The 70,726-nt window shown below is 47.0% G+C and overlaps 1 protein-coding gene across 2 annotated transcripts; it reads left to right on the top strand.

Moving 5' to 3' along the window:
• Positions 1-18,212: 18,212 nt before the first annotated feature.
• Positions 18,213-48,660, top strand: LOC149348303 (uncharacterized). 2 transcript variants are annotated; one of them, XM_089588054.1, is made up of 6 exons: positions 18,213-18,404; positions 28,205-28,298; positions 29,815-29,988; positions 43,339-43,415; positions 45,723-45,821; positions 48,239-48,660. In XM_089588054.1, exons 3-6 carry the CDS (start codon positions 29,984-29,986, stop codon positions 48,370-48,372), a joined length of 315 nt encoding a protein of 104 aa, XP_089444180.1. In that variant the 5' UTR covers positions 18,213-18,404; positions 28,205-28,298; positions 29,815-29,983; the 3' UTR covers positions 48,373-48,660. The 2 variants fall into 2 exon arrangements, with proteins under 2 accessions (XP_089444180.1, XP_089444179.1); XM_089588053.1 differs by lacking the exons at positions 43,339-43,415; positions 45,723-45,821; positions 48,239-48,660 and adding exons at positions 39,901-39,926; positions 41,253-41,399; positions 41,982-42,268 and having other exon boundaries at positions 18,214-18,404.
• The last annotated feature ends 22,066 nt before the right edge of the window (positions 48,661-70,726 follow it).

Raw genomic sequence — 70,726 nt, 5'->3', positions numbered from 1 at the left:
TGTCTGTTGTCTGTTGTCTGTTGTCTCCAGTCTCCAGTCTCCAGTCTCCAGTCTGTTGTCTCCAGTCTCCAGTCTCCAGTCTGTTGTCTGTTGTCTGTTGTCTGTTGTCTCCAGTCTCCAGTCTGTTGTCTCCAGTCTGTTGTCTCCAGTCTCCAGTCCCCAGTCTGTTGTCTGTTGTCTGTTGTCCACAGTCTCCAGTCTCCAGTCTCCAGTCTGTTGTCTGTTGTCTCCAGTCTCCAGTCTCCAGTCTGTTGTCTGTTGTCTCCAGTCTCCAGTCTCCAGTCTTCAGTCTCCAGTCTGTTGTCTGTTGTCTGCTGTCTGTTGTCTGTTGTCTCCAGTCTCCAGTCTGTTGTCTGTAGTCTGTTGTCTGTTGTCTCCTGTCTGTTGTCTGTTGTCTGTTGTCTCCAGTCTGTTGTCTGTTGTCTGTTGTCTGTTGTCGCCAGTCTGTTGTCTGTTGTCTCCAGTCTCCAGTCTGTTGTCTGTTGTCTCCAGTCTGTTGTCTGTTGTCTCCAGTTTGTTGTCTGTTGTCTCCAGTCTGTTGTCTGTTGTCTCCAGTCTGTTGTCTGTTGTCTGTTGTCTCCAGTCTGTTGTCTGTTGTCTCCAGTCTGTTGTCTGTTGTCTGTTGCCTGTTGTCTCCTGTATGTTGTCTGTTGTCTCCAGTCTGTTGTCTGTTGTCTCCAGCCTGTTGTGTGTTGTCTCCAGTTTGTTGTCTGTTGTCTCCAGTCTGTTGTCTGTTGTCTCCAGTCTGTTGTCTGTTGTCTGTTGTCTCCAGTCTGTTGTCTGTTGTCTCCAGTCTGTTGTCTGTTGTCTGTTGCCTGTTGTCTCCTGTATGTTGTCTGTTGTCTCCAGTCTGTTGTCTGTTGTCTCCAGCCTGTTGTGTGTTGTCTGTTGTCTCCAGTCTGTTGTCTGTTGTCTCCAGTCTCCAGTCTGTTGTCTGTTTTCTGTTCTCTGTTGTCTGTTGTCTGTTGCCTGTCTGTTTTCTGTTGTCTGTCTGTCTGTTGTTTGTTGTCTGTCTGTATGTTGTCTGTTGTCTGTTGTCTTTCGTCTGTCGTCTGTTGTCTGTTGTCTGTCGTCTGTCGTCTGTCGTCTGTTGTCTGCTGTCTGTTGTCTGTCGTCTGTCGTCTGTTGTCTTTTGTCTGTTGTCTGTTGTCTGTTGTCTGTCATCTGTCGTCTGTCGTCTGTTGTCTGTTGCCTGTCGTCTGTCGTCTGTCGTCTGTTGTCTGTTGTCTGTCGTCTGTCGTCTGTTGTCTGTTGTCTGTTGTCTGTCGTCTGTTGTCTGTTGTCTGTCGTCTGTTGTCTATTGTCTGTTGTCTGTCTGTTGTCTGTTGTCTGTCTGTCTGTTGTCTGTTGACTTGTCTGTCTGTCTGTTGTCTGTTGTCTGTTGTCTCCAGTCTCCAGTCTCCAGTCTGTTGTCTGTTGTCTGTTGTCTCCAGTCTCCAGTCTGTTGTCTGTTGTCTCCAGTCTGTTGTCTGTTTTCTCCAGTCTGTTGTCTGTTGTCTCCAGTCTGTTGTCTGTTGTCTGTTGTCTCCAGTCTGTTGTCTGTTGTCTCCAGTCTCCAGTCTGTTGTCTGTTGTCTCCAGTCTCCAGTCTGTTGTCTCCAGTCTCCAGTCTGTTGTCTGTTGTCTGTTGTCTCCAGTCTGTTGTCTGTTGTCTGTTGTCTCCAGTCTGTTGTCTGTTGTCTGTTGTCTGCTCTCTCCAGTCTCCAGTCTGTTGTCTGTTGTCTCCAGTCTCCAGTCTCCAGTCTGTTGTCTCCAGTTTGTTGTCTGTTGTCTGTTGTCTCCAGTCTCCAGTCTGTTGTCTGTTGTCTGTTGTCTCCAGTCTCCAGTCTGTTGTCTGTTGTCTGTTGTCTCCAGTCTCCAGTCTGTTGTCTGTTGTCTGTTGTCTACAGTCTGTTGTCTGTTGTCTGTTGTCTCCAGTCTCCAGTCTCCAGTCTGTTGTCTGTTGTCTCCAGTCTGTTGTCTGTTGTCTGTTGCCTGTTTTCTCCAGTCTGTTGTCTGTTGTCTGTTGTCTCCAGTCTGTTGTCTGTTGTCTGTTGTCTCCAGTCTCCAGTCTCCAGTCTGTTGTCTCCAGTCTCCAGTCTCCAGTCTGTTGTCTGTTGTCTGTTGTCTGTTGTCTGTTGTCTCCAGTCTCCAGTCTGTTGTCTCCAGTCTCCAGTCCCCAGTCTGTTGTCTGTTGTCTGTTGTCCACAGTCTCCAGTCTCCAGTCTCCAGTCTGTTGTCTGTTGTCTCCAGTCTCCAGTCTCCAGTCTTCAGTCTCCAGTCTGTTGTCTGTTGTCTGCTGTCTGTTGTCTGTTGTCTCCAGTCTCCAGTCTGTTGTCTGTAGTCTGTTGTCTGTTGTCTCCTGTCTGTTGTCTGTTGTCTGTTGTCTCCAGTCTGTTGTCTGTTGTCTGTTGTCGCCAGTCTGTTGTCTGTTGTCTGTTGTCTCCAGTCTCCAGTCTGTTGTCTGTTGTCTCCAGTCTGTTGTCTGTTGTCTCCAGTTTGTTGTCTGTTGTCTCCAGTCTGTTGTCTGTTGTCTCCAGTCTGTTGTCTGTTGTCTGTTGTCTCCAGTCTGTTGTCTGTTGTCTCCAGTCTGTTGTCTGTTGTCTGTTGCCTGTTGTCTCCTGTATGTTGTATGTTGTCTCCAGTCTGTTGTCTGTTGTCTCCAGCCTGTTGTGTGTTGTCTCCAGTTTGTTGTCTGTTGTCTCCAGTCTGTTGTCTGTTGTCTCCAGTCTGTTGTCTGTTGTCTGTTGTCTCCAGTCTGTTGTCTGTTGTCTGTTGTCTCCAGTCTGTTGTCTGTTGTCTGTTGCCTGTTGTCTCCTGTATGTTGTCTGTTGTCTCCAGCCTGTTGTCTGTTGTCTCCAGCCTGTTGTGTGTTGTCTGTTGTCTCCAGTCTGTTGTCTGTTGTCTCCAGTCTCCAGTCTGTTGTCTGTTTTCTGTTCTCTGTTGTCTGTTGTCTGTTGCCTGTCTGTTTTCTGTTGTCTGTCTGTCTGTTGTCTGTTGTCTGTCTGTATGTTGTCTGTTGTCTGTTGTCTTTCGTCTGTCGTCTGTTGTCTGTTGTCTGTCGTCTGTCGTCTGTCGTCTGTTGTCTGCTGTCTGTTGTCTGTCGTCTGTCGTCTGTTGTCTTTTGTCTGTTGTCTGTTGTCAGTTGTCTGTTGTCTGTCATCTGTCGTCTGTCGTCTGTTGTCTGTTGCCTGTCGTCTGTCGTCTGTCGTCTGTTGTCTGTTGTCTGTCGTCTGTCGTCTGTTGTCTGTTGTCTGTTGTCTGTCGTCTGTTGTCTGTTGTCTGTCGTCTGTTGTCTATTGTCTGTTGTCTGTGTTGTCTGTTGTCTGTCTGTTGTCTGTTGTCTGTCTGTTGTCTGTTGACTGTTGTCTGTCTGTCTGTTGTCTGTTGTCTGTTGTCTGTCGTCTTTCTGTCTGTTGTCTGTCTGTTGTCTGTCTGTCTGTTGTCTGTTGTCTCCAGTCTCCAGTCTCCAGTCTGTTGTCTGTTGTCTGTTGTCTCCAGTCTCCAGTCCGTTGTCTGTTGTCTCCAGTCTGTTGTCTGTTTTCTCCAGTCTGTTGTCTCCAGTCTGTTGTCTGTTGTCTGTTGTCTCCAGTCTGTTGTCTGTTGTCTCCAGTCTCCAGTCTGTTGTCTGTTGTCTCCAGTCTCCAGTCTGTTGTCTCCAGTCTCCAGTCTGTTGTCTGTTGTCTCCAGTCTCCAGTCTTTTGTCTGTTGTCTCCAGTCTCCAGTCTGTTGTCTCCAGTCTCCAGTCTGTTGTCTGTTGTCTCCAGTCTGTTGTCTGTTGTCTGTTGTCTCCAGTCTGTTGTCTGTTGTCTGTTGTCTGCTCTCTCCAGTCTCCAGTCTGTTGTCTGTTGTCTCCAGTCTCCAGTCTTTTGTCTGTTGTCTGTTGTCTCCAGTCTCCAGTCTCCAGTCTGTTGTCTCGAGTTTGTTGTCTGTTGTCTGTTGTCTCCAGTCTCCAGTCTGTTGTCTGTTGTCTGTTGTCTCCAGTCTCCAGTCTGTTGTCTGTTGTCTGTTGTCTCCAGTCTCCAGTCTGTTGTCTGTTGTCTGTTGTCTCCAGTCTGTTGTCTGTTGTCTGTTGTCTCCAGTCTCCAGTCTGTTGTCTGTTGTCTCCAGTCTCCAGTCTCCAGTCTGTTGTCTGTTGTCTCCAGTCTGTTGTCTGTTGCCTGTTGCCTGTTGTCTCCAGTCTGTTGTCTGTTGTCTGTTGCCTGTTGTCTCCAGTCTCCAGTCTGTTGTCTGTTGTCTCCAGTCTGTTGTGTGTTGTCTGTTGTCTCCAGTCTGTTGTCTCCAGTCTGTTGTCTGTTGTCTCCAGCCTGTTGTGTGTTGTCTCCAGTTTGTTGTCTGTTGTCTCCAGTCTGTTGTCTGTTGTCTCCAGTCTGTTGTCTGTTGTCTGTTGTCTCCAGTCTGTTGTCTGTTGTCTGTTGTCTCCAGTCTGTTGTCTGTTGTCTGTTGCCTGTTGTCTCCTGTATGTTGTCTGTTGTCTCCAGTCTGTTGTCTGTTGTCTGTCGTCTGTTGTCTATTGTCTGTTGTCTGTGTTGTCTGTTGTCTGTCTGTTGTCTGTTGTCTGTCTGTCTGTTGTCTGTTGTCTGTTGTCTGTTGTCTGTTGTCTGTCTGTCTGTTGTCTGTTGTCTGTCTGTTGTCTGTCTGTCTGTTGTCTGTTGTCTCCAGTCTCCAGTCTGTTGTCTGTTGTCTCCAGTCTCCAGTCTGTTGTCTGTTGTCTCCAGTCTGTTGTCTGTTTTCTCCAGTCTGTTGTCTGTTGTCTCCAGTCTGTTGTCTGTTGTCTGTTGTCTCCAGTCTCCAGTCTGTTGTCTGTTGTCTCCAGTCTCCAGTCTGTTGTCTCCAGTCTCCAGTCTGTTGTCTGTTGTCTCCAGTCTCCAGTCTTTTGTCTGTTGTCTCCAGTCTCCAGTCTGTTGTCTCCAGTCTCCAGTCTGTTGTCTGTTGTCTGTTGTCTCCAGTCTGTTGTCTTTTGTCTGTTGTCTCCAGTCTGTTGTCTGTTGTCTGCTCTCTCCAGTCTCCAGTCTGTTGTCTGTTGTCTCCAGTCTCCAGTCTTTTGTCTGTTGTCTGTTGTCTCCAGTCTCCAGTCTCCAGTCTGTTGTCTCCAGTTTGTTGTCTGTTGTCTGTTGTCTCCAGTCTCCAGTCTGTTGTCTGTTGTCTGTTGTCTCCAGTCTCCAGTCTGTTGTCTGTTGTCTGTTGTCTCCAGTCTCCAGTCTGTTGTCTGTTGTCTGTTGTCTCCAGTCTGTTGTCTGTTGTCTGTTGTCTCCAGTCTCCAGTCTCCAGTCTGTTGTCTGTTGTCTCCAGTCTCCAGTCTCCAGTCTGTTGTCTGTTGTCTCCAGTCTGTTGTCTGTTGTCTGTTGTCTCCAGTCTGCAGTCTGTTGTCTGTTGTCTGTTGTCTGTTGTCTCCAGTCTCCAGTCTCCAGTCTCCAGTCTGTTGTCTGTTGTGTGTTGTCTCCAGTCTCCAGTCTCCAGTCTGTTGTCTGTTGTCTCCAGTCTGTTGTCTGTTGTCTGTTGTCTCCAGTCTCCAGTCTTTTGTCTGTTGTCTGTTGTCTCCAGTCTCCAGTCTCCAGTCTGTTGTCTCCAGTTTGTTGTCTGTTGTCTGTTGTCTCCAGTCTCCAGTCTGTTGTCTGTTGTCTGTTGTCTCCAGTCTGTTGTCTGTTGTCTGTTGTCTGTTGTCTCCAGTCTCCAGTCTGTTGTCTGTTGTCTGTTGTCTCCAGTCTGTTGTCTGTTGTCTGTTGTCTCCAGTCTCCAGTCTGTTGTCTGTTGTCTGCAGTCTCCAGTCTCCAGTCTGTTGTCTGTTGTCTGTTGTCTCCAGTCTGTTGTCTGTTGTCTGTTGCCTGTTGTCTCCAGTCTGTTGTCTGTTGTCTGTTGCCTGTTGTCTCCAGTCTCCAGTCTGTTGTCTGTTGTCTCCAGTCTGTTGTGTGTTGTCTGTTGTGTGTTGTCTGTTGTCTCCAGTCTGTTGTCTGTTGCCTGTTGTCTCCTGTATGTTGTCTGTTGTCTCCAGTCTGTTGTCTGTTGTCTCCACCCTGTTGTGTGTTGTCTCCAGTTTGTTGTCTGTTGTCTCCAGTCTGTTGTCTGTTGTCTCCAGTCTGTTGTCTGTTGTCTGTTGTCTCCAGTCTGTTGTCTGTTGTCTCCAGTCTGTTGTCTGTTGTCTGTTGCCTGTTGTCTCCTGTATGTTGTCTGTTGTCTCCAGTCTGTTGTCTGTTGTCTCCAGCCTGTTGTGTGTTGTCTGTTGTCTCCAGTCTGTTGTCTGTTGTCTCCAGTCTCCAGTCTGTTGTCTGTTGTCTGTTTTCTGTTCTCTGTTGTCTGTTGTCTGTTGCCTGTCTGTTTTCTGTTGTCTGTCTGTCTGTTGTCTGTTGTCTGTCTGTATGTTGTCTGTTGTCTGTTGTCTTTCGTCTGTCGTCTGTTGTCTGTTGTCTGTCGTCTGTCGTCTGTCGTCTGTTGTCTGCTGTCTGTTGTCTGTCGTCTGTCGTCTGTTGTCTTTTGTCTGTTGTCTGTTGTCTGTTGTCTGTTGTCTGTCATCTGTCGTCTGTCGTCTGTTGTCTGTTGCCTGTCGTCTGTCGTCTGTCGTCTGTTGTCTGTTGTCTGTCGTCTGTTGTCTGTTGTCTGTTGTCTGTCGTCTGTTGTCTGTTGTCTGTCGTCTGTTGTCTATTGTCTGTTGTCTGTGTTGTCTGTTGTCTGTCTGTTGTCTGTTGTCTGTCTGTCTGTTGTCTGTTGTCTGTCTGTCTGTTGTCTGTTGTCTGTTGTCTGTCGTCTTTCTGTCTGTTGTCTGTCTGTTGTCTGTCTGTCTCTTGTCTGTTGTCTCCAGTCTCCAGTCTCCAGTCTGTTGTCTGTTGTCTGTTGTCTCCAGTCTCCAGTCTGTTGTCTGTTGTCTCCAGTCTGTTGTCTGTTTTCTCCAGTCTGTTGTCTGTTGTCTCCAGTCTGTTGTCTGTTGTCTGTTGTCTCCAGTCTGTTGTCTGTTGTCTCCAGTCTCCAGTCTGTTGTCTGTTGTCTCCAGTCTCCAGTCTGTTGTCTCCAGTCTCCAGTCTGTTGTCTGTTGTCTCCAGTCTCCAGTCTTTTGTCTGTTGTCTCCAGTCTCCAGTCTGTTGTCTCCAGTCTCCAGTCTGTTGTCTGTTGTCTGTTGTCTCCAGTCTGTTGTCTGTTGTCTGTTGTCTCCAGTCTGTTGTCTTTTGTCTGTTGTGTGCTCTCTCCAGTCTCCAGTCTGTTGTCTGTTGTCTCCAGTCTCCAGTCTTTTGTCTGTTGTCTGTTGTCTCCAGTCTCCAGTCTCCAGTCTGTTGTCTCCAGTTTGTTGTCTGTTGTCTGTTGTCTCCAGTCTCCAGTCTGTTGTCTGTTGTCTCCAGTCTCCAGTCTGTTGTCTGTTGTCTGTTGTCTCCAGTCTCCAGTCTGTTGTCTGTTGTCTGTTGTCTCCAGTCTGTTGTCTGTTGTCTGTTGTCTGTTGTCTCCAGTCTCCAGTCTGTTGTCTGTTGTCTCCAGTCTCCAGTCTCCAGTCTGTTGTCTGTTGTCTGTTGTCTCCAGTCTGTTGTCTGTTGTCTGTTGTCTCCAGTCTGCAGTCTGTTGTCTGTTGTCTGTTGTCTCCAGTCTCCAGTCTCCAGTCTGTTGTCTGTTGTGTGTTGTCTCCAGTCTCCAGTCTCCAGTCTGTTGTCTGTTGTCTCCAGTCTGTTGTCTGTTGTCTGTTGTCTCCAGTCTCCAGTCTCCAGTCTGTTGTCTGTTGTCTGTTGTCTCCAGTCTCCAGTGTCCAGTCTGTTTTCTGTTGTCTGTTGTCTCCAGTCTGTTGTCTGTTGTCTGTTGTCTCCAGTCTCCAGTCTGTTGTCTGTTGTCTGTTGTCTGTTGTCTCCAGTCTCCAGTCTGTTGTCTGTTGTCTCCAGTCTCCAGTCTCCAGTCTGTTGTCTGTTGTCTGTGGTCTCCAGTCTCCAGTCTCCAGTCCGTTGTCGGTTGTCTGTTGTCTCCAGTCTCCAGTCTGTTGTCTCCAGTCTCCTGTCTGTTGTCTGTTGTCTCCAGTCTGTTGTCTGTTGTCTCCAGTCTCCAGTCTCCAGTCTGTTGTCTGTTGTCTCCAGTCTCCAGTCTGTTGTCTGTTGTCTGTTGTCTCCAGTCTCCAGTCTCCAGTCTGTTGTCTGTTTGTTGTCTGTGGTCTCCAGTCTCCAGTCTCCAGTCTGTTGTCAGTTGTCTGTTGTCTCCAGTCTGTTGTCTGTTGTCTGTTGTCTCCAGTCTCCAGTCTGTTGTCTGTTGTCTGTTGTCTCCAGTCTCCAGTCTCCAGTCTGTTGTCTGTTGTCTGTTGTCTCCAGTCTCCAGTCTGTTGTCTCCAGTCTCCAGTCTGTTGTCTGTTGTCTCCAGTCTCCAGTCTGTTGTCTGTTGTCTGTTGTCTGTTGTCTCCAGTCTGTTGTCTGTTGTCTGTTCTCTCCCCCCAGACTGTTGTCTGTTGTCTGTTGTCCACAGTCTCCAGTCTCCAGTCTCCAGTCTGTTGTCTGTTGTCTCCAGTCTCCAGTCTGTTGTCTGTTGTCTGTTGTCTCCAGGCTCCAGTCTCCAGTCTTCAGTCTCCAGTCTGTTGTCTGTTGTCTGCTGTCTGTTGTCTGTTGTCTCCAGTCTCCAGTCTGTTGTCTGTAGTCTGTTGTCTGTTGTCTCCTGTCTGTTGTCTGTTGTCTGTTGTCTCCAGTCTGTTGTCTGTTGTCTGTTGTCTCCAGTCTCCAGTCTGTTGTCTGTTGTCTCCAGTCTGTTGTCTGTTGTCTCCAGTCTGTTGTCTGTTGTCTCCAGTCTGTTGTCTGTTGTCTGTTGTCTCCAGTCTGCTGTCTGTTGTCGGTTGTCTCCAGTCTGTTGTCTGTTGTCTGTTGCGTGTTGTCTCCTGTATGTTGTCTGTTGTCTCCAGTCTGTTGTCTGTTGTCTCCAGTCTGTTGTGTGTTGTCTGTTGTCTATTGTCTCCAGTCTGTTGTCTCCAGTCTGTTGTCTGTTGTCTCCAGTCTCCAGTCTGTTGTCTGTTTTCTGTTCTCTGTTGTCTGTTGTCTGTTGTCTGTCTGTTTTCTGTTGTCTGTCTGTCTGTTGTCTGTTGTCTGTCTGTATGTTGTCTGTTGTCTGTTGTCTTTCGTCTGTCGTCTGTTGTCTGTCGTCTGTCGTCTGTTGTCTGTCGTCTGTCGTCTGTCGTCTGTTGTCTGTTGTCTGTTGTCTGTCGTCTGTCGTCTATCGTCTGTTGTCTTTTGTCTTTTGTCTCTTGTCTGTTGTCTGTTGTCTGTCTGTTGTCTGTTGTCTGTCGTCTGTCGTCTGTCGTCTGTTGTCTGTTGCCTGTCGTCTGTTGTCTGTTGTCTGTCGTCTGTCGTCTGTTGTCTGTTGTCTGTTATCTGTCGTCTGTTGTCTGTTGTCTGTCGTCTGTTGTCTATTGTCTGTTGTCTGTGTTATCTGTTGTCTGTTGTCTGTCTGTTGTCTGTTGTCTGTCTGTCTGTTGTCTGTTGTCTGTTGTCTATCTGTCTGTTGTCTGTTGTCTGTCGTCTGTTTTCTATCTGTCTGTTGTCTGTCTGTTGTCTGTCTGTCTGTTGTCTGTTGTCTCCAGTCTCCAGTCTCCAGTCTGTTGTCTGTTGTCTCCAGTCTCCAGTCTGTTGTCTGTTGTCTCCAGTCTGTTGTCTGTTTTCTCTAGTATGTTGTCTCCAGTCTCCAGTCTGTTGTCTGTTGTCTGTTGTGTGTTGTCTGTCGTCTGTTGTCTGTCTGTTGTCTGTTGTCTGTTGTCTCCAGTCTCCAGTCTCCAGTCTGTTGTCTGTTGTCTCCAGTCTCCAGTGTCCAGTCTGTTGTCTGTTGTCTGTTGTCTGCAGTCTCCAGTCTCCAGTCTCCAGTCTGTTGTCTGTTGTCTCCAGTCTGTTGTCTGTTGTCTGTTGTCTCCAGTCTCCAGTCTGTTGTCTGTTGTCTGTTGTCTCCAGTCTCCAGTCTCCAGTCTGTTGTCTCCAGTCTGTTGTCTGTTTTCTCCAGTCTGTTGTCTCCAGTCTCCAGTCTGTTGTCTGTCTCCAGTCTGTTGTCTGTTGTCTCCAGTCTCCAGTCTGTTGTCTGTTGTCTCCAGTCTCCAGTCTCCAGTCTGTTGTCTGTTGTCTGTTGTCTCCAGTCTGTTGTCTGTTGTCTGTTGTCTCCAGTCTCCAGTCTTTTGTCTGTTGTCTCCAGTCTCCAGTCTCCAATCTCCAGTCTGTTTTCTGTTGTCTGTTTGTAGTCTGTTGTCTGTTGTCTCCAGTCTGTTGTCTGTTGTCTGTTGTCTGTTGTCTCCAGTCTCCAGTCTGTTGTCTGTTGTCTCCAGTCTCCAGTCTGTTGTCTGTTGTCTGTTGTCTCCAGTCTCCAGTCTCCAGTCTGTTGTCTGTTGTCTCCAGTCTGTTGTCTGTTGTCTCCAGTCTCCAGTCTGTTGTCTGTTGTCTCCAGTCTCCAGTCTGTTGTCTGTTGTCTGTTGTCTCCAGTCTGTTGTCTGTTGTCTCCAGTCTCCAGTCTGTTGTCTGTTGTCTCCAGTCTCCAGTCTGTTGTCTGTTGTCTCCAGTCTCCAGTCTGTTGTCTCCAGTCTCCAGTCTGTTGTCTGTTGTCTGTTGTCTCTAGTCTCCAGTCTGTTGTCTGTTGTCTCCAGTCTCGAGTCTGTTGTCTGTTGTCTCCAGTCTCCAGTCTGTTGCTGTTGTCTCCAGTCTCCAGTCTGTTGTCTTTTGTCTCCAGTCTCCAGTCTGTTGTCTGTTGTCTCCAGTCTCCAGTCTGTTGTCTGTTGTCTCCAGTCTCCAGTCTGTTGTCTGTTGTCTCCAGTCTGTTGTCTGTTGTCTCCAGTCTCCAGTCTGTTGTCTGTTGTCTCCAGTCTCCAGTCTGTTGTCTGTTGTCTCCAGTCTCCAGTCTGTTGTCTGTTGTCTCCAGTCTCCAGTCTGTTGTCTGTTGTCTATTGTCTCCAGTCTCCAGTCTGTTGTCTGTTGTCTCCAGTCTCCAGTCTGTTGTCTGTTGTCTTCAGTCTCCAGTCTGTTGTCTGTTGTCTCCAGTCTCCAGTCTGTTGTCTGTTGTCTCCAGTCTCCAGTATCCAGTCGGTTGTCTGTTGTCTCCAGTCTCCAGTCTGTTGTCTCCAGTCTCCTGTCTGTTGTCTGTTGTCTCCAGTCTGTTGTCTGTTGTCTCCAGTCTCCAGTCTGTTGTCTGTTGTCTCCAGTCTCCAGTCTCCAGTCTGTTGTCTGTTGTCTGTGGTCTCCAGTCTCCAGTCTCCAGTCTGTTGTCGGTTGTCTGTTGTCTCCAGTCTCCAGTCTGTTGTCTGTTGTCTCCAGTCTCCAGTCTGTTGTCTGTTGTCTGTTGTCTGTTGTCTCCAGTCTCCAGTCTGTTGTCTGTTGTCTGTTGTCTCCAGTCTCCAGTCTGTTGTCTGTTGTCTCCAGTCTCCAGTCTGTTGTCTGTTCTGTTGTCTGTTGTCTCCAGTCTCCAGTCTGTTGTCTGTTGTCTCCAGTCTCCAGTCTGTTGTCTCCAGTCTCCAGTCCCCAGTCTGTTGTCTGTTGTCTGTTGTCCACAGTCTCCAGTCTCCAGTCGTTTGTCTGTTGTCTCCAGTCTCCAGTCTCCAGTCTGTTGTCTGTTGTCTCCAGTCTCCAGTCTTCAGTCTCCAGTCTGTTGTCTGTTGTCTGCTGTCTGTTGTCTGTTGTCTCCAGTCTGTTGTCTGTAGTCTGTTGTCTGTTGTCTCCTGTCTGTTGTCTGTTGTCTGTTGTCTCCAGTCTGTTGTCTGTTGTCGCCAGTCTGTTGTCTGTTGTCTGTTGTCTCCAGTCTCCAGTCTGTTGTCTGTTGTCTCCAGTCTGTTGTCTGTTGTCTCCAGTCTGTTGTCTGTTGTCTGTTGTCTCCAGTCTGTTGTCTGTTGTCTGTTGTCTCCAGTCTGTTGTCTGTTGCCTGTTGTCTCCTGTATGTTGTCTGTTGTCTCCAGTCTGTTGTCTGTTGTCTCCAGTCTGTTGTGTGTTGTCTGTTGTCTATTGTCTCCAGTCTGTTGTCTGTTGTCTCCACTCTCCAGTCTGTTGTCTGTTTTCTGTTCTCTGTTGTCTGTTGTCTGTTGTCTGTCTGTTTTCTGTTGTCTGTCTGTTGTCTGTTGTCTGTCTGTATGTTGTCTGTTGTCTTTCGTCTGTCGTCTGTTGTCTGTTCCCTGTCGTCTGTCGTCTGTCGTCTGTTGTCTGTTGTCTGTCGTCTGTCGTCTGTCGTCTGTTGTCTTTTGTCTGTTGTCTGTTGTCTCCAGTCTCCAGTCTGTTGTCTGTTGTGTGTTGTCTCCAGTCTCCAGTCTCCAGTCTCCAGTCTGTTGTCTGTTGTCTCCAGTCTGTTGTCTGTTTTCTCCAGTCTGTTGTCTCCAGTCTCCAGTCTGTTGTCTGTTGTCTGTTGTCTCCAGTCTGTTGTCTGTTGTCTCCTGTCTGTTGTCTGTTGTCTGTTGTCTCCAGTCTGTTGTCTGTTGTCTGTTGTCGCCAGTCTGTTGTCTGTTGTCTGTTGTCTCCAGTCTCCAGTCTGTTGTCTGTTGTCTCTTTCTGTTGTCTCTGTCTGTTGTCCCTTTTTAGCAGGGCCGGCTTCTTTCTCGGGTGTAGCGTTCCGGAGTGACTGCATTCCAATCATGGATTACCTTTGGGAAAAATGCACTATGGTAAGTTGTAGGTCTGCGTTTAATTAGCCCGATTTTTTATTCATCATCAAGCCTGAGAAACTTAAAATGCAGTGAAAGCAAATAAATCTTTGTCTGTTTATTTTCCGGGGCAAGATTTGGTTCAGAAAAAGTTGAAAAGAATAGAATGGTACACATTAACGTTCAACTGATTACGGCTCGTTGGTTACTAATTGTGCTGGAAACAGCAGTAGGGATGCTTTATTATATTAGAACAAATTTGCAGCAATCTAAATGAAATCATGTCGCGTTTATGATGCGCAAGAAACACCGTAAAATAAGTGGATTTTTATTGCCGTTATGAAAAGCAGGGTCTTAGCAGAAAGTATACCGAAGAGATAAAAAAAGGCGACTTCAAGCAATTGCAGCCACTGCAATTCAAGGTGGTCGCCTTAGCAGACTTCTATTCGATTTTCTAGCCGTTTTGAGGGCAAACATGAAGTTCACTGGTATTTGCGCGTCGGTGAACTGCTCCTTGACATTCGTTTTATTTATATTTTTCGACTGCTGAAAATGCGTGGCATTTCAAATATGTCACGGTCTTCTGCAACACCAAGAAGCTAAAAGCGGATATCGCAACATCCTGTAAGAATATTACTTTGGCCCTATATTTACTTTTTTTTTTCAAAAATATTGCAGATGAGACAAAGGAACAGGCACAACGTCTTGCTATCTAGATGGCACAATTTTCGTCTTCAAAAACAACCTTCCAGTAGCAGAAAAAAATGACCAAGTGTTTGTCGCATTGGGCTGCCGGAGACTACGAGCAGGACAGCTGCCAAAAAATCTGCAAGCAATAAGATTGATGAGGCGACACGTTGTTGAAGAAAAGCTCTCTTCCTGGCTCGCAACAGTTTCAGCTGTTTTCATCTCGCAGCAGTTTTCAAGCGAGGTACCAAGTTGTATGGTTAGTTTAGAAAAAAAAAACGCCTTCGTGATTAAAAAAAAGGAAAATTTTTCGTTCCCATTTCTGAGAATTTGCCATGCCGTCTTGTAACGAACAGACCCCGATGAACTTTGCACCAGACCTTAGTCTTGCCCCGAGATTGCATCCATAGGCCTCTTTCTGTTCTGCTCTATCTATCACCTTCACGAAATTTGCCTTATGACAAGCGGCTTGAATTGATGGAGCGCTTCTCGAGAAATAGTTTTTTTCTGCTTTCTTGTTTCAATCGTAAGAGCCGTATTTGGCCGCCGTTCTTATCATGCCTAGGTACCTAGTCAGTGATTGAAAAGCTGTATCGCATGGAAAGTTCAGGTTCAGCTCTGTCAAGCTGTTGAAAGACAACTTTCACTTCGGTCCCCTGCATCATCATGTACAACGTGGTGATCAAATAAACATTATTATTATTATTATTATTACTTTGTCGTTGTTCAAGCTCGAAGGATTTTTTTTTCACTACCATCAACTATCTGAGATTTCCGGGCATTCGAGCAGCGCAAGATCTCCACCTGTCCTGTTCACTCGACAAATCATAGTGCCTCGGACAGAAGTGGTCGTATGAATACTTGTCGGTAACGTATGTCCGACACTTAAATCGCCTCCAACAGGGGAGGGGGGGGGTATGGTGTGTACAGATTTTCTCAAAGAATCCAAAGGGGTCTACTTCAAAGCCAAGCTGTTCGTTAAGCACTGCCAACATTCCGCACATCTTAAAACTGAGAGGCGGTCTCATCCTCATCCCTCGGAAAGCTGGGGTTTCCAAATTCTACAATAGCCTAACTAAACGACTTTAAGGCAAACTCACATGGCCTCTAAACTTTTGACAAAGGCTGTATGTCAAGGTAAGAAATCAAAGCTGCAAAGGCAGCCAAGAAGGCCATGAACGCTGTCCACCTTGACGAATGATGCGACCGAAGGTGAAGAAATGTTGCCCCATTGGCGATCGTCGTTGCTTCCTGCATAATATACCTTTACATGAATTAGTCAAGAAGACTCGGCGATGCAACCTAAAACGGCGCGACTACGGCACTGAATGAGCCGTCCTACAATGTTGCAAGCCTATACCGGCCTTTTCTGTAAAACTTTTCATTGTATCGTCTGCTCTCGACGAAGAGGTAGACTTGAGGTTTTTTCTTGTGTTGCAATAAAATGGGAGCTCTTTTGTGATTGTGCCACTTTTTGTGTGCTTTTCTGAAGCGTGTTCATATGTCGCAAGCCGCTGTGTTGTGCTATTGTTATTTTGACTGAGTGCCTTCCTAAAATAGCGGTAAGAACACAGCAGGGTTTTAACACAGCTAATAGGCCATTTATGCTTTCTTCCGCACCATGAACACTTCTAACAATCTCGTGGGAGTATGAAGCAGCAGCTGTCAAAAACGGAGCGTTTAGTTCTGCCTGGTTCTCCTATCTTTTCTTCCTGTGTGTCTGGTGGTGTCTGCCAAGGACTACGTCACCGACAAGCTGCGACCAATGAAAGATGCGAGAATGGAAGCTTGGGTGAGTTGGTGACGGTTCACTTGGCACAAGACGTGCGGGGCATTCATCTCAAAAGTGAAGCACATGCTGCCTTAGTTCCCAGCTCCTACGGATGCTGTTCAGTTATGGTCATTTTATGGCCTTACTAAATACTGCCGTAACTTCCGACTGGCGATTTTGCCATACCTTCCCACATGTTTTCATAGACGAATGCCTGTCGGTCCACCAGCAGAAGATGCGGTGCCGCATTTTAACCTGTCGAAGCAGTACAGGCCACAGATGAAGTAGTGGCGCTCTACGACCCAGCAGTCATGCAATGCCTGTGCGCACGCCATAAGCGTGTTACTACACGTTAGGAAAGAGGGTACGCTCAGACCAATTGCATGCACTTCCAGGAGATGGTTTTGACCCGTACTGGCAGTTGATGCTTGTTTTTCAATTGGACGTATCGCAATAAAAAAAAAAAAACTTGGAAGGGACACATCAGCTCCGTCTTAAGGGTAGGACGCCATACCCTAATGGGTTAATTGCCATATAAGCAGACAGCCATTCTCTACTTTGCAGTCATAGATACCTGGGGCTCCTCGTGGACTTCGTGGCGCAGTGGCGCAGTGGTGCAGCGGTTATGCAATGCGCCACTGCGCTGCGATGGGAGGTGCTGCCACCGGTGGGGCTTGGGTGTCCCAGATTGCTCTTCCTAAGCGTCCAATCATTAACTTAACTGCGAGCTGCACCGGTGCGCAGTTTGTGATGGCGCCACGAGGTGACGTGACCTTGTTTTCTCCCCTGCCTCCTAGGTTGCTCTCTTGGCACCACCTGTTGGAGTCAGGCTCGTGATTTTTCGCTCGCAACGCCAACAAAGCCGACAACGCCGACGCCGACGTTTTTGTGCAACGGGGCCTTTAACGCTTTCTACTTAGTATTCAGGCGACACTTAAGCTCCGCCTGAAGGGTTTCACGGAATGGCCTTCATGACTCTCTTCAGCGGCCTGGGATCCTTTTGTTATGGTCACTTCCCAGACACGGACATTGTTCTTTATTATATTTTCTATTCTGTTTGGGCTATGTTGCTTTCATGTTTAAATTATTATTATTCATTATTTATCCAAAGACACACAGCGCCTCCATATCATCAAGTGGAAAGAACGTTCATCGGTGGCCGATGAGTAGCCTGCTCGACTCACAATCTAAAATGAACAAGATCTCATTTTTTTCGTAATATTGCCAGAACATAAAATGCGGTGCACAAAATAGTATTCTTGGCCCTCCTTAGTTTTGCGATAAATTAATTAGCACATTGGAGCCCATAGTCAGTAGCATACGCTTCGACTATGGAAGCGGCCTGCTGAAGGCGGTCTTCCATGTCCCCAAGGCTTCCCTCGGTGGTCCAGATTGTAATGCCATCTGCATATAACGCGTGTTGAATGCCTTCCACCCGGGCCAGTTGGCTTGGGAGGCGCATCATAGCTATGTTGAATAGGATCGGTGATAACACCGCTCCCTTGGCGGCAGCCGTGGCACGGGCGCGCTCGACCAGGGCGTTCTGGCTTACCAGGTTGGAGCATCCGAGCAGGGCTGGTTCCCAGTTCTACCGGGCAGGGTTGACTCATATGCCCATACCATGTGGAAGATGTCCGAGCACTTCTCCGCACAGTACGGAAACTTTCCTGTACATGCAGGATCAAAGTGCTTTAAAACTGCCGGGCACAGCAGTGTTTTCGACTAAAAACGGAGGAAAGCCATCATTCCATCATCTTGGTCGTCATCAAAGCCATTTACAGGGCTTGGGATAAATTGCAAGTTCGGATTGGAATAATTGAGCAATTTATCAAAACGTGAGGGCCGCATTGGGTTCAGGATCCGTTTCGCAAGGGTCTGAAGGCGTTGCCCGTAGGTGAGCGCACGGGCGGCGTCACCTGTTGTTTCTTTTGCCCTTGAGGCCCATTTAAGCAGGAGCCCATACGATAGTTCGAGACGCGGGGGCCCCGAGGTAGTCGCTATTTTGAAGGATGCGATACGCAAAGAAAGGAATGTATCCCTGCTGAATATTCTGGAGGCCCCTCTCGAATCGGTAACGATGACTCACGAGTCCTGGTCTGCGGCGGCTAGTGCAATGGCGACCTTCTCCAAATGTGTTATGTCTTGAGCTCGGAACGTTAGGCCGTTCATCACGACTTTTTGGTGGACGAATGCGGCCGTGTAACACCCCCCATGGTGAGGGCCGGAGGCGTCGACGTAGAAGATTCCGCGTTTGTTTCCATAGTGGCGGGTCAGTGTCTCCGCCTGCTCAAGGCGCCTGCCCCTGTTTTCGTCACATGTCATGTTGGTCGGAAGAGGACGCACTTTCAGGGCGTCACGTGCGTATCTCCAGATTTCGGGAACGCGGAGGCGCTCTTCCGTCAGTGTTGGGTGGTGGATGTGTAGTCGGGCTAATAGGCGGCGTCCCGACGGCGTCTTTGAAACTATTGTGTATTGATAGGCCAAGTATGCCACCCGGAGCTCCGCGAAAGTGTTTACCATCCCAAGGCACATGAGGCGCTGGATGGACGTGTTCGCTAGGAGATCGTGGGCACACTTGTACACCTTTCTGACAATAACCTCGAGGGCGTTCTCGTCAAACTTGCGCAGGTGAAGGTAAGGAGTCGAGTAGAGTATTCGACTCGTCACGAAAGCATGCGCCAGCCGCAAAGCGTCTTTGCACCGTAACCCCCCGCGTTTGTTGGAAACCCGGCGGCCCATCCGGCCAGGCTGGTCCCCCACCTTGCGCAGTGTGGCTACTGTTGTATCAACCCGTCGATGTTTGTGGATAAAGAGACCAAATGCTCTGATCTCATCGTATTCGGGTATCGGCCCGCTGGCCAGGGATAGTGCAATTTTGGTGGTGCACTTAGGCGACGGGCGAATGTGCACATATTTGGACTTGGACGGGGAGCATTGAAAGCCACAGCGGCGGGCATAGGCGTCCACAATCTCCGCCGCTTTTACAGGTTGGCTTCAATGTCTCCAACCGATTCATGTATGACCGAGATGTATATGTCGTCAGCACACAGCGTGCCCTTTGCAGCTGCGCAGACGATCCTCAATGCGGGGGGCCTTGCGAAAGTCAGCGGTTCCATTGTGTACTGTGTTGGCTGATGTGTGCTTTAAGAATGGCAGCAAGAAACAAACAATGAACTTTTGGTTACAGAACAACTATTGAACTGTCAGAAAGCTGAGGCTGTCGGGATTTGCTCCAGCTGCTGCTAAAAGGACACTCCTGTAACTGCACGTTTGAGGATATTTTGTGTCAAGCTACATCAACTTCGTTTCGCGGCTGAGTACAGCCTATACACAAGGTCCGCCGGAGCACGATCTGTACTTAAAGCAGCCGCGCCAAAAATCTTTGTTCGTGGCAGTAGGCGTCGTTGTGGCCGGTTTTCTACCTCGAAAGGTAAACCAGTGCAGAGAATTTTTTTTCACTTCGATTGCTGTATAGCACTTGTGCATATAAAATAATTTATCTCTTTTGGCGATGCCTATAATTCTCTCTTGAGTGTTTTTGTGACGTTTCGAATACGCTGGACGGAATTTTTCCATTTTCTGTTTTAGCGATAGTAGCGAAGTGTGTTTGTTAGCAGAGCTCATTTATTTAGCCCTGTGATAGCTGTTTGTGTATTCCTGGACTAAGCAGCGCCGCTGGCCCCGCTTTAACGTGCTCACAAATGCAGCTTTCTTTCATCAATTTCCACTAGCCAAGAGCTTGTCAGATGGTATACATCGCAATTATTACCGTTGCATTCTGATTACACAGGCTGCTTGGTCCTAGAGAGAAAGGTATTCCTGTGAGCAAATAAATGTCCACACCACGTGACTATCACCACTGAAAAGCTTGGCGGACTTCTCAGCCTGCGAAAGCCGCACGTAGAAAAGGACGCTGTACACGAAGGTGGTGCTTGTGAACATCAAAATCTGGTTTACAGGCAACTTAATCCGGCTTAAAAGTAACTGACACTGTCAAGCCCACGGCGCAGTTTTCAGAGGAATGATTGCTCCGAGCAGGAGAGGGTGTGTCTAGATTCACCAGAGACAAAAGTGGGAGTCCTCCTTCCTGGTGTGCTAAGCCTGGCCTGCATTCTAGTGCTTCTGTAGCCTATGTGCGCTCTGTTTTGAAACGGACTGATACTTCTTCCTACAGACAGTTTTCATGGTTTTGTTGTTAAAATTTATGAATCTCTTTTCTCATCACGTGCCTTATTTTCAAGACAATTTTGTGCGGCTAAATTCCTTGACACTGCAAATTCTGCATCTACGTTTGAAATTATTCTACTGTTATAAACACTATGTTCATGAAAAAAAAATGCTCTGGAGATCACTTTGTAGAGAACCCTACCCGATATGCGGAGGTCTAGGAAATCCTAAGATCCGAGGAAATGCCAAGCACCTGCTTCTTGCAGGGGAGTGAAAAAAGCAGTGGCGGGTGAAGCACACCGCTCAACTCTTTTCTAAAAGGTGACAAGCTAAACTCACTAAGGAGTCGAACTTGGGTGCCCTCAAGGGAGGCCTTTTTTTGTCTGACAATGCAGACAGCGACTGCAACCAAGCTGGCATTTCAGCGGAGGCTCGGAATGTCATACAAAGGGCACTCAGTGCCTCAAGCATGATGGTGTGCCCTTTGGTTTTTCGAGGATGCGCAAATAAGAAAGTGTCAGAAGTTTTGAAAAGAAGAGAAGAAACCTGTACGTTTGTTTCACTTCTTGCTTGGAGCTGAAATGGATGTGACAGAAAATTGGCGTGTGATGAAAACAGTAGGCAGCCGTAGTCAGTTAGCGCCTTTAGCCGTGGCACCGGCATTTTTGTTAGCGTTGAAGTAAGTTCTTATTCGGCTTGTTGACATGCATGTGCCTGTATTGTAAACATAAGCCGTACTACAGTGCGGACATGGCAGCAAAAGCTGCATCGGAGCCTTCCTATGCAATGTGAGTCCTATTACAATACAGATTGCCGCGGCGCTCAGAGAAAGCCGACGGAGAATTCCTTGAGCTGTCGACGTCTGGCTTGCTCGCGCTCAAATTTCGCACAGAGGTGGTTTCTGGCCGAATTGTCTTTCAGTATACTCCAGTATATTTCAGTTATTCAGTAATACCCATAGTGTAGAGTGATGAAGAATCAAAAAAGAACTTTTTGCGGGCAGATAGACAGACCCTCTGCAGTAGAGGTTGCCCTACCCTTGGAGGACTCCTGGGGAGTGGACATGCCTCTTAATTGACCAGAGGATGAGAGCCGATTGGGCGAAGAAAAGTGCCTCGGAAATGGTGATCGGGATTAGCGTCGATGCGAAATAGGGGGCCCCCCGTGAGCTGTTAGGTACTGCTCAGTGTCCTGCGGTCTTTCAACATAGCGATGTCAAGGGGAGTCAGGTGGGAATCCTCGCAAACCAATCTTCCGGCACGGGAAATTCCGAAGAATATGGCCGCCTGGCCGCACAGGTAACACAGCGGCCGGTTGTTGTTCATGCGCCACACGTGCGCCTTGCTTATAGCAGGTCGCTGGTAATGGTGGGGTGGTCCGGCAACAGGGCAGAACGCTTGCGGAGCGGGGGCAGGTCGGCTTAGGCAGAAGACATGACGTAAGGCTCCGGTAGCGGTGCTGGCGGGGTTCGTCTCCTGCAGACGGAACCCGCCGCGGTGGCTCAGTGGCTATGGTGCTCGGCTGCTGTCCCGAAAGACGCGGGTTCGATCCCGGCCGCGGCGGTTGAATTTCTTTGGAGGAGAAATTCGAGGCCCGTGTACTGTGCGATGTCAGTGCACGTTAAAGAACCCCAGGTGGTCGAAATTTCCGGAGCCCTCCACTACGGCGTCTCTCATAGCCTTAGTCGCTTTGGGACGTTAACCCCATAAAACCAACCAACCAACCAACCCTTACCGACGGAGCATCCAAGCGGAGGGTTCGCAGATCTTCTTTGAGAATGCTCCGCACAAGCTCAGGCAGCGCTTTGTCTCCGGGTGCTGGCACGGACACGCCGTAGTCAGTTGCCGCTAGATTTTTCGGACGGCAGTACTCTGAACTCCGTTCCTGCAGTGAGCGTTCCATGCTTGGGGCTTCCATGGCAAAGGTGGTGACGGGTCTTTGAGGTTTGGGATTCAGGCCAGCAAAAAGCTGCTCTTTAACCCCATGCATGAACTGCCACACCTTCGTTGCCTCAGGCATGGTAGGGTCGGCCCGATTGAAGAGGCGTGCCATGTCCTCTATAAACACTGTCACGCTCTCATTGGATTGCTGCAGGGCGCCTCAGCAGGTGGGAAGAGCGGACGTGTCTCACGTCGGCTTCGCCGAATTTATGATTCTTTCCCGAAGCATTTGCGGAAGCGCAGCAACACCATCTTTCTACACTTCCAATACAAAGAGATGGCCACCAACCCTTGTTCAGGTGGGAGCGTTTTCCTAAATCCTACAAGATTTTGAAGTTTAAGCGGATCGAGCTCAGTTCCTAAGCCTAACAGTTTGGCCACGACTCAGCTGCCCGCCGCAGCTGCACGGGCAAACTCTGCCGCAAACCATGACGACCCTTATGGGATACGACCCGGAGGGGTTGCAGATCGTCACCATGCCACAGGCGAGAACGCCAGTTTTCGATAGGTTGCGGAGGTGATTATCCATCGCAAGATTGCAGAGTGGAAACGCGCATCAGCCCGTGACAACCACCCGACACGGCAGAAAGGCCAAACGCCAGATGGCCGCGTCACCGCGGCATTGGATACGCCGCTGCAGGAGACGCCCCGCACGCAAGTCAAGCGTTGAAAGCCTCCTCCACAGCCGCATCTGGACAGGCAAGATGCAGTGATAATAATCAAGCCTAAAGGAACGCTGGATCTCAGCGAATTCAGTGGAGGCAACGCGGTCTGAAACGCCTTGCACATGGCAGCTGGCGTGGACCATGGCTCAACCGATCATAGCGTTTGGCCCATATGGGAACAGACCATCGTCGTCTTCGGGGTGCGAGACGCCCAAATAATCAGAAAGATCCTGGCAATTCAAGAAATTCAGCTTGGGGACAAGGCGCACGCAGCGTACTCTTATCTCCGGCCCTCCGACGACACGTGCAAAGGAGTAATACAAGTGGACCCGAGGGTCTCCGATGAAGACATTACGAAAGCGCTTCGCTCCTCGGACGCACCAGTGGTGAGCGTTAGAAAATTAGGTTCCTCCAACGCAGCGACCGTCACGTTTGAAGGAAGACAGGCCCCGTTTCACGTCTTCTACTATGGTGAAGCGGTTCCCGTGCGCCTATACAAGAAAACGACGCCAGCCTGTGCACTGTGCGGGAAACTCGGACTCCGGGCGGATGTTTGCCCTTGCCCTTCGAAGTCAAGATGTCCGCAGTGCGGCCAGCAAGATGTTCCAGAATCCCACGACTGCCAACACAAATGCACGGTCTGCGAAGGTGCCCATCCCATGGGGTCGAATGAGTGCAAGTGGAAGTACCGAACATCACAACAAACCAAGCCCAAGACAGGACGAGTCAGCCACTAGTCCAGGTCGAGGTTCCGCAACCGGTCGAGCAACAGAGGCTCATCGAGCAGCGGGGACCGACTGACCTACCCGGCCCAGTCCTCCAGCAACCATTCAGCAGCAGCCGGCTCAAGCTCTTCAAGCAAAGGAACCGGGAATACCGATAAGGTGTCCCGTCGTACCACAACGGCAGCCGTCCAGCCGAGAAGACAACAGGACCCCATGACAAGAAGCAAGCAGTGCAGCGGCAGCAAGGTGAGCTGGGCAGAGGTAGCTGCCTCCTCCCTCGAAGCGTTGGGTTACAAACGACTAAAATCAGAAAATAGCGCATTGAAATAACAAGTAGGCATCGCAGTCAATCCAAACAATACATTACCTCCATCAACGCAACAGGTATGTCCGATGGAAGAAGATAACGCAGATCTACCCCCTCCGTTTCCCCACCAATTAGACACTAGTACCCCCGAGAGGCAAGCAACTCCACCAGACGCACCACACAAGGCACCAACTCCACAAGCACCACCAGCGCAGGCACCAAAGCCGCAATATGCAGAATGCCCCCAAACCCAGGAACACATCCCTCGCTAGCAAAACGCAATTCAAGACCTTATTACAAATTATGAATTAGACCTCATTACATTACATAAATTACAAATTATGATCGAGACGACAGTCAAAAACATATTCGAATCAGTTATTAAACCCATAATGGAAAACTTCGAACCAGTTGTAATCAGGATGTAAGCGCAGGAGATTAGAATTGACCGCAAACTTCAGGAATTAGCAGATAAATTTCCGAACAAGCGCACATAGCTACAGGATAAAATGGGAACTCGTCGCCTACTAAGCACTGAGCGATCGACAACCTGAGGGCGCACCACATGAAGAGACCCCCTTTATAATCCTCAGCATGGCGCCACAACCTATACATAAACTTACCATCATATGGTTGAACTGCAGGGGACTAAAACGGAAGAGGGAAACATTACAACAATACATAGACTATCATGGCCAAATGCCGCAAATAATAGCCCTGCAAAAAGTGAATATGGAGGCTAAGATCATAGGATACTCAAGACATCAAAAAAACCCCTTGACATACATCTTGGTCCATAAATCATGCACGGCAACCAATGTAGACCTTAATCTAGACAACGATATTGAATATAGCTTCATAAAGGTACTGCCACAGCACAGAAACAGCAAGGGCACCTATATAGTCATTATATATAGTCGCCCCAAACAGCACCGCGTAGCCTTCGATCTGATCTTTCTTAAAGCACTGAGAGAAGCCCAAAAAGGTCCGTTCGCTGCAGTTCGTGATTTTATTGCTTCTAGCCCCCTATGGGGATAACCGAGGGAAGACGCGAAAGGCATAAAACTAGCATCTGCCATCGTTGATATGGCCCTGACGCTACTCACGGGCCCGCAGCACCCGACGCGAGTCGGCACCAGCATAACGCGGGATACTTCCGCCGACCTCACGCTTGCGCGCAGTGCCCTTAACTATGAGTGGCTCAATACGGGAGAGACCCTAGGCAGCGACGTCCTGCAGACCATCTTCGAAAGCAACAAGCACAGCAAACCATAAGGGCAAGCCGGAATTACAGACTGGGAGACATTCATGAAATACACCAAACTAGCTACATCGGAACAAACAACCAGCTACGAAGATTGGGCGGCCTCCATTCTCAACCTTAATGAAAGCTCACAAAATCACTCGCCACCACAGAGGACCACCGAGCTGTTGACGACCATTTACTACACCTTCCGGAAGCCAGAAGTAGTCTAATAAAAGAGTGGAAAAAACGGACACAATCGGAAACTCATAAATCGAATAGTCAAGCTTACTATTCAAGCAGACCAATACGCGTGGGACCTTTCTGGCACCAACTGGCTAACAAAGTGCGAATCTCTCAAAGGCCGCCTAGAAACCAAGGCTACGTGGAACGTTCTGCGATGCCTAATTTACCCTCCGAAAGCGAAGAGTGAACAACACAGAAATTTGCATCTAGCCCTACACAGCTTTCAAGGCACGGATCACGAACTGGTGGATGAACTCACGCGTCGCGATATCTGCATCGCGAGAGACCCACCACCCTGCAATAAGAAGTACCGGAGGGGAACCGAACGAAGACCCAGATAAAGAAGATAGCCCCGGGACTAGACAAAATTACGGACGGACCACTCGCCAACCACGGCACGGAGGCTCTGCAGCAACTCGCGCATTACATAAACGAATGCTGGCGCACCGGCACCATTCCACAAGCATGGGAAGCAGCCAATGTACACTTTATCCCTAAAACACGGCAAGAAAATCAGCATAGAAAATCTGCGCCCCATATCTCACTCACGTCCTGCGTAGGGAAACTCATGTAAAAGGCAGTCCACGCGCCTCTCTCCGGTTAATTTGAACACCATGAGCTACTGACACACACGATGTTTGGATTCAGGGCCGACTTGTCCACCCATGATGTGCTTCTACAATTCAAAACGCGAAGTCACTGATCCCGCACGTACAAACAGTAACCGAGCGCTTTTAACCCTCGACCTTAAGGAAGCGTTTGACAACGTCAAGCACTCCGTGATCCTCAACAACCTACACAGCACGAACTGTGGCCAGCGAGTTTACTCATACAGCTCCGATTTCCTTACGGACAGAACCGTCAACATCAGCACCAGCAAAAAACAAACAACGCAAGTGAAGATGGGCACGAGAGACAGTCCGCAAGGGGCAGTACTATCCCTACTTCTCTTCAACATTGCACTCCTAAATCTCTCACCCCTTCTCAACGAGGCACAGGGCGTACGCCACGCCCTGTACGCTGATGTTGTAACTATCTGGATAACCACGGGAAGTAGGGGAATGATTGAAGAACAACTACTAACAGCGGCAACAAAAGTTCAAAATTATGCACGGGCGTGTGGACTCTCCTGCTCTCCCGAAAAACTGAATTCGGTCTTCTGTCAACGCAATAATGAGGACACCATCAACATCCGCGTTGACAACTCACTCTCCAAGAAAGTTCAGACCCTCAAGATACTGGGTCTGTACACGAAGAAAAACAGCAGCAACCTCTTCACCCTCCAGAAACTCCGGCTCGAGAGAGCAAGTCGATGGGATGATCGCCAGGAGAACGACGCGGAAAAACGGGATGCGAGAAGAAGATACTCTTCCACTGGTGCAGGCTTTCGTCGTAAGCCGAGTTGTCTACGCAGCACCCTACCTCCGCCTCAAGAAGCGTGACATCAAGAACCTAGACGTCATAACCATAACAGCCTACAAGAAGGCCCTGGGCCTCCCTCTTCCGACATTGACGGACCGGCTCTTACGACTGGGAGTGCATTACACGATAGACGAGCTGATAGAGGCACACCTCACGGCGCATGTGGTTTGGCTCTCCACTACTCGGACTGGCCGACAAGTACTCATGATTTAAGCATCAATTGTCCCCGACAGCTAGACGCCAAAAACGACATCCCAGCCTCATGGACAGGGAAATTCAAGGCAGCTCCACTACCCAGGAATAAGCACCCCGATTTTCACCAGTCAAGATGAGAAGTGCGAGCCGAAGCTATGAAAAGACACTACGGCGGGCGCGAAGGCGTGTTCTATGTCGATGCTGCGGGTCCCGAGCAGGGAATGACGGGCGTCCTGGTAGTGCACTAAAATAAAACAAGGAACGGACAAGGACTGGCTAGCCAGGACATAATGGATGCGAAAGAAGTGGCGATTGCTTTAGCTGCAACACACACTAGATCGGAATACATTCTTACAGATTCAGAGAGCGTATCGCAATTACCTCAGGCGCAGGATCGCACCGCTAGCAGCTAAAATCCTGCAAGATAGCAACACTCGTGGCTACTAACCCACACACAAACACTTATTATGGCTACCAAGTCACGAGGGCATCCCAGGGAATGAGAGCGCACATGTCTGAGCCCAAGCATTTCTCTCCAGGGAACCCAGTACGGATGCCGTGGAACCTCCTACCCCACTATTAACATACAACGACATATTTCAGCACTTGAGATTATCTCATCGGGTCTATCCTCCGCCGGCTAAGACACTAGGCAAAGTGTAGGAACTACACCTCCGAAAGCTACAGACCAACACTTGCAACAATCCGCGTTGACCACACGCAATAGACCCGGAGCCATGTGACTCACAATGCAAATTCTGTGGGGAGAAGGCGGACCTGTACCATATGATATGGGCCTGTCAACGAAATCAGGCAGTCTCTATCAATAACCAGCCAACGTAGGAGGGTTTGGAGGCAGCACTGATCAGCTCAGACGAAATGAGTCAAAAAGAACTCATCCAAAGAGCGCAGACAGCACACGACGCCATTGGGGTTTTGGACTGAGAGCTCTAACCGCCGCTACAACCTCCTAACAAATTCATTAAAATATTTTCACCACCACCACCATTGGACTGTGTGGGACCTGGAGCGAAGGGCAATTTCAGAGTTCTCCTTTCGCTCGCTCGAGCTGAATGTGGCGAGGAACTCACGGCGGAAAGCTGCCCAGTTGGAGAAGGACGCCTCATGGTTCTCAAACCACGTCTTCGCCGAATCTTGCAGCGGGAATAACACGCTCAACAGCATCCCCTCGACGTCCCATTGGTTGAACGCGGCAACATGGTCACAACTGGCCAACGGATGTGATACATCCTCGAACCTGTAGCCGTGGAAAGATGGCGGCGACCAAGGCGCGAGAAGGACGAACGGCGGGCAGTGCTCGAGTACTGACCTTTCTGGGTGCCCTTGGTGTACGTCGTGGCCCGCATCGGCGTTGCTAATGGCTCAAACTCGAACTGCGGGCTTCGCAGGCGTCGGCTGTGTTTGTGAACGGGCGTCAAGAATATCGTCCTGGTGACCGTACATAGGATGGAACCCGGCACCTCCACCAAATGGAAAATGTAGCAAGAATGAGCAGAACCCTGCCGTTTACTAGGACGAGGATCGCCGAACAACCGCGCTCATTCGAGACGAAGAAAACGCTTTGCGAAACGCCAAGCTATAAGTTTCAGTTACAAGGTGGCGCCGGAAGAGTTTAATCAGTAGAGTCCCTCTACTCGTCTGTGTGGCAATATTAACCGCGCTAACATCTCCGAGCTTCAGGTATTTCTCGGTGCGCAAGGAACAGGTCACGGAATATATCATCACTATCAAACACTACTATTTGTTTCTGCCTGATGTCATCTGTGGTACAGTATTGTTCATTTGCATATTGTACTTACCATTGCTTATCTGGAAAACGCCATTATGTGACCTACTTTACTTGGTTCTTTCGGCATAAGCTATATATTCTATTTTTTTCCGTAAAATGGAAGCGTACACATTGTTAGAGTAGAATTCTGTCTGAGGAGAAATTCTAGAGGCCCGTGTACTGTGCGATGCCAGTGAACGTTAAAGAACCCCAGGTGGTCGAAATTTCCGGGGCCCTCTATTACGGCGTCTCTCATAGCCTGAGTCGCTTTGGGACTTTAAACCCCATAAACCAACTAAACCAACCAGAATTCTGTCGTCATAGTATCACATGAAAAGGCGGGCTTGAATGCAGTCAAATGAACTTGCTCCACTTTTTGTTAGAGCCCCCTGCGTTGTTTTTGACAGAAATAATCTGAATTTGAATTTGAAATTAGTAATAAACTCAGTTAACTCGCAATTTCTACCTAAATGACAGCCCTCAGCACTTTTAGCGAACGCAACATCTTTGACTAATTTTTTTATACTGCAGGGCAGTCAGGAAACCAGAACAATGAACGTCCTCCCGGTCACTCTTGTCACAACCTTGGTGACCTTGGTTGGGGCACGTAAACTCTTCTGTGAAGGTCAGTCTCCCATCCCATCTTCCACAGGTGCCTATCTACAATTTTTTTTTTTGCTGGCCTAGTCAGCTCTACAGACGTCAAAGAGATCAGCTGCTCAAGAGAAAAGAGTGATTGGGAGACCTACATTAAATATAGTTAAGGAGGTACTTAAGCCATAACCAACTTTCAGCTTTATCTATATAGCTAATATTTGCGCGTTTGCGCACTTCCGCCCATGCGTGCATGCTGTCAGGGGAGGACTATAGTGCGGACGAAAATACGGCGGAAATTCAGGTAAGAATCGGTGCTTGAATATGTGCGGTCTTGTCAGGCGGCGCCGAAACACCCTGAATGGGCGAACGGCTTATGATAAAAAGATGGCACTACTATCTCTCGGACTGATGGCTTTGCCAAAAGCCTGATACCTTATATATCGCTTGGCATTTGTTTGAAATCCCTTCTCAATCTGTTGAACACTAACTCTTGCGGAAATGAGCAATTTCGTTTCCTTCCAATTTATTGTGAAATTGTCATGTAATTGGGCTCCGTTCGTAACAAATCAGAACCAAGATCATCTGCATCTGTAGTGGCTCTGACATATCGGGGAGCTTTTTTGCAGATTCAAAAATTGCAAGATGGAGGCCGACATGTAGTTTCTAGTTTAAAAGGCAAGTGTCGGAAAGATGCTGAATCGCACTTTATGAATGGGTAAAATCTTTCCTACAGCTGTCGTCACTGCGGTTTATCCAGTCGGTAATCGTCGATTGCAGAGCCTGCACGCTTTATCACTTAATTAACTCCATAGGAATGGGCTCATAAGATTTGACCTCGCGTAATGGGCTCGCGAGCGCAAACCAAAGAGAGCTGTCGCGGGCGAACTGTATCTGCATCCATGTGAGAACAAAAAGTTACAGGGTTGCACTTCAGTCTGCTCAGGAGCGGAAATGCGAAAAACCTTTCCCTGTCCTCTTTTTCACGCTCAATTTTTCATTCTTTCTTTATTGTATCTTTTTATTACTTTTTAGTTTGCACTAATTTGTGCTTTCTTGATTTTTGTTTTACTTTAACTTTTGTATTTGTAATGTAAAAACATCTTTATTTACTGTTTATTTTTGTTTCCTTTATGTTCATTTCCTTCAGTTTTGTTGTTCATTTCTTTATATATAACTTGCTTGTCAAATGCCGCTTATAAACCTTTATATTTTATTATATTTACCATTGAACTTATGATTAACTGTTCGTGCGGACAATATTCGTCCACAAACTTCTGTCTACAACTTCTGTCCACGCCACTGATGAGTCAAGAAAGGCTTACGCCTTAATACTGAGAATAGCAAGAACTTTGCGAAAGTTTCGAGGGAAAGCCCTTGAATACACTCGTCTTAAACTCGCCCATGACCCTTGCACTGGTTGGTCCGTTGCTGTGCTGGTGAATTGAATTTGTTTCATTAATTCCTTTGCAGTGTTTTACGTGTGTCCTTTCCTTCGCGTTCATAACGATGACGTCCGCTCGTGCTTGTTTTTCGACACGCTCCAGAGTGCTGGAACCCTAATCAAGAAAAGGCAAAGTGCGTTGACTGGTCGCTGTACGAAGACACTTGCGAAGGAGTGCCCTTTATAGCGTGTAAGCCCGGATATTGCAAGTGCCACTGCCTGCAAGGGTACTTCCGGCGTTGGGACTACCAGTGCGTGAAGTCTCAGAGAGAATGCTGTGAGTACGGAATCACCTGTGCCATAGTTGCTAGACATCTTAAGCGTTTTATTAATTTTGCACCTGTGTGAAAGCTACCATGTGCTTTGAGAAGTTCAAAACTTCGCTAGATAAAAATAGTGCCTATTAGAATGTCATGTACTCCACCCTCTCTCCACAGTCAGGTGATATAGGCAGAGGCCTTGAGACAGTCGTATGCATAAAACGACGTTCCATGTGGCAATTCACATGGCCGCTGGATCTCATGACTGATGCATGTATCATGTCTTGCAGTAATACTCATGATACCGATTATTTACCAAGGAGTCATCTGGTACAAAAAGAAACTTTTATATGTTACCATTGCCCCAGTCTACACGTGCATGGACTACTTGACCTCGGTACGCAGAAACCTCCTTGACAACTGACCCTGCGGCTTGCGTCAGTGCTTCTTTTTTTTTTTCAGCTGTGATGGGAACCAGTAGTCGGCTTATCTCGTAATAACCAAACGGACTAATTATCACGCCTGACGACGACGCTGTGCTGGCGGCCCTGGTAGCAATATTTCGTGCGCTATTTTCCTATAACTTTTGTATGGAAGCAAGTGCAGTACAGTATGGTTTGAGAGGTTTAGACTTCGAGCCGCCACATCTGCTCAGTGGTCATGTCTCTAGGATGCCCAGGGCCAGATCAAATTATGCCATTGGCAGTAGTTGCTTTCAATTGAATTCAAACGATCTAAGTCCCATTGGATGAGTCAAGTCCCCAAAGCCTTGCACCATGGCACCAGTTTCTCCTGACTCCTTTCAGTCCTTCCTCGACCGTTCCCCCCAGGTGTGAATATGTGTTCGCAGAAATCCAGACGGGCACTGCGCTGTTCTGTTCCCCCCAAAAACATTTTACTTTTTATTTTTAAGAGGATTAGCTCTTATTATTTTCAGATTTTCATGAGGTCTGCTACGACAGTGAGATCACAGCGCCATCTGTGGCAGCCACTAGAAAACAACACATCTCGCGTTGAGAATTGTAGCGCCATCTACCATTAGAACTGTAGAAACAACCACTTGCCGCGTGTCTATGATAACTTCACGATCCATTACGGTGGATAGAGTTTGAACTATGTGAGTATATACAAACAGCTAACGCTCGTTACTTAAAGTCTTCCAGACGGTGGCGGCCTTTTTTTAATGCTACAGCATTTAGGCAGTTGTAATGCGTTTTATTGCGTCTCCGTAACGAAATTCGATGATTTGTCATTTCCGTGATGATGCTGTCACGGCTACAGTGAGCCCGATTGACCAATCAGTGAGCACCCCGAAATTTGAAATTCCCTACGAAATTCCCCGATTGGTCACGCGAGGCTCCGTTACCTTCTGAAGTCATCACAACGTGTTCATCGAGGTAAGTGGCAACCTGCCTACCCCGCAGGGGCGTCTGATTCATAGAGACGTTGGTGAGTTGCGACAGCACGGGTACCTGAGCATCCGCAGGGACATCCCCGCAGGGGGATGATGGTGAGCAGTGCGCCACCACGGACCCGAGCACCCGCGCTTAGCCGTGCGTGGCGTCGCCGTGTCCGGGGAAAAGGGGATCCTGGTGGTTGAGCCGATGCCGAGCGTTAGGGCCTTTAAGGCCCCTTCGCGGAGGCAACACACCACTTTGGCCCCAGCTTCACGTAGACGGCACCTCCGGCCTGACCCGACCGGGGGAAATCATCAGTCGCCTTTTCCTGTCCTCCCCTCCATCTTTCACTTTCCTATCTCTTTCTTGCTACCCTCCTGTCTCCTGTTCACTTCTTAGACCTTCCCTTTTTCCTGGCGGCTAGGGTTAGCCTTCTGTGGCCAACTACCCTGAGTTGCTTCATATTTGGTTATAGTTGTGGTGTACAGCTGGCGTGGGCAGGGCTTGCTTGCAAGTTCCTGTCCCGTCTTCTCGTTGGGCTCCATGGTGGGTGGCTGGCACCACGGCCGAACAACACATATTTTTCATGGCTCCCCCCTTTTCCAAACCAGATCGCGCTTACAAAAGAGGGCGGAAAGAGGCAACTGCAGAGTTTTTCCATAAACCAAATTCATTTCCAAATTTCTATGCTCTTCATAGTGAAGAAACAGAAAAAACCGCGAGAACCATGTCCCCTATCTTAGTGTCAAGAAGTCTAACTGGTGCCTTGGGTCTCTGGTACACTCTCTCTAAAATGCCTAGTGGTGATCTGCTCCTTGAACTCAGAGACACTGCCCAATACTGAAAACTTTCCAGCCTAGTGTCCATCGGGGAAATCGCTGTATCAGTTACAGCACACCGATCTGTAAACACCGTTCGTGGTGTGAAATCTGAATCAGATTTCATTCACCTGACCGAGGAAGAGATGCTTGATGGCCTCAGAGAACAGAATGTCATAAATGTATATCGACTAAAAATAAGGAAAGACAACAAAGAGATACCTACAAAGCACCTAGTACTGACTTTCAACTCGAGCACACTCTCCGAATCCATAGAAGCAGGCTGCCTCAAAATAAATTTCAGACATTACATTCCGAATCCACGCCGGTGCTTCAAATGTCAAAGGTATGGTCATGGTTCTGAAAGCTGCCGTGGCCGAGAAACTTGCGCTAAATGTGCCTGGAAAGAACACACTTCCTAAAACTGTGAAGGAGCAGCACCTCGTTGCGCAAACTGCGAAGGCGATCACCCCGCCTATTCAAGGCCATGTCCCTCGTGGAAAAATGAGAAAGAAATCGTTACAATGAAAACAAAACAAAATATCACATTTAAGGAAGCGCGAAGACTTTTTACGCAAAGAACAGCTTCAACTTTTCCACAAAAACAAACTTTGCTGATGTAGTTCGCAGGGGCGGCGCACCACACAGCCCTCCGGCATCTGCCCAGGCCACTTCCACCGATTCTATGGCAGGGCCATCCGCGCCCCAGGCAGGGACAGCGAACGCTGCTCTGCCATCTTCAAAGCAGGGAGCGCCGGCTCACGGGTCGGCACCCCGCAGGACTTCCCCCCGCCGGGGGAGGCCTGACACCGACACATCCGCGGCTTCTCCGCGGTCGTCCAGCACCCCTAGTGAGGGGATGGAGGTAACTCCCGATCCGCCCGCTTTGCAGCGGCGGAACCGCTCTCTTGAGCGAAGAAAAGACAGGACCCCGATAACGGCCCCAGAAAACAAGTAAATCCCTCCAATCCTCACCAAAAACAAAAACATGACTTTCCTACTTCAATGGAACTGTAGAGGATTGCTTTTTTTTCACTTTGAAGGTTTGACGGTATATTAAAACGAAATACAAATGAGTTGTTTCAGAAAAAAGTTAGTACAGTAGGAGGTCTCAAAGTGAAAACTGTCTGGGGGACATCCCATCCGGAATTCACAAGAAAATTGGACAAGTTTGGCAGGGGAGCTGGAACATAAATATAGAATGAAGTTAAAACCTATTTGTGTAATTTGCGGCAATGAATAAGTTATACAATAGCTAGCGGGAATAATTTCACAAAAAAGGCATACAATAGCAAAGCATAAGAGCAAGAGAAAGAACACAAAAAGACACCAGATAACAATCGGCTTTGAATAAACGGAGATATAAAACAGAGGCGGAGAAAAAAAAAATAAAGGTTCCAGATGAGTAACAATATGACCGTTTGTGGTCAGTGGGGAACAGAAAATAAGATTAAGGCAACCTTAAGCATGGCATCAAGCTGAATGGGTTGATAAGAGATGTTTGTTTAGTAAAGTGTAGAAAGCGGGCTGGGAACGTGCGGATTTGATTGCTAGTGGTAATGAATTCCAGGTTTTGATGGCGGAGAAAAAAGCAGTTCGTTTTCCATAATTTGTGTTAACTTTTGGTAGAAGCTTATTGTTTTGTTCAGAGAATCTAGTGTTACTGCTATTAGCAAGGAAAGATGCGGAAAAACAGAGAAGTTGATTGTTATCATTGCGAGCGCGGTAGATTAGAAGACCTAACCTAAGATTAAGGAGGCATTTCAACGGCAGAATGTTTAGGTCAGAGTAAAGAGGTGAAGCAGAGGCTGTGTATGGGCTGAAAGATAAAATTCGAAGCGCTTGATTTTGAAGATGAGAAATTTCAATGATATAAAACATTTTCTTGGGTCAATATTTCCTGTAGCTTTCTGTTTTCAGGACACCAACCTCGGTCTACAACATACGAATATCCTGAGACATTATCAAAAATTCCGATGCGATCGCAAGCATGCTAACAGACTCACAGGAGGCGTCGCAATTGTCACTCAGAGCGGTGTTCGTGCTCAAAAAATCAATCTTAATACAAAACTGGAAGCGGTTGCGGTTAGCGTCGGCAGCTACAAAACCATAACTACATGTTCTGTATATCTTCCCCGCACATAACATTAACTATCCAAGATTTAGAAGGGGTGATAAATGCACTAGCACTACCAAAGCCATTCCTGGTAGTTGGCGATTTTAAAGCTCATTCACCGTTCTGGGGAAGCGAACGCTGTGACTCGAGGGGCCAAATAATCGTCCTCTAAAATAATATCTGTCTTTTAAATACAGGAAAAGCCACATATTGTTGCCCAAGCTCGGGAGGTATGAGCTCCCTCGATTTGGCTTTCTCATCGTCATCCGTTTTTAACGATTTTAGATGGGATGTCATTGACAACCCGTATGGCAGTGATCATCTTCCAGTACGAATTAGTTTAACATCTGCACCACAAATCATCCCAACAAAACCGCGACGTTGGAAGCTTCACCACGCTGACTGGTCACTTTTTAGAGCTAAAGCAACTTTAGAAGATATAGTTTTAGAAAACCTCACCATCGATGAGATAAATGAAAAATATTTCAGAAGGGTATATGCTTGGGCTTGTTGGTTCATAACTGCAAGGTGAAAAACGTAGCACAAAGAGACGAGGACACAGAAAGACGGACAACACACGGCGCTATGACGAGGACACAGAAAGACGGACAACACACGGCGCTATGTGTTGTCATGTTAGCTATGTGTTGTCATGTTATGTTAGCGCCGTGTGTTGTCCGTGTTTCTGTGTCCTCGTCTCTTTGTGCTACGTTTTTCACCTTGAAATAAATGAAAAGTTCACGGATTGTATAATAAGTGCCGCACTCACAGCTATTGCTCAGTCGTCAGGCCTGGTGCGACAGAACCACAAAATGTGGCGGACAATACACTGCAAAGAAGCAAAACAACAACAAAATTGAGCTTCGGGTAAATTTCGCTCGTACCCAACACAGGAGAACTTCGTGAATTTTAAAAAGGCAAGAGCCAAAGCCCGGTACGTCCGTCGGAGTGCCGAGAAAGCATCATGGCAGCGTTACATCTCTTCTATAAACAGTCAAATTACATCTAAAAAACTGTGGGAGCAGCTTCGGAAATTAAATGGCAACTTCTCACCGTTCACAGTTCTCTTTTGACAACATCTGGCACACAAACAAGCATAAGAGAACAAGCAAACATTTTGGGGGAACACTTCGCGGCAGTTTCCAGTTCATCACACTATACGCAGTCATTTCTAAAGCACAAAAATATAGCCGAAAAGCATAGACTTCCGTTAAGTGGGGTGGAAACCAACAATACAACAATATAATTACCCTCCAAGAAATAAATACAATACTGTCTGCCGGAAAAAGAACTGCACCAAGACATGACCAGATACACTACGAAATGCTTGCACAACTTTTCAAACCTGCCATAGAAGCACTCTTGAACTTCTTTAACAAAATATTCATAGAAGGAAGAACACCTAAAGAGTGGAAAAGAGCCGTCATAGCGCCATTCCTGAAACCAGAAAAATCACCAACTTCCCCCAGTAGCTATAGGCCAATAGCCCTTACAAGCTGTCTCGCTAAATCTTTTGAAAGTGTCCTCAATATCAAACTAACTTTTGTCCTTGAATCCCGTGAACTTCTTGACATCCATCAATGCGGCTTTAAAAAGATATGCTCAACAACTGACCATCTAGTTCGCCTTGAAACCACAATCTGAGAAGCTTTTATACACAAACAGCACTGTCCAGCAGTCTTCTTCGATATGAAGAAAGCGTATGATACAACGTGGAGGTTCGGGATCCTCCGCGACCTAGGGGACGTAAGCATCCGCGGCAGGATGTTAAACTGCCTTAATGACTTCCTCTCCAACCGTTCTTTCCATGTACGACTAGGCTCCACCCTGTAAAGAAACTTCATTCAGGAGAATGGGGTACCTCAAGGTTGTATATTAAGCACGAACTTATTTATTGTAAAAATGAATTCCATAACTAAAATAATCCTCAAGGCCATCATGTATTCAGTCTACGTTCATGATCTCCAATAGCCTGCACATCCTCAAACGTAATAACATGCGAAACACAAATACAACTGACAGTAAACAAACTAAGAACATGGGCAGATAAAAATGGTTTCATGTTTTCCACGAAAAAGTCAGTAGCTGTTCTCTTCTCGCTTAGAAGCGGACTACACACTGATCCCAGCCTTTTCCTGAACGAGGTCACATTGCCAGTAAAAGACGAGCACAAACTTTTAGGAATAACATTTGAGAAAAAACTCACATTCCTGCCGCACATAAACTCCCTTAAAAAGAAAACTTCCTGATCCCTGAATATACTAAATATACTCTCACGAAAACACTGGGGCTCCGATAGGCCATGTCTCTTACAAATTTAGAGCGCTGTAGTACGCTCTACCTTAGATTATGGATGTATAATTTATGGGTCAGCCAGACCATCGTACCTTAAACGTCTAGATTCTGTGCATAATTTAGGTTTGCGTCTCTCCACAGGTGCATACAGAACGTCGGATGCAATCTGTCTCTATGTAGAAGCTAACGAGCCATCACTTACAGACAGAAGAGCCATGCTCATCTAGAACAGTGTCCATCTAGAACAATGTTTAATAACAAACCGCAAGCTACCCGGCCACTACTTTTGCGATTTGAAGAGATGTGCCAAATTTTCGGTGCACTAAACAGACTGCCAAGCATTGCTAGAAGGCGAGATCCACTACCGCCATGGTACAACTTCCCTGCAGTCCGGGATCTGAGTCTTACACAGTTCCATAAAAAACATATTCCACAACAACATATAATACAAGAATTTCTTACACTCCAGCAAATGTACAGTACTTTCACTGCTTTTTATATAGATGGTTCAAAAACTGATGCTTACGTCGGAAGCGCACTAGTGCAGGGTAATTAGAATAAAATAGTAAGGCTTCCACAGTGTGCATCCGTCTTCACTGCCGAATGTTACGCAATCTGTGTTGCCATATAAAAAATAGTAAAGAACCTCGCGAACAGCATTATTTACACTGACTGACTAAGTGTCCTTACCGCCCTTAACTATAGTAATGCAACCACTCCGCTGCTTGGCGACATCATACACAACATAACAAGAGCCGTCGCTCAAGGACAAAACATAAGGCTATGCTGGGTACCAAGTCATGTCGGCATAAAAGGGAACGAAAGAGCAGATTTCTGCGCTTCCCAAGGTCGTGGCAAGCCAATTAAAAATGTAAATATGCCGTATAGAGGTTGCGTAAACTTAGTACGTCTTAAAGCGCGAAAAAAATGGCAGTCCGTTTGGAAGAACGAAATAAAAATAAACTACACTCGGTAAAGCCAGTCTTAGGAGAATGGAAGTCATATGTGCACCAGGACCGTTTTAAGCAAGCCGTTACATGTCTCCGTATAGGCCATACGCACCTCACACACAACTTTCTTCTGACTAAACAAGAGAAACCAGTTTGTACATGTGGAGATGAACTTACGGTAAATCATATTTTATTTCAATGCTCTAGACTCGAAAAGCTCTGCAAAAAGTGCTTTTCGCTGTTTTATAATCAATCCATTACTTTTCATCCCGCGTTACTCATAGGTGATAATGCAATCGTTGACATGTCCTGTGTTTTTAGATTTTTAACAGAAGCAGGATGTCTCAGCAAGCTTTAAATCATGACCCAGGGATTCACATGATGTCGCTCAGCCGCTTTCTCATTCTTGAGAAAAAAGGCTGAGGCTGTGATCTGATTGGTTGGGATCCTCGATATCCTTGCCCAGCCAAGGATGGACGCTGAGGCTACCTGACCTTTTTAAAGTTTTTACCTTTAGCCATTCCTAAGTCTCTTTTTTTCTGTTATTAGTAGCTAGGTAAACTTTTAGGCCCTTTACACCACTAATCATTTTTAGAAATTTTATTAAATCGCGCAGAAATTATTTCATATTCCTTGTGCTTGGCGCATGATGGTCTTAGTTGCCTATGTGCCATTAAACCGAACACAACACAACACAACGCAACGTGCCTACAGGACTGTGAGCAAACTGCCCACCGTTGCCAGATTCAACGCTGCATAAACATTGCTCTGTGAACCTTTGACGTGAAACAATTTTCGGGCATGCCACAAGCAAAAGCTTGGCATCAAATAGCCACGCCCCTATCTCACTAAGTGTTTGTGTTCTGGCTGAGCTTGCCGCCTTCATGCCGACGCCGTTCACCACACTGATGCAGCTCACTTAAGGCTTTCATTGAAAAAATCGTCGGCATGCCCCAAATACCCACCCCTCATGTAATAAACTAAGAGAGGTATTTTAGGTATCAGTAAATAACTTAACTAACGCAATCCGGGACATCGGTCAGACTGACAGAACTGCCTGCGCACGTTGTAAGGGGGTCGGGTCCACAAAACATTTGTGGGTATGGGGCAGCGGTACTATATGTGCGCTTAACGGGCCGAAGCTACCCTTGGGTCACAAGCCACGCTGTAATGCAGGGCTCCTGGTTGGTTTCATGAAGCTGGGCCTTTTACGTAAAAGCGCACTAATATCGCATTGTGACTCAAGGCACTTCGCAAAGCATCTCCACCAAAATACTTGTGCAGTAGCAGGGAATTGATTGTACGGCCCTGGTCTTGGGCAACCCAGGGCTATGGCCATTGAGCAACCGTGGCATGTTAGGATTGAAAACGGAGATGTCCTGATCGAGAGCATAGTTAACATGCGAGCTTAATTTTATCCTATGCTTTAAGTAACCGCTCAATATTCCGATCTTTCGAAATCAGTCGCTGCTGTATGCTCCGAAGGGAGAGGTGGCGGCGAAGGAATAAACGTGCGTTGAAATGGAACATTATGGTAATGTATGGTGCGGTATGGCGCTCATGGAATGGCATTCTATGGGATGGTATGGTAATGGTATGGAGGGGTATGGTACGGTATGGTACGTACGATATAGTATACGAGTCTAACATCGCGAAGCGACACTTTGGCTATGAAGCACGCAGTAATGAAGGGACACAGATTCAATTCGGCCATCTGAGATTCTCTACCGGACATTAAGATTGCACACCACAGGAGGAGTTCTACAGTTTAGTTTATTGGGGTTTAACGTCCCAAAGAAACTCAAGCTATGAGGGACGCCGTAGTGAAAGGCTCCGGAAATTTCGTCCACCACGGGTTCTTTAACGTGCACGGACATCGCACAGTACACGGGCCTCTAGAAATTCGCCTTCATCAATATTAGGCCGCCGCGGCCGGGATCGAACTCGCGTCCTTTGGGTCAGCAATCGAGCGCCGTAACCACTAAGTCACCGCACCGGGTCAGTAGTTTTTTCAATTTCGCCTCAATCGAAATGCGGACGCTGTGACCGGTTTTCAAACCAGCCACTTTGGGATCAGTAGCGCAACGCATAGCCCCCTAGGCGGGGCAATGCGCTAAAATACCCCAAGGAGTTTTCAGTGGAGCATGCAAATTTCTTAATGTTTTTGTCTTTAGCCTTTACGTGTGAAAAGAAGATGCCTTTAGTGGCCAGGGAATATCATGATATGACACTGCGTGCAAACAGAAATAATTTCTGATTAAATCAATGAAAACGATGTGCAGAGAGAGTTGATTCATTTTTTCGTTTTTTTTTTTGCAATCAAACTGATGGCGGTACCAAATATCAATCAAAGATCTAAACACGGGGAGCCCTGAACACGTGAGCATTTCATTCTGTGTATTTCTGCTAAAGTTGTTCTCTGACGAATATCTCACTTTTTTTTTAACTTTATGCCTTAAAATTTTGTGGAAATTGCTTCTGTATTTAAAATTTTTTGTTCAGATGTTCATATTTGTTGAAACTCTCGTGTCTATGATGCGCATGCATAAATGCACTAAATTCACTAAGGTTTGTGTGGGTTCGTGTAATCTTCGGATTATTGAGGCTTGCTTTCCTACTTTATAATCTTTCGCTAGCTCAGCGCGAAAATTTGTCCAAATCTTATCTGATTGGTTGCTAGTCTTAAAAATTCTTAATGTGCTTTGCGCAAAATGTCCGTTTTGTGGTCAAATGCTGGCGAATATTATTCGGCTTGTTCCGGGAACATGCTAATGGATTGTGCAAGAACAGCTGTATTTTTTTTATCAGGAATGTCTCATGCACTTCACCTTACTTCAATTTCATCAGTTATTATAGTAGTAAGCGGTTTGAAAAATTTCCTTGAATGCGTTACTTCTTCAGGATTGCTTGCTTCATTGAGGCCTGGTGGCAGTTCATTTTTGAAAGGAGCTGCAGGGCGTGATCTGTATCAGAGCGCCGGAGTTTGGTACTATGCAAATTATTATCTCGTTAACAATGCAAACCCAGTCAATACAATCGTGGGATATATGTTCTCAACTTCCAATCTTACGTCACTACTGCCACCTACAGTCCAGCTATGTAAAAAAAAGAAGACTTATTGCGCGTGGGAGCTGTTTACGTAAGTTATATAACTAGCCCAATTTTAGCTGAACCCTTGGCGTCATAAAAAGTAAACCATCACACATATGCTAAGGCCTAAACCATAATGAAGCGATAAAATTTGAAAAACTCTCCATAAGCTATCAATACAGCTGCCAGCCTTTGTGGAATATTATGTTTGCTTTTCCAGCATGGGTGGGGGATTCTGTTTTGCTGATTTAAAGACCTTACAGCAGGCAGTCTCCAATTTCCAGACCGTACACTTGGCACTGTTTTTAAATAAATATGTCAGGAAGCGAGTTTTGCTTAATACTGCAGTGATTGAATGTTCTTCGGCGGATATCAATGAAACGTACTGATATCTTTACAGTCAGTGTGCTATTTACACGTCATTTGTTACTGGATGAATCCAGGCTCTGATTAAAGAAAGAAGGGAATGAATGTCGGTAATAAGAGCTCGTAGTACCTTATATATTAACAAAGAAGTGCAATAGGGGCCGCGTTTGAAAATTAATTTTTGCTTTGTATTGCCAAAACAGTGTTTGGTTTGTGGCAAGAAAAAAATGAATGGCACTTTCCTTGCAGTGGTTGAAAAATACAGATGACCTTTACATAAAATATATGTCTGGATATCAGAACAAGTGGTACCCATACAAATGCTTCAAATCTAAATATAGAAGCGCAAGTGGCAATACCTTCTACCGAAATGTGGAGTTCTTAATGTCACATGAGGTGGGTACCATCTGAGGTTTTTATCGCAGTGTGTAGAGTACTATAAAAAAATGCGAAAAGCTTCACTACTGTAATTAAATTCGAGAACTTAGTACACATTTGAAAGGATTTGACTGAGAGCATTTTGCAGCGTTTAAGCTCTAATTTCACTGCCCGCGCAAGCAGCGTCGCACCTCAGAGACTGCTTCTGCTGCAGCATCGTTGCAGTCTTCTTTACATCATATGTAGAGAACATCCTCAATGCATGGCACCGGTATCCAAATATTTGGCGCGTTTTTGATATCACTGACCTATTTTCATGGTCACGTTTTCGTCCTTCATTGCCTGGGAATGCGTAGTAATTCAAGGAAAAGCTGAAGAATTACTCCTTTGGACCAGCCACCTTTCCTTCACGGTCCATGTAAGACCTTTTACACAAGCCAGAAATACATTTATGCCGGTTACATTTTATCGTTTTTAAGCCCGCGCTTGTTTGACACAGATGTGAACAGAGAAAGGATGTATATTCGTTACTTATTATTGCCTGAACGCCTGAAAGTTATATGCTTCTAAATAAAAAGACGTATTTTATTTCCCTTTCAGAACAAATGGAGAACCAGGTACGGAGCGACCTTATAAGGAGGACATAAAATCTTCCTTTGGACACAGTCAAGAAAAAGCCTTTGCCGCAATGACCTCGAAACTTACTATATCGCCAGTCTTGGCACAATTCAATGCTGCCGCTCCCATTGAAGTCCCGAAAGGCGCACTGAAGGGGAACCTGGACTCGTATTTTTACCGCTGGAACTCGATATACACGTTGCAAGCGTTCTTAGAATATTTGAATTATTGCCTTATGCGGCCGATTTCCTAAAACTAAATTCGATTAACAGTCCAGCTCCCGGCTTTTTTTCTTTTCAATTCCCCGCAGACGGTGGGAGGAGTGAACCAACCTTTAAGCCAGTCTCGTGGCGGCTTGCCGCTCTGCGATCGGTTTAGTGATACGTAGTGATCGGCGAAAGCAGAGAGTGCACGCGTGTATCTATCTCCGTGGGCCTGATTTGCAGCTATGTAGTCTCTGACTAGGTCTATTTATTCCCGGAAACTTAAAAAACAAGATAAAAGCGATAGCAAAGCCACCACGCGACTGCCTGAAAGGCACTTCATGCGTTAGTCGACTCTTTCCACCATCTGCGGGGAATTAAAAAAAAGCCGACCGACCGACCGACCGACCGACCGACCGACCGACCGAGCAGCGAGATGTCGGCCAGGGAGAGGGCGGCTCGCCAGACCGCAATGCGCAAGTTACAAAGAGCCACGGAAACAGGAGAACAACGAGAAGTACGGCTATGCTTCGCATCCTAGGCTTAACCATAAGCTAAGCCAGGCCATTTTCTTCATTCTGCATTGTTCGGCTTCTCACCAACTCCTTACTAACTACGACCACTCCTTTTGTTCGAAAGTAGTCGACGACGTATAGCGTTACTTTTCCACCAAACGTCAGCTGACCTCTGCCTATTGGGTGACAAACTACGGTTACTCCGGTTGCTATTTAGTGGTAATCAATAATTTAGATGGCTATTATTATCAATTTACGCTATTACTATTATTCGGAGTACTAGAGTCATTACTGTCTTTGAGTGTGGGACGTACTTCTGTTTAATTTTGGTGCTTCTTTAGCGTGCTAGTGTGATTTGGAGCTTCTAGTTTAAAACAGGTTCAGAAAGCGAGTACGAACTGGAAGCACCGCGCAATGTACGGTTAAATACAAGGATTAAGGCATGTTGTGTTTATTTACGACTCACTTCTTTTTCATTTGATTTGATCCTGTCGCATTGGTCGCTGCTGTTTTCAATGCAGCCTCTAAGGGATGACGTGAAAAAAAAAACAGTGAAGTAACGTGTTTTACTGGCGAGAATACGCCAGAGAGGCTAACAGCACGTGAAAAATTACCTTGCAGAGAATTCAATCTAGAATTGAAATTGGAGTATTCGGAGGGGCCGAGAAAAGATGCATACATTACCGTGAGGGGCGAATGTAAGTACTTTGCTGTTTTATTTCTGGTAAGCAACGAAGAACATCTCCAGCAGCTGAGAGACTTGCCGGCGCCTTAAGAAAGTGCAGACAGTAACTGAACGGTGCGCGACACTGGGTGAAATTTCGTGCGCATAAGAATGCACATTTCTGGGGCTACTGCAAATGTAGTGAAGATGAGACGCTGTGCAACACACATAGGTGAGGAAGGTTCCTCTGGCCACTGCTACGAGACTTTCGGAATTCGTACCTGAAGTAGTCTCATCTGTACATATAACGGATTGTGCATATTTGTCCATATGGCCCGGCCTAGTTTCGGGTTAGCTGAAAAAAGTTTAAAAATCGCTTTGATGTAGTCTTATATGCTGAATACGTGTTTGCGCTTTATTTATGTACTGATCTGTATTACTAACCTTAAATATATGTTGTAATTTCTTGGTAAGTGCTTTCGCCGTATTCAAATTGTGTCTTCATGTATTGTTCTATGGCCACCGCATATACCTGGGCCTACATTGAGCTTGATTTCATGTCCCGATAAAGGGCGAAAATGTGTTAGGAACATATAAAGAAAGTAAGAAAGAGAGAAAGAAAGAAAGAAATAGAGAAAGAAAGAAAGAAAGAAAGAAATAGAGAAAGAAAGAAGGAAAGAAAGTAAGAAAGGAAGAACAAAAGCAGCAGGAAAGAAAGAAAGAAAAAGAGAGAAAGAAATAATGGATCCACCAAGTATACCAATGGAAAAAAACTCGATCAGATCTACGCCGATATGCATTATTTCTGATAATACTATGAATGCGACAAATTATTTGAGAGTGAAACCGCTTTTTGCGAGCAGTGACGGGCAGGATACGGACCCTGAAGTTTATTTTCCAGTATAGAATGCACAGTTGGAATATTGCTAATATGAGTGCTGGCTGTCAGAGATAGTCACAGCAATGAACCCCCCCCCCCTCCAAAAAAAAAAGAAGCTATGCACACGCGCCCTAACGTTGGCGACATTAAAAAAAAGTAAGCTTTAAACACAAAACCCAAAATCAATGAGTGGTGTGCCACCTCTCCTTACTTCCTCAAATTGAGGGTTTAATTATCGCTTTAATTATAGATTATGGAGTGTGTAAATATGGATAACTGAAGCGGGGGTGGCGGGCATAGAAATACCGCGTTGGCAACCTGTCAGGAACATACGAGTCCGTATCTGTTTCAGCGCTGTCTTCAGTTCCCCTCGTTGGCTACAGCAGATCTGGAATGCGCTGAGAACGGAAAACAAAGCGGCAGTCTGGAGCTGTCGCGAAGATTGGGGCAGAGGCTATTCTCGCATCATCAGATAAAGATTATCACCACAAAAAATGAATAAGTGACATCTACGAGGAATAGTTAGGATTGGAACCTGGTTGTGTCTTCATAGCTAGTACTCAGAATCCGCATTACTTCGCGTGTAATTTCCTGTAATTTTTTTGTCGGTCTATAAATTAGAATTTCCTGCACGGTTTGCTAGTTTTGCAATACGACAGCTATTGTGGTTGTTTTTCTTCCTTCGTTGCACTTTCGAAGTTTTAACGCTCTTATGACATCGCAGTAGAAGCAAACGCCTCTACTTAAATTACGCAGTCTTTAATTTCGCGTATTACGTTTTGCTGTTCAGTATGCCTGGATACCGCTTTCGTCACTGCCTCTATCACCAACTGCAAACGAATGGCATTTGTCAAAGCTTCATTTCAAAGCATTTTTTTTTATTTTCGCGATTGGTTATGATTATCTGAGGACAATCCAAATGATGAAAAAGTAGGCTGGCGTCAAAAGATAATTTTAGTTGGGTGAACTGTGCCTACAATTAAGAGGCGCGCCATACTTCGTGCGGTAATGAAGAAGTGCGACTCTTTTCAGCAGCAAGCTCCGGCCGCTTCCTATTATAGAGCCACAACAGCAGACATCAATCTTTTCGAGAATAAATTGACAATCTTCTTATTTAATTTTTACATTTTAATTTATCCATGCGGTGTGCGAATGGCATGGGCCAACAGAAATGCAGAAAGGAGTGTGGTAGGGGACGCGCCACTCAGACAATTTCGGGGGGGGGGGGGGGGGTAGGGGTGTTCTAACATTGAAACACCCTCCCTCCCTGGCTACGCCCCTGATGCTTTATGCCCTTTGAACAGACCTATTGAAGCAATTGGTGTAATTTCAGACACAATATTTCGTGAAGTATATAAGCAGCAGAACCATGTTCGATTATTAGGCATACACTTGGCAGGACGATTTTCCGTTACTCTTAATTGTGGAAGCGATAAACTGGGCACTGATTTTTTTTTTCAGCTGGCGGAACGCGGCCACCAAATGTTGGATACAAGTATACAATCTTGCACATCAGCTACAACTGTATAATACTCGGCGATGAATACCCGGCAATAAATAGTAAGTTAATCTGTCCTTAACGCGTCGTTCAACGTAAATTTTTCAAACATTTTGAATGCACATTATCGTCGTCGATAGTCCAGCAAGACATTGCAAGCCAACTTCAGTTTGCCTACAGTAAGGACTGCCAGTGTAATCTTGTCGCTTTAAAGCGTGAGGTCCACTCCTTCTTTATAACAGCTAGAAAGCGTAAAGGCTGCAGAAAAAAAAGCAACCGAAGGCAGAAAAATTAACCAACAAAAATCAAAACGTTAACTTGACTTCAGCCAGTCTCTAGCCGGAGATGAATAAATAGACAAAAAGGTAGTGAGTTTTGTCTCTTTTGGTTCATCACGCTTAGAGTAAGGAACACACGGAAAGGACGAAATAAAAAAAAGGAAAGATATGATGCATGTCGGAAAGGAAAGGAACCGCACCACACAATAGGCGTCGTAGTGTACCGTGCCTTGTACATAACCACAAGTTTTATTGAAGCCGCACCAGCCAGCCGCAAAACGGAGGTATCCACTCCGGAGGCAACCACTTCAGACAGCAGTGATTTTTCGGAAATGTGGCGCAATTCAGGTCATCTTGTTTTCGGCACACGATAAAAGAAAAGTGCCGTTCCATTGTTATGGTAGCTAAGCACAACAACAGAAGGCTTCTTTCCGGCGAAAAACTAACTGTGCGTGGAATACAAACTTCTCCCCAGCTTAGTGGCTCGTTTCTCGTGAGCCACAGGGTTGCTTGTGAGCCAAAATCACCGTTTACTGTGGTGTCGAGCGATCCGTGACGGACTTCCGCGAGACGAAATTTTTCATAAAAACCTTACTGCGCCCACACCAATGAGAAGCTCGAAGCAAGAAAAGTTGAATTGAGTGGACGGACAAACCAGCAGATTGCGTAGAAGCACTGGGCCTTTCCTCTGCCCGAGGGCACTCAGAGATAGCCTCACGGCAATCGTACAAACAAGAGGAATTTATTTCTCCCATCGTCCTCAGGCACTCGCGGTACTCTTCCTTAGTGGGGTACAGCCACGAGTGCCGCATCAAAAGTCAAGCCGGGGAAAAAGTGACCGTTCGGCACCGTTAGGTAGCTTCCGGCCACAGCGGGGATAGAGTGGGTCTCGGCAGAACGGGTTGGATAAGAAGAGGAGGACGGGGGGGGGGGGGGATTTTTATACCTTAAGCAAGTGTGCCCTCGACAATGTACATGCCGGTGATATCGACTGCCAGGCCAACAAATCTTGTTCTTCCACGAGGCACATTTAAGTCAGGTACGGCGTACATTTCGATTTTGGCCATAAAGCCTCTGAGTTTCAAACTAATCAGACATGTTAAAGAACCCCAGGTGGTCGAAATTTCTGGGGCCCTTCACTACGGCGTCTCTCATAGCCTGAGTCGCTTTGGGACGTTAAACCCCAATACCCAACCTAACCCAACCCAACTCAGACATGTACAGCCAACAAGGATACCTGCGCTGAACGCAAGTGTGCATGGCATTGCCGGCAGCCACCTGATGTAGCCTTCGCAAACCTGTGTAACGGCCAGGAGGTTCGAGTAACCAGCAAAATCCAGCAGCGAATCGGTCCAATTGGTGCCCCAGACTGTGGGAAAAATTATTCCACCCGAATACTCCCCAGTTGGCCGCATACTTTCAATACAAACACAGTTTTTAGCAGAGGCAATTAGGTTTACCTACGCATGGTTCCAATTACTGCGAATTTCATTCATTTCATTTACTTCATTTATTGATACCTTCAGGGTCGGAACATTACAGAGGGGAGTGGGTTAACGGAACAATATCTATAAACACAGCAAATCACAATACAAGTAAAAAATAACGTGAATGTCTGGAATATAAGAGTAACAGTGTTAAGTGTGCGGGCATACAACATGATGAATGATTACAAACTAAAAGACAGTTTCTAATTGTAATGTCACATGTCCCAGTACACAGACAGTAGCAAAATTACCAAAGAAAGAAACTAGGAAGGTGATTCGTTATACAGTACAAAACTTGCTAGTAATTATATATTCGTATGGCTGACTGAAATAATGAAGGTTGGGTGATCATTCCAAGGCGATTCCAGTATACTGATGTGCGGGGAAGGAATGAATCGGATAACGTTTTAGTATTGCATATAAATGTGCCAACTTTGTGAATGTGGTCTAAACGTGCTGACACATATGAAGGTGGGATTAGTAATTCATCATGCAGGATATCGTGGTAAAAGATCTTATGTAACGAAGATAGCCGTGCGAGATTACGTCAGGATGCCAGGTTAGGTTTCATTGCAGATATGCTGGATGTGCGATTATAGTTGGAGAAGATGAAGCGAGCTGCACTGTTTTGAATCATTTCGATCTGGTTAATCAAGATTTGGGATTTGAGAGGGCAAATGACTATGCGCCCTTATGCTTCATTCTGCCTTGCAGGCAGGTCAAGTTGCACTTGCTGGACTACATTCAATCGCTTTGACAACCTCCATTGGGTGTGTGAATACATGTTCGAGCTGCTCTGCAAAACGCCAAATATTACTGTGAGCAGGGGCAACGAGTGTTGGACATAAAAGAAGGCCGTTTGTAAAGCAGCATGGCAATAAAACAGTGAACAAGCTGGAATATTTGCCGTCAAGTTCTCATGCGAGAGTGGACTGCAACATGGATTACCCACGGTTTTCTGTGCCTCAAGAAAGTGGCGGTCCTGCAAAGAACAACTACTCAAGAAGCGGGGGAACCGAGCACCCACTCCGTGGGAGTCGTCTAGCGCATGAAACGGGTGCACTCTTGGGAAAAGTTTTCCTGGATGCGAATAAATTACTTGAACTCTAGTGCATTTCCTGCCGCTAATAGGCTTTATTCCGTCAAAAAGGAATAAATATTTCATTTCCGACCAGTGAGGTTTTTGCAGGGCGCGATTGGTATATTTATTATATCCTCATAGAAATCGGGTTGTGACGTAGTTTTTCATGTCCACAGGGAGGTTTCGAAGGTAACTTCTCGGCAGTAATCACCCGTAATTTTCGTCCGTTTGTTTTCCCTATATTTCAAAATGCACGGATCATAGAAATGCACTTACATCACCATGCCTCGTTGTGTTTTTTTTGTCTGTATAAATATGACCATGGCCATACTTTCTTGTCCCCCCCCCTTATGTAATGCCCAAACCAGGGCCCTTAAGGGATAATAAATGATGATGATGATGATGACCATTTAAAGTACTAATGAGAAAACTGCGAGAACTTGGGTTACTTCCTAATGGAGGCTTATTAAGGGATATGAGGATCCATAGCGCACAAAGTTGAAGGAACACAACAAAAGCGCTAAACTTCCACTGAACGATCTTTATTTGGCGCGGACAACCTTATAAAGATCACGTAAGGTACAGGTACAGATGACTAACAATGATTATCTTGTCGAGTTCATGACTTGTCAGGAATGAGAAAAAACACAATGCAAGTCACCAATCAGTGAGCACGTTTCACACTATCACCCGCTGCCTTGAATCCAAGAAAGCTAAGTCCTTTTTTGATAGGATGGATGGAAACAACTTTATTACACAAAAAACCTTCCAGGGTGTCCCCTACTGGTCCAAGAGTCCACGGGCTTGTGCTGCACGTAAAGGCCGATCCACCAGCCAATTCTGGCAGGCGCGCTGAGCGGTCCTTAAAGCAGCCTCCCAGGAAGAATGAGTGGGATTGGGGATGGGGGATGGGATTGATAATCCTCGCCATTGCGCCTTACTTTTACGCATAGTATCCACAGTTAGTTCCTTACTCCCTAATTACACACGATCATCCCATCACTCATAATATTCATTCAGTGGGTGGGGCCTCTCTGGCCAAACGAGGTGGATACTTTGTGTCCGCTCCACCACTGATTGAGTACAATGCACGTTTCGGTTTTTCCATAATCATCTCATCATTCTCTTCTTATTTTCTTTGTAGCCATTTCTGCATTTAATTATCAGCCCTTCTGCACACAATCTTTTCACGAGCCTCATCATCTTTTCACGTTGTGCTTCCTTTTTCTATTTCCTACTTTGTTTTCTGTTTCCTTTCTTTTCCCTCTCTTGCTTATTTTCAGGATCATGACACTGTCCTCACTACACAGCCTGGGAAGCATCCATCTCCTTTCTCCTGTTTCTTTTATCCGAAGCATATTAACGTAGGTTTCGGGCCTTCGCGCGACGCCCGGCGGTGGCCACCATTGACCTTGAAGTGAGATCACAGGATGTGACGCCACGTGATGACGTCATACCGGCTGCAGATGGGGCCTCATATCGCGCCGTCGGACGTCGCCCGGCGGAGGCCTCCACGCTTCGGTTCGCGCCGTCGCGCGCGACGCGGCGGCGGCGCCACCATCGCTGCATCACGTGATATGTGACGTCACGCCAGGGATGAAGCGGCGCGCGCCCGCCGTCGCATCAGTGACCAGTCTCTGTGCCCGCAACCGCGCCAGCGTCTTTGCGCCGGGCGTGTATGCGGTCAAGATGCCTCCAAACGCTAAGGACGTTAATAATAAGAATGCAAAACGAAGGCTGATTCGCATCCACTGGGGCTTAACCTTGATAAGCCTCCAACTTTTTTTCGTTCACACCACATCCCTCATTGCTTCCTCATAGTACACTTTTTTGTTACATATTTCATTTATTTATATTTTTTTCATTTTTACTCATTTCCTTTTATATATATATATATATATATATATATATATATATATATATATATTTATATATATATATATATATATATATATATATATATATATATGGGCGTGTTCAGATAAGAACGGATATCGAGGTCCCATGACCATTTTTTGTTTTCAATGAAATTTTTATATATGATGGGCAAATGTGTCCACACAAAGGAATAAACCTTAGTTTTGCAAGAAGTTCGTAATTTTCTCGGAAAAAAATCGCATGTCACAAGAGGTGGAGAATGTCGTTTTTGGCACTTCGCAAAGTTGCAAGTTTGAAGCCTCATTGCATGCACCAAAACTTTTTTCCGCGCATCAGCATTTTTTAAGAACTTCTTTATAACTTGTACAATCCGAGAAAATAAAAAAATGTTTTCATGCTCTTTCAACCTTCCGAGTAAAATAATGGCAAACTTCGCTTCTGGAGCTATGCGGTGCAAAAAAGGCACTTTTCAGGGCAGCCTTAGGGCAAGATGCCTAAAGATCTCCCCACTGAATATTTTTCTCAGTATTTTTCAGCTGTTTTTACTCACCTCAGGCAAGTTCTGTTGCTCTATAGACCGTTTTCGGCGCGAGGAGGAAAATAGCCTCGAACCGGCGCGCGCGCGCTGCCGCTTCTCCTCCTCCTCTCCTACTGGTATGCGCGGGCGGCGAAGTACGCGTTGAGTGACGTTCGTGTCCTGCTGTCTTTTGCACAAGAAAACAGTTTTTACGTGTTCTGACGCTGACAGTGAACATGAATCGTGAGCCGAGTTCATCAGGATACCACTGCGCTGTTTTTGGCTGCACCAACAGCTATTGCAAGCGAAAAAACTAGCCGCAGAGCCATGAGCACAACATCAACAGCCGCGGCGTCAGTGCGGCTGCGACGCGATCAACCTGCATCGCTTTCCGTCAGATGAAGACGAGCGAAGTCTTTGGCTGGCTAGCGTTAACAGAGAGGATTTTGTGCCTCCTTGATGTCACATGCTTTCTTCTCTAGCAAATAAAAAATGATGTGTGGCATCCGGACGTTTGGCCACTTCAGTCAGTGACACTTGGATGCCTGTACAGCTCGTGACCTGCAGACAAGTATGAAGGTCACAAAATCAGAGCAGTGGAAGTAGACAGCTCAATAAGCAGCAAAAAGACCTCTACAAAGTTTTTGTTGCATGCTAAATATGACAGCAAATGATATGCGATATTACAGCACTGCCGAGTAAGCAATGTTGTTGCTGCAGTGTTGTTACCGCGAACAACTGGTCCTTGACAGAAGCAAAAGAGCGTGCTCACTGCACCTGTCGTCAAGATACCAAAAACTTGTGTGAAGACGCATAGCGGGCTTAACAACGACCGCAAACGCGCTTGCTCACCAAAGCACAATCGATCTGCGGGTGGCGTGGTGAATTTTTACTGCCGCGTGGCATGCAACCATCTGCATGCAACCATGGCATGCATCTAACTTTCTCTGTTTAGTGCGGACATTTATTTAGGGCCGCAACACTTTTCTTTCGACGAGTGAAGAGTGGACACGTACGCGAAAACAAGTGGCGAGGCAGCGAGAACGAGCATTGCTCGCGCTCTCTCGGTGGCCAAGCCCCCAAGCAAGCAATGATGACATACGCGATGTCAACTAGCGCGCTTTCGTTCGGTGCCTGCACGCTCTGGCTTAGTAAACATTCTCGCACCTACCACCTAGACCTGCTCGTAGGCGAGCATTTATCTCGAAGTGATAACCAGCTGAAAGGCAGAAAGGACGCCAGGCATCAGACGCCTGAATCTGGCACAACGCGTATCTTGCTGAGAAGTGCACTGTAGTACCTGCCTGAAATTGTGAAGTGTATACGGGTCAGCTTTCACGAAAGAAATTAATCACCGTGGGTGGTCCAACAATACAGTTCGCGTCTGCGCACCACGCACATTTAAGCAAATGAAGTGCGGCTAACGTAAACATTCATGAAGTGACTTTGTTATGCTGGCGTTAATCGTACTCTATCGAACTCAATCAGATAGCATAAAAGAAGCTGGCTGCCTGTGTCGCTTCTTCGACCGCCGTCGTAGATAGCGATGCGACCGTTGCTATGCACTAGAGCAAACAAACAACTCGTAAACAAATTTCGTTTGCCTAGGTCAATAATCGGAACGACGGTGGAAGTGCCTCCTGCCCCATAATCCGATGGAGTTCCGGCCATCACTAAACCAAACGGCGGCAGTCTTGCTCGAAAAGCTTTTCCCGTCACCCAGGCGCATTTATAGCATACACACACGCACACAAACACACACACAAAAAAAAAACAGAAGCTCCGAAACGCCAATTTGCGACGCCTCCGTACTGCACCGTGGGCGTAGCACAAATGCGCGCGCGCATACCAGCATGGCGCTAGGGACAAGAACAGAACATAGACGGCGCCACCTCCCCAAAATGGCGGCGCCCTAGATGAAATGGTCTATAATAGCCAGATAGTTTTCAGTACAGTCTCAAAATTGGCCGAAGTTCAAAAACGCCAAAAAAGTGACAAATTGACTTGGGTTAAAAAAACGTTTTACATTGTGATGATTTTAAGGAAAGGAAGCGCGCATAACTGGCTCCCTGGGTGAGTGGACGCCTGAATCGCGCTAACAGGTACGTGGGGTGATGAGAGAAAGATGTGGGCTGCATGCGTTCGCGCTGACAACGTTGTGGCAGACCACGGCCGGTCTCGAGGGGGGCGCGCGCTCTTTCCTACAAAAAAGAGCGAGCGCGGCCCCTCGAGACCGGCCGTGGGCAGACAAGCGGGATCGCTGCGATAGGCCGCAGCTTTCACTCGGTGAGCAAACTTTCGCGATGAACTATTAACTGCCACCCGCCAGGGTAGCAGTGTGGGTGCGCTGCCTATCCGTGTCCGGCACGCACTCAACGTTACAGACGCCAAGCCGTTGCCCGATACGCCAAAGGCTTTTGCTCTGTGTCCAGGTTCGCAGTACTTGGACCGCACCATTTTAGAGCGCAGCTATTTGGCGCCCGTTTCTGCGTTTCGCGGCGTCGCCGTCGACGTTTTCCGTTGTAACCACCAGCGGACACCTAGTCGTGCTTTAAGCTGCGAAATCAATGGAGCGGGACCTTGGAAACCACAGGGTAAAATTGAAAACATTTTTTTGAGGAAAGGTAATGGCGCAGTATCTGTCTCATACATCTCGATCGACACCTGAACCAGAGAGAAAGCGCATAACTGCTCTCTTGGAAGGGTGGACACTTCAATCGTGCTTTAAGCTACGTGGCGGTAGTGACAGATGTGGGCGGCATGCGTTGGCATTGACAACATTGTGCCAGAAACGCGGCGCTGAAGCGATAGGCCTTCGGCGTTCGTTTTGTTCGTGGCGTTGGCATCGAGAACGTTTTATGCTCCGATCATTTTAAGGAAGGGAAGTGCGCATAACTGGCTCCCTGGGTCAGTGGGCGCCTGGATCGCGCTTGCAGAACTAGCAGATATGCGCCGGTGGTAGTGGTGGTGAAAACATTATTAATCATAGAGAGAGGTGTTGGGGGCCGTGACCTGAAGGGTCACGCCCTTACAACCACTAGGTGGGATGCCTAGTCAGGCACGCCATTGGCGTTTGCAGCAGCCCGGGCGCGCTGCGTTAAGGCCCTTTGGGCCTCGAGGGTGCAGCAACCGGACAGGGTAGCCTCCCAGTCCTCTCGGGTGGGGTTCGGGATAGGGGGTAGGGATGGGTTCTGCTGGCAGGCCCACACCATGTGGTAGGTGTCAGACACCTCCCCACAGTGTGAGCACCGCCCGTCGAATTTAGGATCGAAATGCTGTAGAATTGCCGGGCACAACATCGTGTTGGTGAGCAGGCGCAGGAGCACCCGCTCGTTGACCTTCCCCAGCCCTTTGCATGGGGTGGGAAGAGTTTGGTGAGTGGATTTGTAATAATCGCATATTTCCTTAAAAGTGTAAATCGGATTGAAATGGAAGTCCTGGTCGGCGTCGGGTCCCGTGGGAAATGCCCGGAGAGAGAGCGCGCGGGCGGCGGCGTCGGCTGCCTCATTTCCGTGGACGCCTTGGTGACCTGGAGCCCAAACGATAGATCGGTGCGCGGGATCCGAGTCTCGGCTACAATTTTGGTAAAAAACTCTGCCTCTCCCGCAACCGAGAATAGAGTAAGCGTGAAATGTTTACGGGCATAATGCGAAGCGCACGCGGACACGACGAGACGCAGGCCTGACAAGAATGTATATGCAGCGCGTTCGAAACTGTCCGAAGTGCGTAGAGGCGAAAGCGTTTTCAGCACCACTTTGCGTATGACACTGGTGATGTTACCACTGGATTACGTCACACATAATTTATGACGAAGTAATGACAAATTACTGATTAGTGTGTAATGACTGATTAATGACTAAATACTAATAAACTGCTAATTAATGACGCTTAAACTTCGCCTTTAGGAGTGGAACGCGACAGCGTGTTGTAGCGCTGCCAGGCAGTCCGCGGAACGCCACCACCCGTTCGGCGTGATGCCTCGTCCTTTGAACGCGACGCTTTTTGAGGAAAGGAAATTACGCAGTAATTCTCTTCCATCTCGGTGGACACCCGAGCCGCACCTTACAGGAAGGTAGGTACGCCAACACCCATTCGGCGCGATGCCTTGCCCTTTGAACGCAACGTTTTTTGAGGACAGGAAATGGAGCAGTAATTCTCTGTTATCGCGGTGGACACCCGAACCGCACCGTACAGGAAGGGAGGAACGTCACCACCCGTACGGCGCGATGCGTTGCCCTTTGAACGAAACGCTTTTTGAGGAAAGGAAATGGCGCAGTAATTCTCTGTCATCTCGATGGACACCCGAACCGCACCATACAGGGAGGAACGCCACCACCCGTTCGGCGCGAAGCTACCGGCGCTTGTACGCCGGTCCTATAGGAGGGCTTAGAGAGTCTCGTTAAATTTCGTACCGTGCCCGGATGTTCTCGTTTCAGTGCCCGGATGAGTGGAATTCAGTGCCCGGATGTTGGCTCTCGGTCTTGGCGTGACTATCACCACACTGCCGACAACGGGAGCTAAAAGCATTTCATGCTTAAATATTGTGGCATGTATGTGCTTTTTGTACGCGTTATTAGAAATCGGAAATTATAATTCCGTGCATTATCAAACGCACAGCTCGACTGATATCTTGATAAACATTGAGAAGGCACTGGCAGCAGTTTTTTTGTGACTCGTTTGGAGACCAACCGGCGCTTGCATGCCGGTCGCGTAGGAGGGCTTAGAGAGTCTCGTTCAAACTCGTTTAGTCTCGTTCGGTGCCCGGATGTTCTCGTTTCAGAGCCCGGATGACTGGAATTCAGTGCTCCGTTGAGTAGATTTCAGTGCCCGGATGATGACTCTCGGTCTCGGCGTGACGTCACCAAACCTCTTCTGCGTGAATTGCTGACTGGGCCTTGAAAGTAAGGGTGTCTACTGTTTTACCCTCGTGGTCGACCGCGGCCGTGTACCATTCCCTGGAGTCCGGGCCGGACGCGTCCACGTAGAAGACTCCTGGTTTGCTCCGAAAATGGCGGTCCAAGGCTACCGCCCGCGCCAGGCGCCTGCCATTATGATTATCTTTGGACATATTGGTGGGGAGAGGCCACACGTGGAGGGCGCGTCCAGTGTACGGGAAGGCGGCATCTCTCCTCTGTGAATTGAGTGTGCTGGATGTGTAGTCGGGCTAAAAGGCGGCGACCCGACCCTGTCTTTGTGAGACGAGTGTATTGGTTGTTGAGGTGGGCCTGCCGAAGCTCCCTAAAAGTGTTCACCATCCCCAGTGCCATAAGGCGGCTGGTAGAGGTAGAAACTGGGAGGTCCAGCACTCCTTTCATGATTTTGCGGAAGATGACCTCGAGGGAATCCTCCTCCTGTTTCCGCAGGTGGAGGTAGGGAGTCGAATGCAAGATTCGACTGGTCACGAATGCGTTCGCCAGCCGCAAGGCGTCTTTGCATCGTAACCCACCGCGCTTGTTGGAAACCCGGCGGACCATGCCGCCCACTTGGTCCCCCACCTGCCGGAGCTTGGCGAGTGCTGTGTCGCAGCGTCGCTGGTTGTGTGTGAAGAGTCCAAGGACTCTGATTTCCTTGGATTCGCGAATGGGACCGCTTTGCAACGAGAGATTGATTTGAGTCGAGCATGTGCGCGAGGGACGTAAATGCACGAATTCCGATTTCTGCGGGGAGCATTGCAGACCACAGTCTCGAGCATAGCGGTCCACTATGCTGGCGGCCGTTTGCAGGCTGGTCTCCATATCCCCCAGGCGTCCTTGCATAGCCCAGATGGTGATGTCGTCGGCGTATAGCGCGTGCTGGAACCCTTCGACCGCACCAAGCAGGGCGGGTAGGCGCATCATGGCAATGTTGAATAGCAGAGGGGACAGCACCGCGCTTTGTGGAGTCCCCCTCGTGCCGAGCAGGAAAGGTCCGTGCTCTTCGTCCTGTATTCGAATGTAGGACAGTCTGTCCGTGAGAAATTGTTTAACGTAATTCAAGGTATTGGTGCCGCAGTGAGTTTGACTCAAATGTGTGAGTATGACCTCGTGGTTTACGTTATCGAAAGCTCCTTTCAGGTCGAGTGCAAGGACAATTTTATCGTTTTGGGGGTGTGTAATGGGGTTCAAGATTTCGCGGTCGAGTTGGAGCAGGACATCCTGTGCGCATCTATGTGGGCGAAATCCGAACATGGTGTCCGCGAAGGTGTTGCGTTGTTCGAGGTACTCGGACAGCCGATCCCGCACCATCGTCTCCATCAGTTTTCCCACACACGAGGTGAGAGAGATGGGGCGGAGGTTGTCCGTGTCGATCGGTTTGCCGGCCTTCGGGATGAAGGTGACAAGAGCTGTCTTCCAGTCAATGGGGAGCGGGGTTTCCCCCGTCTGGATCGCTGAATCAGGAAGGTTCGCCAAAATTTTGACGGTGACCTTGTCCCGGCCCGGCGTGGTGCCCCTCTTCCGAGGCACAGCCCCGGGACAAGATAAAATTACGGTCGGACTTCTGGCCAACCTCGGCACGGACGCTCTGCAGCAACTCACGGATTACATAAACGAATGTTGGCGTACTGGCACCATTCCACAAGAATGGAAAACAACCAATGTACACTTTATCCCCAGACCCGGAAAGCATGTTCGAAACAGTTATTAAACCCGTGTGGAAAACCTCGAACCAGTTCTAATAAGGATGCAAGCGCAGGAGATTAGAATTCACCGCAACTACAAACCGCGGCAACAATAGTTCAAAATTATGCACGGGCGTGTGGACTAACCTGCTCTCCCGAAAAATCTGAACTCATAGTCTTCCGTCAACGCAATAATTAGGATACCATCAACATCCGCATTGACAACTCGTCCATGAAGGAACTTTGGACCCTCAAGATACTAGGTCTGTACATAAATAACAACGACAACAACCTCCTCACCCTCCAGAAACTACGGCTCGTGAGCGAGCAAGTCGCCAGGATGATCACCAGGATAGCAACACGGAAATCCGGGATGCGAGAAGAAGATACTCTGCGACTGGTGCAGGCTTTCGTCGTAAGCCGCGTTGTCTACGCAGCACCCTACCTCCGCCTCAAGTAGCGTGATATTAGGAACCTAGACGTCATAATCATAACAGCCTACAAGAATGCACTGAGCCTCCCTCTTGCGACATCGACGGACTGGCTCTTACGACTGGGAGTGCACAACACGATAGACGAGCTAATACTAGAGATACACCTCACGGCGCAGGTAGTACGGCTCTCCACTAGTCGGACTGGCCGAGAAGTCCTCACCGATTTAAACATCAATTGCCCCCGACAGCTAGACTCTAAAAACAACATTTCAGTCTCATGGAGAGGACAATTCAAGGCAGCTCCACTACCCAGGAATATGCACCCCGATTTTCACCAATCAAGACGACAAGCACGAGCCGAAGCTATGAAAATGCACTACGGCAGGCGCGAGGGCGTGTTCTAGGTCGATGCTGCGGGTCCCGAGCAGGGAATGACGGCCGTCGCGGTAGTGCACCAAAATAAAACAATGGACGGACTAGTACTGGCTAGCCAGAACATACTGGCTGTGGAAGAAGTGGCGATTGCTTTAGCTGCGACACATACTAGCTCGGAATATATTCTTACAGAAGAATGTCCTGAGGGGCGAGTTGGTGCATGATGAAATGAACGGCGGCGCAACAAGAAGAACACAACAAGAGAGGGGACACCACATGCGCACACTACCAACTGTTTTATTGCATGGAAAGGAGGCATATTTAAACATACAGGAGTCGCAATCAGGTGGCACGCGAAATTCTTGAGGCTTTTATGATCAATAAGAAGGGAAGCACTTGTGTTAGCGACTCATCAGTATCCCTCCGTAGAAATGAAGTGTCCTTTCTTGACAGTTTTTTGTAACGCCATGTGCTGTGCATCTTTTCAGCCCTGCATTTCTAGCGGCCGTCTGTTTGTTTTAGGCGGGTTGTTAACTTTGTTACTGTTTTTGCTTTCTCTTTTGTTGTTTCTCGGGTTCTGACTGCTTTTGCTTAATACGTTTGACTCTGCCTTTGCTACGATTGTATTTTTTATTTTTTTGACTGCTTTTGCTTCTCTTGTTTGACTCTGCCTTTGCTACGATTATTTGACTCTGCTTTTGCTACGAGATGGCCTGCTCAAAGTTCTGTTATCAAAATCTTTTAGTTTTTTCTGCAGAGGTTAAGGGTTTTTTCTTTTTTCTTTTATCCTGATGTTGCTGTTTCTTCTCCACGTGTTGGGTTCTGAGCGATAATGCGATTAGTGTCATGCCTGAGCTGTATGTTTAAATATGCCTCCTTTCCATGCAATAAAACAGTTGGTAGTGTGCGCATGTGGTGTCCCCTCTCTTGTTGTGTTCTTCTTGTTGCGCCGCCGTTCATTTCATATTCTTACAGATTTACAAACAGCGTATCGCAATTACCTGAGGGGCAGGATCGCACCACTAGCAGCTAAAATCCTGCAACATATCTACACCTGTGCCTAACAACCCGCACACAAACACTTAATATGGGTACCAGGTCACCAGGGCATCCCAGCGAACGAGAGCGCACCCCCGGGCACCCATTGCGAATGCCGTGGAACCTCCTACCCCAATACTAACTTACAACGACATACTTCAGCACTTAAGATTATCCTGTCGGGTATACCCTCCGCCGGCTAAGACACTGACAAAGGCAAGGAACTACACCTCCGAAAGCTACAGACGAACACTTACAACAACCCACGAAGACTCCACTCAATAGACCAGGAGTCATTTGACTCACACTGCAAGTTCTGCGGGGAGAAGGCGGACCTGTAACATATGGTATGGGCCTGCCAACGAAATCAGGCGGTCACTGCTAATAACCAAACAACGCAGGAGGGGTGGGAGGCAGCTCTGACCAGCTCGGACGAGACGAGTCAGAAGGAACTCATCGAAAGAGCCCGGACAGCAGCCTACGCCAATGGGGTTCCGGACTGAGAGCTCCACCCGCCGCTATAACCTCCTAAACAATTTCATTAAAATATTTTCACCCGCACTATACGTACGTGGGGTGATGAGACAGAAATGTGGGTTGTATGCGTTAGCGCTGAGACCGGTGAGCAAACTCTGGCGATCAGCTATAAACTGACCCCTGCCAGAGCAGGGTGGGTGGGCACTTTAATGTAGATATGAAAATATGTGGGTGAACATCCCGTTCCTCTCGCTCGTCACGCCTACAATGTAGATATGAAGATATGTGGGTGAACATCCCGTTCCTATCGCTCGTCACGCCTACCACGGTTGTGACAATCTAACGAAATACTTGCATAGACCTCTTCTTTGAGAACCACGCATTGGTGCAGCAAGTCGAGCATATGTTTACCTATTTCTCCGACCACAAAGCTTCCTTCATGACAATCAAGAACTGCTAGCGGAGTGTTTCTTGAGGAAGGAATATGTGTGAAAAATAACAAGTTGTCTGTAATTGTACACACATGCCTTGCTCCGATTGTTTGCCTCAATCTATGGAAAAGCTGAAACAGCTGATGTGCGGCGCTCAGATTTCGCATTAGGAAGTAACGTCGTAATCGTTGGCAATTTTTTATTTCCTCACATCTGTGTCCCAGCAGGTATGTGCTGCTGTATGGGCTCAACGCTTCTGATTATGTTTTGCCATCGCTGGGTATAATCTGAATGACGAGAACTTTCATAATACCTTCGACGCTGTGAACAAGTACAAAACCTTCTCACGGCTCCACGCTAACCTAGGGATCCGCAACTCATATAGCACAAGGTTCAACTGTTTCACAGAATTGGCAGCCTGACGGCGGCTCATGTTACATGACATTCGATTGTGGATTGCTCAGCCTCTGGGCCTATGGACGATTTGAATAAAAATCTTATTCCATGAAGGAGTGAGCTTGTTTGTTCATTGTCGTTATAATACAGACACAAAAAGAAAAACGAAATAAACAGGACAGCCAGCAGCCATAAACTGAACTGCGGATATTTGTCCCCTATGCGTAAAAGAAACGCAGATAAAATACAAAAATACAATACTTCCAGGCGATCGCATGATTGATGGGACGAATGTGCGCCAGCAGTACTAGTTTAACCTTTTGCTCAATGTTTACACTCTTCGCTTTTAAAGTGATTTCCTTCCATTTTTTATTCCGCGGCTTCGTGGCCTTTTGTTGGCTAAAAGCTTATTAAGGGTTGTAAAAGTCAACAGTCCTATTTGCGTAATTTCAAATCGAAGTCTTTATAATCATTACAATCGCGGGGTCACCACCAGTTCTTGCACATTGCCAAGAAACAGAATAATGATTTCTTCGGAAGCAACAATGTAGGCCGCCGTGCCACGCTTATGCAAAAGAATGACTGAAAATCTAATGACTGAGTCTAACATCACGCTGTTAGTGAGGCAGCCTGTATATTATGCAACTGAGAAGGTCCGAACTTTACAACATAAACAGCGATACTCATAGACAACAATTCTGTACAAAAGCATTTTTGATCGCGAAGTCGCTATTGAAGACAATTTTTTTGTTATGACGTAAGGGTTGACTATTACAATCAATATATCCACAGATCACCCAACGGCAATCATACATTTCTTTTATTAACGTTATTACTGTGGTCAAAGGCGTTCCCAATTTTTTTCTACACAATTCTTAACTGCTCGGTGCGACCAATGGGAGCACTTTAAAAGAAAGATTTTGCTACATGTCAGAAGAATGGACCATTACCTAAGAGTATCTCAATATTTTCCAGTTTCAAAGTTTTTTTTCAAGACTGTTGTAAATGTTCACGCCCTGTTGGCTTGAGAATTTCCATAATCCGACAGGCAAACTTGCGCATTGAAGCCTAACAAAATCACTCTAAATCCGTCGCGGTATGTAAGCCTTATCGATCGGAATATCAGATTAATTTTTATTAGGTGCAGTCAAACAGCTTCAGTACATTCACACAACAGTAATGTAATGAGAAAGAAAAGAAACATTTTTCGATGAACTGAAGGCGCTGCACTCTCATCCTGTTACACGTTTATGCAAGAATGGCCCCCATTCCAGAGGGAAAATGGCGCCAGCTTAAAAGGCCGTTTTAAAATACCTGCGAAAATAAGGCTGTGTTTTCTGTTTGTGGATCTCATGGGCTTCTTTCCGCCGACCGATTATGATGCGCTTTTTTTGTGCAGACCGCTTAGACGTATGAAGAAAATCAACAAATAAACGCCTCATTGGGAGAGAATTGCTCATTAGCGCAGGCTTTCGCTTAAAGACTACAATGCTAGGCGATGCATAAGTGCGGCGTCTAGAGGACGCAGAATACAATCGTTCCAGGATAGAGTTCTTCGTCACAACCAAAATGTCAAACATGAATCAACGCCCCCTCTACAAAACGTCAAGTGGATGAAAAGATCTGCATTCGTTTGTTCATTCGTGCCAGATCATGAGACATTTTCCTCTTTAACATTTGTGTCTGACCAACTTGCTTGCGGCTGTCTAGGTCAGCACAATATCTGAATGCACCTGCGCTTACGGTGAGTCTGATATGTGAGCTTTCGCTTTGTCTGCGGCAAATGTTTCCGATGAATACAAATAAAACGTACAAGCATACAAACGGATACAAAGGAAACACGGGCAGGGTAATACAAAGAGAAAATGCGGAGCCTATAACGGCGTGCTGCAAATTCCTAGCGGCAGCCTGATTTACCGATTTTGTGTGCAATGTACGGGTAGGGAAATATTACTTTTAATTCTTTCTCAATCGTTCTACTTTTGGGATGGTCAGTACAATGCTTCGAAATGCGAAGCTTAAGTAGTGATGAAAAAATTAGCACCATCTCACGTGTTTCTACAGAGGACCACCATCTCACAGTGAAACCACTGGAGCGTCCGACTTTCTGTGGCTGAACCTTATGGTTTGGCTTGGTTGGTTTGGGGTTTGACGTCCTAAAGGGACTCAGTCTATGAGAGACGCCGTAGTGAAGGGCTTCGGAAATTTCAACCACCTGAGATTCTTTAACGTGCACTGACATCACACAGTGCACGGACCTCCAGAATTTAGCCTTCATCGAAATTCGGCTGCCGCGGCCGGGGTCAAACCCGCGTATTGCTGGTCAGAAGCCGAGCACCATAACCACGGAGCCCCACAGCGGCGAATTTTATGAAACAATCTGAGGTGATATAGCAAATTTCATGAGAAAGCTGCCCATGGTTCAGATAGCTATTTGATTCTGGATGTATTCTATCGCTGTACAAAACTGTGCTAATTCTCCTGAAGCATTTATACTTCAGCCATGGACACGACATGATTGAAATATTAAACGTGTATGATAAGGAAAACATAGAATGACCTATCATTTTCGCATCTGTTCTGCATTATTTTCACCCACTCTATTTATTGCTTCACTGTCGTCATAGGTCGTTTAATGTATCCCAATATTTATGTTGTTTTTATTGTCCGTTTAATTTTTTTACGATAACATTGAATCATACGTAAAGCATTCGAAATCCATACTGAATTCTAAAGGAGATGTGACCAAACCATGAAGGCGTCTACGAAAAAGATTGAGTGTCACTTTTTTTCTTATTGTTCAGTGAAGCATTATTGGGATGACGCAGCGTGTGGTTCGAAAAAGTGTGCGATAGTTTAAATGTTTATTGCCACGGCGACCGCTTCGAGTGCTTAGAGCTCTGCGCTTCTAAACTTCTCAAGCTACCACTAGCAGTAGCACGCGCTACACTTTCTCTCAACATTTTAAGGCGAAAGCCCCTTAGGGCTCATACTCGCGGGGTCCGTCCGTGCGCCGGAATCGTGCCAACTGTAGGCTTTCCTCCGCGCAGCGCGCTTCCTCCTCCCCTCCTTAGCAACCGGCGCGCCGGTGGGGGGCGCAGTTGTGCATAGCAACCGTGACGTCACACAGTAGCGGTAAAACTAGCGCGCGCGTCGGCGCGCTGCACCGCCGCTCCTTTGCCAGACGTCTCGTTTCAGTCGAGTGAGTGAGACACATGGCGCCGAAGCGGCCCAGTAATTCCGCGCCAAGTGGTTCGGGGAAGCGGCATCGGACGCCGGATTCCCCCAACACCAAACGCCAGAAGAACAAGGAGCGAATGGGCCGACTGAACATGTCACGAGATGCGAAAGCAAGTGCCGCAGAACGGACGAAGCACACACTTTAAAATTTCCAAAGTGTCTTCGGTAATTTTTTGCCAATTTTTGGGGGTGGAAAGGCGTTGATACACAAAGAAAGCAATATTGCAGCAAAATAACGAAACAAAATAACAAAACGAAAACAATTGAAAATATTATCCGGCGTGACATAGCAAGCACTTAAAAGGAGAGCTGTACACATTTGTGAATCTGATAATCTAGCCTGGAACGTCTGTTCGGGTTGACACTCACCAATTTTTTGAAGCAGCGGATTCCAACAATGGATTACAATTGAGAAAAATGCACTCTATTAAGTTTTAGATCTGCATTTAATTTGCCCGATTTTTTATTCGTGATCAAGCTTGAGAAACTTCAAATGCAGTGAAAGCAATTAAATATTTGTCTCTTTATTTTCCGGGGCAAGATTTGGTTCAGAAAAAGTTGAAAAGAATAGAATGGTACACATTAACGTTCAACTGATTACGGCTCGTTGGTTACTAATTGTGCTGGAAACAGCAGTAGGGATGCTTTATTATATTAGAACAAATTTGCAGCAATCTAAATGAAATCATGTCGCGATTATGATGCGCAAGAAACGCCGTAATATAAGTGGATTTTCATTGCCGTTATGAAAAGCAGGGTCTTAGCAGAAAGTATACCGAAGAGATAAAAAAAGGCGACTTCGAGCAATTTCAGCCACTGCAATTCAAGGTGGTCGCCTTAGCAGACTTCTACTCGATTTTCTAGCGGTTTTGAGGGCAAACATGAAGTTCACTGGTATTTGCGCGTCGGTGAACTGCTCCTTGACCTTCGTATTATTTATATTTTTCGACTGTTGAAAATGCGTTGCATTTCAAATATGTCACGGTCTTCTGCAACACCAAGAAGCTAAAAGCGGATATCGCAACCTCCTGTAAGAATATTACTTTGGCTCTATCTTTATTTTTTTTTCCAAAAATATTGCAGATGAGACAAAGGAACAGGCACAACGTCTTGCTATCTAGATGGCGCAATTTTCGTCTTCAAAAACAACCTTCCAGGAGCAGAAAAAAATGACGAAGTGTTTGTCGCATTGGGCTGCCGGAGACTACGAGCCGGACAGCTGCCAAAAATCAGCGAACAGTAAGATTGATGAGGCGACACGTTGTTGAAGAAAAGCTCTCTTCCTGGCTCGCAACAGTTTCAGCTGTTTTCATCTCGCAGCATTTTTCAAGCCAGGTACCAAGTTGTATCGTTAGTTCAGCAACTTGAGGTCATGCTTTAGAAAAAAAAAACGCCTTCGTGATTAAAAAGAGGAAAATTTTTCTTTCCCATTTCTGAGAATTTCCCATCCCGTCTTGTAACGAACAGACCCCGATGAACTTTGCACCAGACCATAGCCTTGCTTCGAGATTGCACCCATAGACCTCTTTCTGCTCTGCTCTATCCATCACCTTCACGAAATTTGCCTTATGACAAGCGGCTTGAATTGATGGAGCGCTTCTCGAGAAATAGTTTTTTTCTGCTTTTTTGTTTCAATGGTAAGAGCCGTATTTGACCGCCGTTCTTATCATGCCTAGGTACCTAGTCAGTGATTGAAAAGCTGTATCGCATGGAAAGTTCAGGTTCTGCTCTGTCAATCTGTTCAAAGACAGCTTTTACTTCGGTCCCCTGCATCATCATGTACAACGTGCTGATCAAATAAACATTATTATTATTATTATTATTATTATTATTATTATTATTATTATTACTTTGTCCTTGTACAAGCTCCAAGGATTTTTTTTTTCACGACCATCAACTATATGACATTTCCGGGCGTTCGAGCAGCGCAAGATCTCCGCCTATCCTGTTCACTCGACATAGCACAGTGCCTCGGACACAAGTGGTCATATAAATACTTGTCGGTAACCTATGTGCGACACTTAAATATTCTCCACCAGGGGGGGGGGGGGGGGGGGTATGGTGTGCACAGATTTTTTCAAAGAATCCAAAGGGGTCTTCTTCAAAGCCAAGCTGTTCATTAAGCACTGCCAACATTCCGCACCTCTTAAAACTGAGAGGCGGTCTCATCCTCATCCCTCGGAAATCTGGGGTTTCCAAGGTTCTACAATAGCCTAAGTGAACGACTTTAAGGCAAACTCCATGCCCTATAAACTTTTGACAAAGGCTGTATGTCAAGGTAAGAAATCAAAGCTGCAAAGGCAGCTAGGAAGGCCATGTGCGCTGTCCACGTTGACGAATGATGCGACCGAAGGTGAAGAAATGTTGTCCCCTTGGCGATCGTTGTTGCTTGCTGCATAGAATACCTTTACATGAATTAGTCAAGAAGACTCGGGGATGGAGCCTAAAACGGCGCGACAACCGCACTGAATGAGCCGTCCTACAATGTTGCAAGCCTATACCGGCCTTTTCTGTAAAACTTTTCATTGTATCGTCTGCTCTCGACGAAGAGGTAGACTTGAGGTTTTTTCTTGTGTTGCAATAAAATGGGAGCTCTTGTGTGATTGTGCCACTTTTTGTGTGCTTTTCTGAAGCGTGTTCATCTGTCGCAAGCCGTTGTGTTGTGCTATCGTTATTTTGACTGAGTGCCTGCCTAAAATAGCGGTAAGAACACAGCCGGGTTTTAACACAGCTAATAGGCCATTTCTGCTTTCTTCCGCACTAGGAACGCTTCTAACAGTCTCGTGGGAGTATGAAGCAGCAGCTGTCAAAATCGGAGCGTTTAGTTCTGCCTGGTTCTCCTATCTTTTCTTCCTGTGTGATTGGTGGTGTCTGCAAAGGACTACGTCACCGACAAGCTGCGACCAATGAAAGATGCGAGAATGGAAGCTTGGGTGAGTTGGTGACGGTTCACTTGGTACAAGACGTGTGGGGCATTCGTCTCAAAAGTGAAGCACATGCTGCCTTAGTTCCCAGCTCCTACGGATGCTGTTCAGTTATGGTCATTTTATGGCCTTACTAAATACTGCCGTAACTTCCGACTGGCGATTTTGCCATACCTTCCCACATGTTTTCATAGACGAATGTCTGTCGGTCCACCAGCAGAAGATGCGGTGGCGCATTTTAACCTGTCGAAGCAGTACAGGCCACAGATGAAGTAGTGGCGCTCTACGACCCAGCAGTCATGCGATGCCTGTGCGCACGCCATAAGCATGTTGCTTCACGTTAGGAAAGAGGGTACGCTCAGAGCAATTGCATGCACTTCCAGGACATGGTTATGACCCTTACTGGCAGTTGATGGTTGTTTTTCAATTGTGACGTATGGCAATAAAAAAAAAAACTTGGAAGGGACACATCAGCTCCGTCTTAAGGGTAGGACGCCATACCCTAATGGGTTAATTGCCATATAAGCAGACAGCCATTCTCTACTTTGCAGTCATAGATACCTGGGGCTCCTCGTGGACTTCGTGGCGCAGTGGTGCAGCGGTTATGCAATGCGCCACTGCCCTGCGGTGGCAGGTGCTGCCACCGGTGGGGCTTGGGTGGCCCAGATTGCTGTTCCCAAGGGACCAATCATTAACTGAACTGCCACCTGCCCCGGTGAGCAGTTTGCTCTCTATCCGGTAGGCAGGTTGTGGTGACGCCACAAGGTGACGTGACCTTGTTTTCTCCCCTGCCTCCTAGGTTGCTCTCTTGGCACTACCTGTTGGAGTCATGCTCGTGAGTTTTCGCTCGCAACGGCAATAATGCCGACAACGCCGACAACGCCGACGCCGACGTTTTTGTGCAACGGGGCCTTTAACGCTTTCTTCTTAGTATTCAGGCGACACATAAGCTCCGCCTAAAGGGTTTCACGGAATTGAATTGAATTGAGTTTATTTCCGTTCGAAACAACGGAGAGGGCTCGAACAAAAAGTGACGCAAGTCCACTGGATTACGTTCGAGTGTTCTTTACATGGCATTTGGTGAGGACAAAATTCTAGTATAACAACAGATACATTTACAGATTGCAGAATAGAACAAAAAATGTTAGTTATGCACAGAAAATCTTACAAAATAATTTACACAATGCCAATATGCAATTCTAAGTGCAAGGCTCATGGAAATAAGTACGTATAAAAATAATATGGGGGAACAAGGCAAAAGAAGTATTAATTACAAAGAACAAGCTCGACAAAACAATTCACACAGTGAAATATACAATTGTAGATAGAATATGTACAAAGCAAGTTAGGAAATAAAATAACGATGAAAGTATTTATTGCACCGCAGAAAAAGCCTAATACAATACGGCAATGAGAATGATGACATCAGTTAAAAGTGAACAGTATTGTTTGTGAAGGGGTTAATGCATTCAGTGGCTTGATTATATTTTTGTAAGGAAAGCCTTCACCTTGGAAATGTTAGTGCGGTTGATGTCAATTTGATTGCAGTGAAGTGTTAAGTAAAGTGGGAAGTGAGTGGCGCAACATTTGTTGTCCTAGCTTTGTCCGGGAAAAAAGAATTTCCCATGGCTTTGAAAATCGCATGTCACGGCAACTTGTTGACTTGCTTATTTGTGCTATTGCATTAAATTCTTGCTGGTTATTTCGGAGTTGTTGTTTGTATTTTTTTGCCAATATTTGTGAGTATAAGCAATGCACACTTGTTATCTTAAGCTGAGTAAATTATTGTTCTGTATGTGCTTCTGGATCGGCCCCTACAATATGACGAACGGACTTTTTCTGTAGTATATGTATGCGATTTAGATTAGTTGACGTTGTTGTACCCCATACAAGAAAGCGTTAATGACTCTCTTCAGCGGCCTGGGATCCTTTTTTTATGGTCACTTCCCAGACACGGATATTGTTCTTTATTATATTTTCTTTTCTGTTTGGGCTATGTTGCTTTGATGTTTAGATTTTTATTTTTCATTATTTATCCCAAGACACACAGCGCCTCCATATAATCAAGTGGAAAGAACGTTCATCGGTGATCGATGAGTAGCCTGCTCGACTCACAATCTAAAATGAACAAGATCCCATTTTGTTTCGTAATATTGCCAGAACATAAAATGCGTTGCACAAAATAGTATTGTTGGCCCTCCTTAGTTTTGCGATAAATTAATTAGCACATTGGAGCCCACAGTGAGGAGCATACGCTTCGACTATGGAAGCGGCCTGCTGAAGGCGGTCTTCCATGTCCTCAAGGCTCCCCTCGGTGGTCCAGATTGTAATGTCATCTGCATATAACGCGTGTTGAATGTGTTCCACAAGGGCCAGTTGGCTTGGGAGGCGCATCATAGCTATGTTGAATAGGATCGGTGATAACACCGCTCCCTTGGCGACAGCCGTGGCACGGGCGCGCTCGACCAGGGCCTTCTAGCTCACCAGGTTGGAGCAACCCAGCAGGGCTGGTTCCCAGTTCTCCCGGGCAAGGTTGACTCATATGCCCATACAATGTGGAAGATGTCCGAGCACTTCTCCGCACAGTACGGAAACTTTCTTGTACATGCAGGATCAAAGTGCTTTAAAACTGCCGGGCACAGCAGTGTTTTCGAGTAAAGACGGAGGACGGCCATCATTCCATTATCATGACAATCATCAAGGCCATTTACAGGGCTTAGGATCAATTGCAAGGCCGGATTGGAATCATTGAGTAACTTATCGAAACGTGAGGGCCGGATTGGGTTCCGGATCCGTTTCGCAAGGGTCTGAAGGCGTTGCCCGTAGGTGAGCGCACGGGCGGCGTCACCTGTTGTTTCATTTCCCTTTGAGGCCCAGGTAAGCAGGAGCCCATACGATAGTTCGAGACGCGGGGGCCCCGAGGTAGTCGCTATTTTGAAGGATGCGATACGCAAAGAAAGGAATGTATAATCTGGAGGCCCCTCTCGAATCGGTAACGATGACTCGCGAGTCCTGGTCTGCGGCGGCTAGTGCAATGGCGACCTTCTCCAAATGTGTTATGTCTTGAGCTCGGAACATTAGGCCGTTCACCACGACTTTTTGGTGGACGACTGCGGCCGTGTAACACCCCCCATGGTGAGGGCCGGAGGCGTCGACGTAAAAGATTCCGCGTTTGTATCCATAGTGGTGGGACATTGTCTTCGCCTGCGCAAAGCGCCTACCACTGTTTTCGTCACATGTCATGTTGGTCGGAAGAGGACGCACTTGCAGGGCGTCACGTGCGTATCTCCAGACTTCGGGGACGGGAGGGCGCTCTTCCGTCAGTGTTGGGTGGTGGATGTGTAGTCGGGCTAATAGGCGGCGTCCCGACGGCGTCTTTGAAAGTCTTGTGTATTGATAGGCCAAGTATGCCACCCGGAGCTCCGCGAAAGTGTTTAACATCCCCAGGCACATGAGGCGCTGGATGGACGTTCCCTAGGAGATCGAGAGCACGCTTGTCCGCCTTTCTGACAATCACCTCGAGGGCGTTCTCGTCAAACTTGCGCAGGTGAAGGTAAGGGGTCGAGTAGAGTACTCGACTCGTCACGAAAGCAGGCGCCAGCCGCAAGGCGTCTTTGCACCGTAACCCCCCGCGTTTGATGGAAACCCGGAGGACCATCCGGCCAGGCCGGTCCCCCACCTTGCGCAGTGTGGCTAGTGTTGTATCAACCCGTCGATGTTTGTGGATAAAGAGACCGAATGCTCGGATCTCATCGTATTCGGGTATCGGGCCCTGGCCAGAGATAGTTTAATGTTGGTGGGGCACTTAGGCGA

This window comes from Amblyomma mixtum, chromosome 4 (genome assembly GCF_055824585.1).
Source record: "Amblyomma mixtum isolate Tamu chromosome 4, ASM5582458v1, whole genome shotgun sequence".
In the NCBI taxonomy this organism is placed as follows: domain Eukaryota; kingdom Metazoa; phylum Arthropoda; class Arachnida; order Ixodida; family Ixodidae; genus Amblyomma; species Amblyomma mixtum.
This window is presented reverse-complemented; position numbering and strand designations above follow the sequence as displayed.

Excerpts from the sequence above, each read along its gene's own strand:
- LOC149348303 (XM_089588053.1), top strand. The coding sequence starts at position 28,226 with ATGAACGTCCTCCCGGTCACTCTTGTCACAACCTTGGTGACCTTGGTT. Across the intron at positions 28,299-29,814 it reads ACGTAAACTCTTCTGTGAAG|AGTGCTGGAACCCTAATCAA; the intron begins GTCAGTCTCCCA and ends GACACGCTCCAG. Across the intron at positions 41,400-41,981 it reads AGTTCTTAATGTCACATGAG|AACAAATGGAGAACCAGGTA; the intron begins GTGGGTACCATC and ends TTTCCCTTTCAG.